At 41.3% G+C, this 72,089-nt stretch overlaps 1 protein-coding gene across 1 annotated transcript; it reads right to left on the bottom strand.

Moving 5' to 3' along the window:
- Positions 1–27,810: 27,810 nt before the first annotated feature.
- Positions 27,811–69,988, bottom strand: FBLN7 (fibulin 7). Its single transcript, XM_075863749.1, has 8 exons — positions 69,920–69,988; positions 66,423–66,582; positions 53,242–53,412; positions 43,778–43,903; positions 43,317–43,454; positions 40,903–41,040; positions 29,555–29,693; positions 27,811–28,425 (listed from the first exon to the last, which is right to left on the bottom strand). The coding sequence occupies exons 1-8, from the start codon at positions 69,986–69,988 to the stop codon at positions 28,053–28,055; spliced, it is 1,314 nt and encodes a 437-aa protein (XP_075719864.1). The 3' UTR covers positions 27,811–28,052.
- Between the last annotated feature and the right edge of the window lie 2,101 nt (positions 69,989–72,089).

The following is a 72,089-nucleotide window of genomic DNA, read 5'->3' as shown; positions in this document are numbered from 1 at the left end:
CTCAGAAGATAAGGAGATGTTGAGTGCTTCAGTTTTCGTATAGTTTACTTTAAAGTTGCTAAATCTGGCCAAATACTTCGAATTCTCTAATGAGTACTGGTAGGGAGATCACCGGGTTTGTCATGAAGAGCAAGAGATCATCAGCATATAGAGCCAATTTATGATAATCTCTACCTATTTCTATCCCTGTTATATCTGGGGAATTACGTATAGCCACTGCTAAGTGTTCCATCGTGATGACATAAAGCAATGGTGACAAGGGGCATCCCTGTCTAGTGCCGTTAGCAATCGAGAATGTTGTGGAAAGTATTCCGTTTGCCCTAACCCTTGCAGTAGGTGTCTGGTATAGGGACAGTATCTTATCTAGCATAATGGGGCCGATCTCAACCTGGGTCAACGCCGACTTCAGGAACCCCCAGTGTACCCGATCGAAGGCTTTTTCCGCGTTAACCGATATTAAACATGTGGGTAGCGACTTTTTCTGGACGTAGGAGATTAAGAGAGTAGTTTTATTGGTGTTATCCCTAGCCTCTCTATGTCTAACAAATCCCGCCTGATCTCCGTGAATACAACGTGGTAGGAGTGGGGCTAGTCTATTAGCAATAGCCTTAGAATAATGTTTTACGTCTACATTTATCAGGGAGATTGGACGGTAGTTAGAACATGCCGAGGGATCTTTCCCTGGTTTGGGGATCACAGTGATGGTTACCGCTAACGTTTGCGGAGTGAATGGCATGGAGGTTGTAACTGCATTATATACCTTAGTCATATAGGGGAGAAGTTTATTAACAAAGAAAAAAAAAACAGAACCAAGATCCAGCGCTGGGTGTGCGTTAAAAAGGAACTCCTGTTCCAATTTTATTGGTATAACAAAGATAAAAATGATAGAACTATATGGAGTAGTTCTGTGGCAGAGTACAGGAATGAATGTTAGGTGAAGGATAGCAGTAAGCCCTGTTCAAATGTGCCTACGCGTTTCTGACACGTCTGTGTCCTTATTCATGGCATGCATAGTACCTAACATTATGTTCTATCATTTTTATCTTTGTTATACCAATAAAATTGGAACAGGAGTTCCTTTTTAACGCACACCCAGCGCTGGATCTTGGTTCTGTTTTTTTTTTTTTTTCTTCCTGTTGTTTACCGCTGGCCGCGCGGGAATCCGGGCGCTGTCTGCACTCAGACACAACTAAACGGTGAGCTGGAGGTCTACCTCCCCCTCTTCCCCATTCATAAATTTTGTTTATTAACAAAGGTTTTGTAAAAGGATGCCGGGAATCCATCCGGACCCGGACTTTTACCCGCTGGAGCTGACTTTATGATTGCCTGTATTTCAGATTCCGAGAAGGCCTCCCCTAGTGAGGCCGTCTCGGTCTCCTCCAAAGTCGGCAGCGCCGTCTGTTCAATATAGGAATCAATCCTCCGTTGAAGGGCACTTGGAGACATGTCCGCCAAAGGCCCCCTGAGGTTGTATAGGGCCTGATAGCAGTCCTTAAATGTATTAACAATGTCTTCTGGCTTATGTTTGACCTCACCCTGTGTTGTTTTTATCGCCGGTATAAAGGATTGAGGGGCCCGTGGGTGTAATGAATTAGCTAATGCCCTCCCGCATTTGTTAGAATGTTCATAAGCGAAACGCCTCATCCGGTCTCGAAACGACGCATGCGCCTGATCTAATAAATTCCTCAGCGAATTTCGAGCTTCTAGTAGCTCTGCTAGAGTCTGGTGGAGTTGGGACTGCTTGTGAGTGGTCTCTAAAGTCTGTATCTGGGACAAGAGCTTATCAATTTTGAAAGCCCGTTCCCTCTTCAATCTCGAGCCTTGCTGTATAAATATACCTCTTAATACACTTTTCAACGCCTCCCACTGAACCGGCAGAGGGGTGGAGTCCTCCTCATGATGCTCCAGAAACTCAGAGATGGATTTGTTAATTGCCGTTTGGCAAACCGCATCCCGTAAAAGATGGGGGTTCAACCGCCAGTGCCATTCCCGCTGTTTAGTGTCTGGGAAGATAAGAGACAAGTAAACCGGCGCATGATCCGCCCAAATCATGGTTCCAATCTGAGACTTCGGGGACCAGGAAAGTAGATAATGACTAATAAGAAACAAATCTATCCTGCTGTACATGTCATGTACTGGAGAATAAAAGGTGTAATCCCGTGTTTGGGGGTTGAGGATCCGCCAAATGTCCACCATTTGCATACCAAACAGTTTAGATTTAAGGGAAGCCAATTGAGAAGTGGGAACCGAGGATCTGCCCGAGGAGTAGTCTGCAACCCTGTCCATTGTGAAATTGAAGTCTCCTGCAGTTACCAATAGGCCTTCTGCAAATTTGGAGAGTTCCGTTAAGTAACTCCTGCATACGCGCACCTGGTCATGATTGGGAAGATACAAGTTCGCCACAGTGAACAGTCGCTCACATATTCGAAGCTTCAAAAATACATAACGCCCCTGAGTATCATATTGGGTAGCAACAACCGAGACCGGAAGAGATTTATGTATAGCTATACTCACTCCTCTGGATTTCGCGTCAGGGTTGGTACTATGGAAACACTGCGTATAGTATCGATGTTTCAGAGTGGGCACATGGTCGGTCCTGAAATTAGTCTCCTGCAAAAGTAAAATCTGAACACGTTGTTTGTGCATATGATGTAGAATTTGCGTGCGTTTTTGCGGGGTATTAAATCCCCGAACATTTAATGAGCAACATTTTAAAGGCTCCATCTGGGAAAGAGGAGGAAGAGTAAGAGGAGACAGGAAAAGAAAGAGTAAGTGAACTAATGGATTCACTACAGACAGTGATCCAGCCCCAAAACTACTCTGTTTAGGGGAAAGAAATTAAAGTAAAGTGTTCAACCGAACACGCCCTAAGTGTGGGTTTGACTGGACTGTGGAAGAAGGAAGCTCCCAACCAACTCCCAAATGCACGACTCCTTGTATAGACACACATGTATATTATCACATTATCACACAACAATGAACCAACAACCCGTAACTGGCTCTTATAAGCCTAGCACCATTGATCTTCATTAAGGGAATCCGCCCCTTAGTTACTATAACCTGTATTGTGTCTAAATGGTTGTCCTTACCATATAGGTACGTATATCCACTGCTATTCCGACTATACCGCCATTTATATAATCCCGACTAGGTTCTCAGGTTCTCATATTGGGGGGGAGCTTGGTGTGTCACTCCCGAGCCTATCACGCTGGATCTATTTATATGCCATTAGCTCCATCAACTCCCTCCCACCACATCTCGGGGGTCTGCAGACATGATGCAAGGTGATCCCCATAGACCCAATTGACCCGTTGTCAGAGAGGAGGAATGCATCCCTGATCCCTTACTTGTTGCTTGTTCTAATCTGTAATGCACACATAAATCCACAATGCAGTCCCCTTCCCCCACCTCTCCAATGCAGCATTTTAGAACATAAAACAGTAAAACAGTAAAAAAGTAACCCCAACCACTCCTTGTCAGCGGAGCGTAATGTTCCAGCATCTTATTCCAGCAATCTTGACCTGGTCAGGCCTGACGTCGAGGTAGCCACCATCTGAGCTTCATCTAGACAGTTCTGCAGGGCAGGCCAGTCTTGTAATATGTCTGGCAGGGGGGGCAATTTCTCAGGACCCGTGGAACTGAGTCCAACATATACGACCATGGCTGTCTTACCCGCTGTATAACTCAGTAAGATTCCATAAAGGCCGCCGGCGACGCGTCAACGGAGCAATCTCAAGATTCCTGAGAGTCATGAGCGGGAACTCCTGGGCCCTGCACTCTTCTGCGTCTCGCAGGGGTCGAGGAGTGATCCATCCGGTGATTTCGTCTTGGTGTGCGTTGTGGCATGGGAGGAAAATACGGCCACTCTGGGATGGAAATCTGTGGGAGATCTAGTGCCGCGAGGAAATCAGGAATATCTTCCGGTGAATAGACTGTGTACAAGGAAGATCCCCGGCGAACTTGCAGTTGGAAGGGGTATCCCCATGAATACTGGATATCTTTTTCCCTGAGTGCTACCAATAGGGGTCTCAGAGCTCTCCTTTTTGCTAAAGTGGAACGAGAAAGATCCGCCAGTAATTGCACTGGAGCCCCGTCAAAGTCCAGTGTACCCCTGTTACGGGCTTGCCTCATGATAGATTCCTTAAGTTGGAAATAGTGGATTCTACACACCACATCACGCGGTCTGGCCAAATCCGTGCTTTTTGGGCCCAGGGTGCGGTGCGCTCTATCAATTTCCACCGGAGAATCCGCAGGTCTTTCCAGCAACATGTTAAATATCCCCTGCAACGTGTGAACGAGATCCTGGGGCCCCGTAGCTTCTGGGATACCCCTGACTCTAATATTGTTTCTCCTATTTCTGTTCTCTGCATCATCCGTCATATCAAACAGCATTTGTATATGTGCAGAGTATTGATCCAATAAAATTTGTTGGGAGGCCTGATGTTGCTGCAGCTCCTGTGTTTGCACTTCAATAGCTTCCACCGATTCATTAATATGTGTAATGTCCTCTTTTAGGGAACAGATCTCGTTTTTGCATACCGCTTCAAGGTGGGAAATGTAGCCCTCCATATCTTGTTTAGTGGGTATGGCCGCCATTTGTGTCGTTAATGCCTGAAGCTCAGGGCTCATACTACGGTGTAATATCGGGTTAGAGGCTGACTCACCCCTCTGAGGTTCCAACGAGCTATCCTGCGGCTGGTCTGGAGGAGTTGCCGTTCCCCGAGGCGCCGTCCCTGAGGTGCCAGTGCGGTCCGCCATCTTGGAAAGCCGGGTCGGAGATGCAGGCAGGCCTGAATCCGCGAAATAATGAGGTATACCGCTCCTCGTTCTTGTCTGATCGCTTCTTGCGGGTGTCGGGGGTTTGGTGCGTGATCCCCTTCGCATTAGTGCGATGTGTGTCGCAAATAGACGCTGTTAATCGGGTTTGGGAGCAGTCGGAGAGCAGGAGCTCTTACACCACGCGTCTCACCAGTTTCATGTCCAGGCCACGCCCCACAACTCAATATTTATAATGTCCCACATGTGGCCCTAGTGTGCTAATGGACTGAAACACAGGACTCAGAAGCAAAGCATCACCTAATGGATTTTGGGGCCTGCTTTTTATTAGGCACCATGTCCGGTTTGAAGAGGTCTTGTGGTGCCAAAACAGTGTAAACCCCGCAAGAGTGACCCTATTTGGCAAACTACACCCCTCAAGGAACTTATCGAGGGGTAAAGTGAGCATTTAGACCCCTCAGGTTTTTTGCTGCATTTTGTGGAATTAGGCTGTGCAATTGAAAATCGCATTTTTCCGATAAAAGCTACACATTTTTATTTTTTACAAGTAATAAAGGAGAAAAATCAACCCCAAGATTTGTAGAGCAATTTCTCCCGATTACAGCAATACCCCATATGTGGTCATACACTGCTGATTGGACAAACGGCAGGGCTCAGAAAAGCAGGAGTGCTATTTGGCATGTAGATTTTGCTGGATTGGTTTCTGGGCGCCATGTCGCATTTGCAGAGCTTCTAAGGTACCAGTACAGGGGAAACCCCTTAAAAGTGACCCCATTTTAGAAACTAGACCCCTTGAGGAATTAATTTTAATTTTCATGCTGTGCATGCGACGTTTTGATACGTTTTTATTCTATTTTTTAAGAGGCGTGGTGACTAAAAACAGAAATTCTACTATTGTTTTTTATTCCATTTTTAGGCTATGTTCACACGGGGTATTTTGCCGAGTTTTTTGACGCGGAAACCGCGTCGCAAAACTCGGCAAAAACGGCCCGAGAACGCCTCCCATTGATTTCAATGGGAGGCGTCGGCGTCTTTTTCCCGCGAGCAGTAAAACTGCCTCGCGGGAAAAAGAAGCGACATGCCCTATCTTCGGGCGCTTCCGCCTCTGACCTCCCATTGACTTCAATGGGAGGCAGGAGAAAGCGTATTTCTCGCTGTTTTATGCCCGCGGCGCTCAATGGCCGCGGGCGAAAAACGGCGCAATAATTGCAGCGAAAATCGGCGTGCAGGGAGAGGAATATCTGCCTCAAAGTTCCAAACGGAATTTTGAGGCAGATATTCCTCCCCCAAAATACTCCGTGTGAAGATAGCCTAACAGCGTTCACCGTGTGCTATAAATGACATATTCACTTTATTCTGCAGGGCGATACGATTACGGCGATACCATATGTTTATAGTTTTTTTATGCCTTATGGCGTTTGCACAATAAAATACTTTTTATAAAAAATCATCTACTTTTTGTGTTGCCTTATTCTAAGAGCCATAACTTTTTTTGTTTTTCCATCAAGAAAGACATGTGAGGACTTGTATTTTCGTACGAACTGTAGTTTCGATCAGTAGCATTTTTGGGTACATGCGAGTATTTGATCACTTTTTATTCAATTTTTGGGAGGTGAAGTGAACAAAACAATGTGATTCTAGTATGGTTTATTATTATTATTTTCTTTTACGCCGTTCACCGCACTGGATAAATAACAAAATACTTTTGTAGTTCAGGCCATTATGGACGCGGTGATACAAATTATGTATAGTTTATTTATTTATTTAGTTTTTTAATAATAAAGGACTGATAAGGGAAAAAGGGGGATTTTTACTTTTATTACTAAAACGTTTATTTTTTTATTTTTACACAACTTGTTTTTAACTTTTTTATTTTGTCCCACTAGGGGACTTAAACGCAGGAGGCCCTGATCGCAATTCTAATACACTGCACGTCATGCTTAATGCAGTGTATTAGAGCTGTCAGCTAGGATTATGTGTCCTGACTTTGTCAGAACCCACTAGGCTTCCGTAGATGGCATAGCCGGAAGCCATTGTTAGGCCTCCGGTTGCCATAGCAACCATCGTTGCCCGCTATCATGTAGGGGGACGACAATGGTGGTTTAACCCCTAAGAAGCCGTGATCGCTATTGAACGCGGCTTCTAAGGGGTTAATCAGTGGGGACACTGCGATTGGTCCCCGCTGAAGGAGCTGCGGTAACTGCTGTACAAGACAGCAGTTGTCACAGCTTCTGCATGTGCCGGGAGGACGGCCGAAATGGCCGATCCTCCCGTGACGTACTATTAGGTCATGGAGCGCGAACGATGCACTTACCAGACCTACATAGTACGTCAAGAAGCGGGATGGGGTTAACTTTATTTTCTTGGTTAAATAGAAATGTTCCTTCAGACTATAAATATAGATTCAGAATAATTTTAAGATTTGATTTATAGATCCAAAATCGGTTGAATATTAACATTCTTGTTACAGTCTGTTTCTAAAATCTTAGTCTCGGCAGTTAAAGGGTTGGCTCATTGTGATGACTTCACCAATATACTAATTATAATAGTTATAAACCACAAGCTGTTACACAAACTTTCGTTAAATATATGTGTTTTGTCCTACAGCTGTGTCATAAAAACGCTTACATCTGGTTTTTCTTAATTAAGGCAACTTTCCATTATGGGATCATATTGTGGCCTGCATTCGAAATGTGGAATACATGAGGCATGTTTGTGGTTTGAGCTGCATTTTTTCTTTTGCAATTCACAACACACAATTATCTCACAGGAGATAAAATAAACAAGGAAATACCACTGATATTATATTTTGTGACTGGAGCAATGAAATAAAAAAGTAAAATTTGTATTTAGAAAACATGGCCGCTTTCTTTCAGATAAAGCGCCACACCTTTATATAGGTTATGTCTGGTATTGCAGCTTAGCTCCACTGAAGTGAATAGGGCAGTGCTGTAATTCTCGCATACTACCTATGGATAGGTGAAACACTGTTCTTAGAAATAAGCGGGCAAGTTTTTCTAATCCTGTACAACCCCTTTAATATCAAGGTGAATCGAAATCTCTACATTCATTACAAATTTTAGGCATCATTGAATGCAAGACATTGAATTCACCACTTTCATGTTAGTATTTAGTAGAGGCCCTTTTTGGCACTAATTACAGCCTTGAGCCTATGTGAATAGGTCTTTAACACATGGAAGTGGATATTTACCTTTTCCTTGTCGGTGACATAACAGTAAAATGACCTAAAAATGCAACTTTACAGCTCGGGATTCTTAATGATGTATCGCATTCGAGGCAACATGATCATGACCAGTGACCGTGATCATGTCCCAGGATGAACCCTGGGAGCTTCCAATTAGTTACAGGTTAAATATTTTGTCTTGGCCACAAACTTAAATTTAAATGATATTTTGCACTGAAGCAAAGTTGCACGATGGTGTACAGAGGTTATTTTATAAAAAAAAATATGTTTCAACTACATGACTTGAAAGTGTTGTCCCTCTCAGAAATAATCTAAGTGTAAGGCCTTATTCCCACGAACGTTTTTAACGTCCGTGATACGCGGGTGAAAATGACGCGCATCGCACGGACCTATGTTAGTCAATTGGGCCGTTCAGACATTCTGTGATTTTCACGCAGTGTGTCCGCTGCGTAAAACTCATGACATGTCCTATACTTGGGCGATTCTCGCACATCACGCACCCATTGAAGTCAATGGGTATGTGAAAATCACGCGCAGCACACGGAAGCACTTCCGTGTGTCGCACGTGATTCGCGCAATAGTAGATAAAGAAATGAAGGAAAAAATAAAAGCACTTCCTTCCTTTCTTTTTCTAAACATCAAAACCGCGTGTCCTAAGGATGGCATATGCGTGAAAACCATGCAGCCACGCAGCAAACACTGATGACACACAGAACTGCAATGGCCAAAAAATGCAGTGTTTTTGCGAGCGCAAATCGCACACGTTCATGTGAATAAGGCCTAATGGTGCAGGAGGATGAGGAAAAGGCCAATGTATTAAATTCCTTCTTCTCTACGGTATTTACACAGGAAAATCCAATAACACATGACATGATTAGGGATGTAGCGTCCACTGTCGTGATTACTCACCCCCCCCGACGGCCGCAGCCATGATCTGTGAGCGCTGGCCCGCATCTCCTCCCCAGGAGATGCCAGTGCTCACTTCCGCTTCGTTCTGCTGTGTCTCCCATGATCACACAGGACTATAAAAAGGGCTCTGCCCTTTCACTCATTGCCTGAACATTGTTGTGTTTACCCATGTTAGTCTTAGCAAATGGTCCCTCAGTGTTATCCTGTTCCCTTTGTTCCTGTGCTCTACTACCTCTATTCTTTATCCTGTGCTATATCTGTTCCTGTGCCTTTGTCACGATCTGTGGTATATCAATGTCTATAGTCCAAGTAAGGGTACCTGTGGTAGCTCAGAGAGTAGCGATGGTTAGGCACGAATGGGACCTTGGCAGCAAACACCAGGCATGGTCTAACACAGCAGACGTGCTCAGTGGCACAACACGACTCCAACTCTCTAAGGCAGAGGAACAAGGTAGCATGGGATACAGGATACAGGTAGCAGATACGGGAAAACACTAAGGGACCATTTGCAAGGACTAATACGGGTAAACACAACAATGCTCAGGCAATGAGTTAAGGGGCAGGGTGAGTATGGGCTAATTAATGATTCTCTTCATGTGCGTGCGCTGGCCCTTTAAGGCCGGGCACGAGCCTGCGCGCGCACCCTATGGGACACAGCAGAACGAAGCGGAAGTGAGTGCTGGCTTCTCCTGAGGAGGAAATGCGGACCAGGACTCACGGATCCATGGCTGCGGCCATCGTGGGGTGAGTAATCCCGACGGTCCATGGCCATGGGTGTTACAGCCTTAACCTGTTAGAGTCGTGTTGTGCCACCGGTCACGCCTGCTCCATTACTGTCTGGACTATTAAAGGGACTTTTGTAATAGGACTGTTGCTTGGCCAGCTGCTACTCCACTACGGCGGTGCGGCCTAGTGGGTCCACATACCCACGGATGATGACAGTACGGCCAGGCCATGGACCCCACTGGTCAATCCAAGACCATGACGACATCACAAGCCATGCAGGCGGATATGCTGGTCTGCCAATTACGACAGGACCAACTCCTCCAGGCGGTGAACGCCATTACACATCAGCTGGATGCACAAGCTGCAGTCATCTTAGTATCCGTTCCTGTTGCTCCGGCTGTTCCTCCTGCTTTACCTCATGTCAGTACCAGTGCTGACTCCCGATTCTCACTGCCACTACCTCTTCACTACGACAGAGACGGGAGGACCTGTAGGGGATTTCTGAAACAGTGCCAGATCCACTTCAGTCTACATTCCAGAGCATGCTACTGATGGCGCAAGGATCGCATTTATAGTCTGACTCCTTACTGGCAAGGCCCTAGCTTGGGCAAACCCTATCTGGGAACGTCAGGGACCAGAGACCCGTGACTTCCAGTGTTTTCTACAGACTTTTCGCACGGTATTTGAGGAACCTGGATGAGTTTCCTCAGCAGCTGCATCTCTTCTGACCTTTCACCAGGGGGACACCTCCGTCGGCGAGTATGCCATTCAGTTCCGCACCTTGGTGGCAGAGCTGCCCTGGAACAATGAGGCCTTGGTGGCTACATTCTGGCAGGGACTGTCTCCTAAAATTAAAGACTAGCTTGCCGCTCGTGATCTGCCACCTACCCTGGATGGCCTCATACTTCTAGCCACCCGGATTGACATGAGGATCCGGGAGCGCTCCCAAGAGGTTCGTTGGGAGAGAAGATTCCCTAAGCTGGCTCCTATTTTCAAGCAATCCCTGTTGCCCTCACCAGTTGTCCCACTTGGTGGACTGGCTCAAACTGTCTGCCCAGGAGAAACACTGCAGACACACTTCAGGACTTTGTCTGTATTGCGGCCTCAGATGCAATGTTGTGCGTTTGTGCCCTCAGAAGTAAAAAAAACTCCAATGCCTAGGATTGATTGGAGAGACAACCCTAAGTGGAACGGCGCTAGATAGAAAGTTCTCCTCTAAACACTCCATTTCCGTGACCATAGTGTCTGGTGAAAAGACGCACCAGGTCTCTGGATATCTGGACTTAGGGTCCACAGCAAACTTCATCCAAAAAGACGTAGTGGATCTTCTCCAGTTGCCTCGGTGAATGGACTGAATCTGCCGACCCGATCATATCTGAAACCAAGCCGCTAAAGCTTCACGTTGGAGCCCTTCATTCGGAACTAATTTAGTTTCTTGTTTTGCCTAAAGCCGTCAATCCTGTCCTACTGGGCCTGCCTAAGCTCCGACTACATGCCCCAGTCCTGGACTGGAATTCTGGAGAAGTTCTCCAATTGGGCTCCAAATGTCGCTGCTGTCTTTTACGGATCCATCCTATCCAGCCTCCTCTGCCTCAGTTATTGTCAGGATTACCCCCTTATTTCTCCCAGTTTGCTGATGTCTTCAGCAAGAAGGAGGCTGAGCCGCTTCCTCTACACCGACCTTATTACTGCTCCATTGAACTGGTTCCAAATGCATCCCTTCTCCGTGGTCGGGTATACCCTCTCTCCTTGGCAAAGACTCAGTCTATGTCGGCCTATATCAAGGAGAGTCTGTAGAAGGGTTCCATACAAAAATCCTCCTCCCTGACCGGGGCCGGGTTCTTCTTTGTCAAGAAAAAAGACGGATCTCTTTGGCCTTGCATTGACGTGGTCTCAATCAAGTCACGGTCAAGAACAAATATCTGTTGCCACTAATTTCCAAACTATTTTACCGCATACGAGGAGCCAAGATCTTCTCTAAACTAGACTTGCGTGGGGCTTACAATTTGATCCGAATCTGTCAAGGTGATGAGTGGAAGACGGTGTTTAACACTCGAGACGGGCACTACCAATACCTGGTAATGCCCTTCGGTCTGTGTAACGCTCCCGCGGTCTTCCAGGAATTCGTAAATGATATCTTCCGAGATCTTCTCTATGTCTGTGTTGTGGTCTATCTCGATGATTTTCTGATTTTCTCTCCAGATCCGACATATCATCGGAGGCATGTTCGTCAAGTTCTACTGCAAACAAGGGAGAATTGTCTGTATGGCAAGCTGGAGAAGTGCGTTTTTGAAAAGAACTCTCTGCATTTCCTAGGTTACATCATCTTGGATCAAGGTCTCAAGATGGATCCTGAGAGAGTAAAGTCTGACCTGGAATGGCCTCGCCCTCAGGGCCTGCGGTCCATACAGAGTTTTTTGGGATTCGCCAACTTCTACCAGCAGTTTATCCCAAACTTCTCATCATTGACGGCTCCCATCTCTACCCTTACTAAGAAGGGTGTGAACACCAAGGTGTGGACTCCGTGTTGTGCCACTGGTCACGCATGTTGATATACACCACGTCTGGTGTCTACAAGTTCATCTGTGCCGAGCCTCCATTACTGTCTGGACTATTAAAGGTACTTCTGTACTAGGACTGTTGTTTGGCCAGCTGCTACTCCGCCATGGCGGTGCGGCCTAGTGGGTCCACATACCCACGGATCGTGACAAGGGATAAAGTAAATTCTACATTAAATGTCACTTAATCCAGGAAGAAGTGCAGCGCTACTTTAATCAATCAGATAGGCAAGCCCCCCCCCCCCCCCCCCCGAGTTCTGCAGGAATTAAGTACTGTGATAGACAGATCCTTATTTATAATATTTAAAGGGTAACTAAACGTTTGACAAACTTCTGACATGTCATAGTGACATGTCAGAACTTTTGATTGGTGGGGTTCCAAGCACTGATACCCCCACCAATATCTCAAACGAAGCGGCAAAAACGCTCGTGTGAGCGCTCAGCCGCTTTGTGTCTGTTTGGCTTTTCCGGAAATCAATGTATCGGAGTACGGGCTCAATAGAAAAGTCTATGAGGAAAAAGCTGAACCGACATGAAGCGGCTGAGCGCTCACCTGAGCACTTCTGCCGCTTCGTTTTTAGCAATTGGTGGGGGTCTCAGTGCTCGGACCCTCACTAATCAAAACTTCTGAAATGTCACTATGACATGTCAGAAGTGTGTCAAAAGTTTAGTTACCCTTTAAGGCGGGATTCACACGACCGGGTCGTTCCCGAGCCCGAGTGCCGGCCGGTAAAATCGGCCATTCTGCCCGGCCGGTTTGCATAAAGTTATGCATCCGTGCCGGGCCGGGCAGATCCGGACAGTGACATCAGCGGCAGCTCCTGAAGGGGAATCCCCATGTGTTCGGGGATTCCGCTTCAGGAGTTTCCCCTGATGTCACTGCCCAGATATGGACAGAGACATCAAGCGCTCTGTCCAGGAGCGGAATCCCCGAAAACACGGGGATTCCGCTCCTTTAAGGAGCTAAAGTGCGGCTAGCACATAGCAGAGCGGGGAGATACCTCCCTGCTCTGCTATAGTGGCGTCGCTGCAGTAGTAGCAGCCGCAGCAGCAGCAGCTGCTGCTACTAGCGGCGCCATCGAAGGTGTCGCCGAGCCAGGGTGCTTTTAACAAGCAGGGGAAGGGAGCCAGCGCAGTGCTCCCTCCACCTGCTGTACACCCCGGCCCTGCAACACAGTGTACAGCGATGCCATTCGTCAGAATGGCATCAACTCCTCCTCCTCACATGCACTCTGCGCTGTGAGGAGGAGGAGATAGAGCGCAAGCGACGGAAAACCCGGCCATCACTCGGGACACATCCCGGTGATGGCCGGGTATTACCCGGCCCCATAGACTTCTATGGGAGCCGGGCGGCCGGGTGCCCGGGCAAAGATAGAGCATGTCCTATTTTTTGACGGCCGGATTTCCCGGCCGTCAAAAAATCGGTCGTGTGAATAGCCCCATTAGGGGTCTATCATTCCTAATGCAGCCGGGTGCCGGCCGATTTATGAACGGCCGGCACCCGGCCGGGAAACCCTGCCGTGTGAATGAGGCCTAAGGATTCTATCATGACTGGGTCTGTTCCACAGGACTGGTGCATAGCAAATGTGGTGCCAATATTAAAAATGGAGTAAAAAGGTGAGCCCGGAAACTTTAGGTCTGTAAGTTTAACCTCAAGTTGTGAGTAAAATGTTTGAAGCTTTTCAAAGAGATGCTGTCCTAAAGTATGAAAATAACCTTATAGCCTCATATCAGCATGGCTTTTTGAGGAATTGGTCCTGGGTAAGGCTATACATGTTATGTATCTGGACTGTTAATGCATAAATTGCAATTGCTGGGACTGTGGGAAAATATGTCTAATTGTGTTAGCAACTGACTGATAGAAAACAGAGGGTGATTATTAAAGTTACATTTGCAGATTGGGTCACAGTTCCCAGTGGGGTTCTACAGGGGTTAGTATTGGGCCCTCTTCTTTTTAACATATCTATTACTCTACGTTGTAGGGGACTTACAGAGTATAATTTTAATATTTGCATATAATTTTAAGCTCTGTAAAGTAAATAACACAGAGAAGGATAATATAATATTATCTCGCAGTTACCGCTATAGTGTCCTTTTGCCATAAGGTAAACAGCTGCCATGAAGGTATGAACTTGGTTGGCCACAATGCTTAGGTAAGCCCTACTAATAAAACGTCCATCCACATGTATCAGAAGACCAAGGGTGTGCCAAGAAAACATTCCCCACACCATTACTCCACCAGCATGAACTGTTAACACCTGACAGAAAGGGTTCATAGATTCATGCGGCTTGTACCAAATTCTAACCCTACATCCGCATTGTGCAACAGAAATCTGAATTTATCTGACCAGGAGATGTTTTTCCACTGCTCAGTGATCCAATTTTTGCGCTTTTTTTGATCACTGGAGTCTTGCCTTACTGTATCCCTTAGACAGCAATGGCACTTGAACTGGTAGTCTGCTGTTATAGCCCATCCGTGCTAAGGAATGACGGATTGTGCATTCAGACACGTTAGTTCATGCATCAGCATTGTGTTCAGCTGAAATTTGCTTTGCAGTGCAGCTCCTGTGCCAGTGTTCGCCAGATCAATTCTTCCAAATCTAAGGCTAGGTTCACACGACCTATTTTCAGGCGTAAACGAGGCGTATTATGCCTCAATTTACGCCTGAAAATACGGCTCCAATACGTCGGTAAACATCTGCCCATTCATTTGCCGACGTACTGTGCCGACGACCTGTAATTTACGCGTCGTCGTTTGACAGCTGTCAAACGACGACGCGTAAAATGACTGCCTCGTCAAAGAAGTGCAGGACAAACTTCTTTAAACGTTTTTTGGAGCCGTTTTCTCATAGACTCCCATGAAAACAGCTCCAAAAATGGACGTAGAAAACGCTGTGAAAAACGCAGCGAAAAACGCGAGTTGCTCAAAAAACGTCTGAAAATCATGGGCTGTTTTCCCTTGAAAACAGCTCCGTATTGTCAGACGTTTTTGGTCACTACGTGTGCACATACCCTAATGTGGATTCACACTGTAACTGATCCACTAAAAAATAACTCACTTGATTTTATGTGGCACTCGTGGGTCACGTGTCTTATTTGCATACTGGGAAGCTCCAATTGTGAAATAGCAGGTGTCTCCAATAAAGTGGCCATGTATGTTATCTGTAAACCACATGAATTTCCAAGGTTTATAAACATACCACAGTTTCTGGTCCATGTTGAAATGATCGTATTTGCTGCATATTTGTCAGTAGTACATTCATGCTTGATTTTTCCTATTCTGCTATATCTCGAATATGTTCTATTGGACTGAGATTTTGCAAGGCATTGGAATACACTGAAAGGGATTGTACAGTTTTTATTTATTATTTTTATTTTATTTTTATAATAGGAAATCAAACAGTCTTTTAATATACATGTATTGGAAATTCTGCTCACATACCTTTTCTTTTATAGTGCATGTGGCCCCTGTCACAGTAGAATGGTATAGCCCACAGATTAGTCCTGTGTAATGCATCCACGGGCTAACTGAATATGACTAAACGTGGCGTTAGTCACATTACCCCCCCCCCCCACATCATGTGACCCCCTAACATTCAGTTAGCAGCAGGGCTACATGGCATACATGTGTTGAGGCCACGTTGAGGACACATGCATGGGATAAGTAAATAGGACTATTGGTGGAATAATGATGAACAACTACTTCTTATGCCTGTATTTACTGTCTCTAGATGATTTATAATATGGCTGCCTGTCTCTAGGGGATGTTGTCATGTTGTTAATAAACTTAAATATACAAAAAACGCACAGAGGAGACAGGGAGAAGAATGTAAGAGCTGCTCCTCACAGACACTAACAGACATGATGAGATGTTGCCGTATGTAGAAATACTTTATAACTTCTGCTCCTCAATAACATATTATTCACCTGTTATATACCTGGACAGTGTGACCTGAATGCCAGTGGTCACATGATGTGGGTCACAAGGCTGCCGCCATCTTTAGTCCATTCAGTTATGTTATGGATTCATTTCTATGGACTAATCTGTGGGCTATACCATTTTGGTGTTTTTTTTTTTACAAAGGCAACAACACTGGTATAAGAAAGGTATGTGACCCAAATTTCATGTATATATTAGAAATCTGTATGATTTCCTAGTCGATAAATAAATCAATAAAAAAAATTAAAAGTGGACAACCCCTTTAACATCTTATCATGTCCGTGGAACTAGCTTTTGAGGTCACAATATCCTGCTGTAAATAGCTGTTATAGAATGAGTAGACTGTGGTCATAAAGGAATCACATGGTCCGTAACAATACTCAGACTCCATTTAGAAAATCATGGGCCGCAATTATTTTAAGGTAGTAAAGGGTAGAGAAGGTCATAGAGAAAGAATGAAAGGGTGTAAGCAGTATAGAAATACTGTTCATTACATAATTAATATGATTGCCCTAGTTTGGAAGCAAAAACACCCATAGGACATGTACTTTGGTCAGCCTAAAATCAGGACCATATGCTTTATTGGATGCCAAAATCCTATTCATCTGAATTCTAAGAACGTAAGAAGTCCCAGTTGATATAACAGGAAAACCAGATCATTCAGGAGCTTTATAAATGACAAATAATGAGAAAAATCCTTTACATATTATGTTATGAGTTGCTATGCGGTCTTTCTCTCAGCCGGTTTCAATATTCGGCTGGTTACCCTTGGAAACAGACAGAGGTTTATCTCTGCTGTCAGGCATGTGAACTAAAAGCCTATATCTAATAACTGTGTAACTATATATTGGAATGGCCTAGCTAAAAGGTTTTGCGTCTGAGTGGGGCACAGCAGGGGGACGGGGCTGCCCGTGACCCGACAAATTCACTATAATTTATAGCACAGACAGCCAGACATGTGCCTAATTTATTAATAGGTGTTCGTCTCCTAATAAGTTAGGTGCATTTTATTCCAGCACTCTTTCTATTAAAGGGGTTTATTTCTATTTTAAGTTAAGGTGACATGTACAATTAACTTTTTAATATAATGTCTGTTCATATTTTGAACGGCTACTTACTTCTAATTAGCAGTCACGTGATCGCATGCAGAGTAAACTTTTAATTTCCTGTGACGTTCCGTGTCTTTGCTCCGCCAGCACTACCAGCCGAGAAGCAGCACGGCGCGTCATCAACTAGGTTTACAGGTAGTGGGCCAGGCAGATGTTTCATGAGCTCTTCACACCATAAACAGAACACCTCCTTTTAAAAAGACCATCACACACGATAGTTCACCTTTCATAGCCTTTTACATCACACCCACACGAAATAAAAATGTCAAGTATGGCACACGTCCACCACTTTATATAAATGCTATGCAATTTGGACTGGTATTGGAAAATACTATTTATTGTTTACTAAGGGCCATTTATTTGTGCTAGCCCTAGGGCCAAAAGTTGCCAGTTCTGTCCTAATATGGCTTATAGAAAATGTACTTGTTCCTGCATACTAAATGCTTTAGGCAAACTAGTCCTTTGTGGCTATAATTACATTTTCTATTTTCCTAATATTACAGGAATCTATTCTAGAAATATCCCAGAAGAATAACAGAGAGTCTATTCAAGGTTAATTTGCAAGTGATTTATAACCTTACAGTGTTATATAGAGGCATTTATAAAAAAAAAAAAAAATAATATTCAAGAAGAGTCTTAATATTTTGTGGAATTATGCTTTTGGGGATTTCATTCTTTTGGCATCTTTCATTGTGAATTATTTATCCAAGAATCAGTTTGATCATGTGTTGGCTGGAGACCAGGGAAACAATCCTAGCATGGTGATGCTGCTGGAGACATGTTCTAATTTCCAATAGTGCAGATTTCACAATCACATCATAGAACAAAATGTGAATGTTTCTCAGCTGCTAGATTTGTTACACGCTGTATATCATTTCTATGCATTGCTAGTGTTTTTTAATGGAAACAACTGTTGCCAAACTGACTGTATCCCTAATTTACCTGTTCTAAAGGTAAACCCCTTTACATAAAACTTGGAAAACTAAGCAGCAGTAAATGCAAACAGCAAAACGATGTCCACGCAGCCTGTATGGGGGCATATAACAGAGTCTAAGGCGCTCTGTGTTCCACCATATACCTTTAAACCAGGTGTAGAACTACGGTGAGGAGCAATATCAAGGATGTATACAGAGGTAGGGCAAAGTATATAGATGCATATTGAAGCACGGTGCATTATACTGATGTATATAGGGTGTAGTATGCAGATATATATGATGACATGGTGCAGTACACATGAAGGCAGGATGCAGTTTATACTTAAAAAGGGAGGAAGGGTGCAATATATAGGTAGGTAGGGAGTCATGGTACAATAAACAGGTGTAGTAAAAAAACGGCCCATCGGAACAGAACGCCGTTTTTCCCATTGAAATCAATGGGCAGATGTTTGGAGGCGTTCTGCTTCTGATGTTTGGGCCGTTTTCCAGCCATTTACGGCCCGAAAAACGGCCGAAAATAAGCCGGATGAACATACCCTAATGTTGTAGAATTGTAACGTATTTCATCCTTTACAATGTAAAGGGTTAATTTGCTGTAAATCCCCAGCAAATTCTGTAAATTGGTGCACAAAATCCGCATCAAAACCGCAGGTAATTCTGCAGGTAAAATCTGCACGTGTTAGTGCGTTTTTAGATAAGTTTTTAGGTGCGGTTTTTACATTTTGATGCGGAAATATGTGTAGGTTTTATGCTGCAGATTTTTTTTAAACTAGGCAGAAACAATTCGCAAGTGGAAACGCAAGATAAATTGACATGTAGCATATTTTCAAATACGCACTGCAGGTCAATTTTTGTGCAGAAAATGCGACATGTAGATGAGATTTCTTGATCTCATTTACTTTGCTGGTCCTGTATTACACTGCGGATTTGCCGCACGAAAATACCCATGACAAATTTGAACGTAATAAGTATCGTGGGCATTTGGCCTAACAGAGTTTTTTTTAACTCACCCTAAGGCCCCGTTCACACATGTTGGATTTGATACGGATTCCGATGACATGCCAATGATTCTGCATCCCATTCATATGAGGTTTCCGCAGCCCAGTTCACATGCTGTGAAATATTTTCCACGTGTATTTTTGTCCGCACCATGAAAAGAAGTCCACCACAGCGATAAGTAGCATGCGACTTTTATTACATGGAAAAGCTGAGGATAAGCAACTTTGAATGACAATGGGACTTAGGCCCTGGTCACACAGTATTTTGCAGGCAGAAAAATCTGCTTTGAAATTCCTTCAGGCTTTCTCTGCCTCCCGTTGATGTCAATGGGAGGTCAGAGACGGAAATGCCTGAAGAAAGGGCATGTCGCTTCTCTTTCTCGTGAGTGTTTTCTTCCGCTCGTGGGAAAAAAACGCCTTCGCCTCCCGTTGAAATCAATAAGAGGCGATTTCGGCTGTCTTTGCCGCAGTGTCCAACGCGGTTTCCGCTGCAAAAAATGTGTAAAAAAAACTCTGTCTGAACAGGGCCTTATTCTTGTGCGGATCTGCTACACGCTTGTGGCACATCTGCGTGGGAAATCAAAGGGAAAGCCTCCGATTTTTCCTGTGGAAAAACACAATGAACTTTAATGGCAACGTAAGAACGGAGCATTAGTGCTCCTTACATCCTCACAAGCGCTTCCCCCTCCCTTAAGGCCCCCTTCACATCATGTTGTTGCCCTAAGTTTATCGTGTACGTCAGGAAATCTCCTAACCAGGGGCGTAACTAGGAAAGACTGGGCCCCATAGCAAACTTTTGACTGGGGCCCCCCGTCCCCTGGGTGTCACACAACCCCCCCCCTTGTAGATAGTGCCTTTTTTACAGCCCCCCCTGTAGATAACGCCATACAGCCCCCTCTGTAGATACCACCATACAGCCCCCTCTGTAGATAGCGCCATACAGCCCCCCCTGTAGATAACGCCACACAGCCACCCCTGTAGATATCTACAAAGGGGGCTGTATGGCGTTATCTACAGGGGGGGGCTGTATGGCATTATCTACAGGGGGGCTGTATGGCGCCATCTACAGAGGGGGCTGTATGACGCTATCTACAGGGGGGCTGTATGGCGTTATCTACAGGGGGGCTGTATGGCGTTATCTACAGGGGGGCTGTATGGCGTTCCCTACAGGGGGGCTGTATGGCGTTCTCTACAGGGGGTTCTGTATGGCATTCCCTACAGGGGGGGTCTGTATGGCGTTCCCTACAGGGGGGCATAGTGGGGGCCCGTGCCTCAGGCTGCTATAGCGGTAGTTACGCCACTGCTCCTAACGTACACTATAAACAATGTAGACGATAATTCACAGGGCTCCATTATGTCCTTTTAGCCTCCGTCAGGCTGGTAAACGCCGGTATACCTTATTTTTGAAGGATGGAATAGCGTAGTTGACTTTGCTATTCCGGAGTCCCCAGGCAGAGCATCACAAGTGCTCTACCTGTCGACTTTGTCCCTGGGAAAGCTCCTGGCATTATTGTCCATACATGTAAAGTGACATCAGGGGATTCTCCAGGACCAGAATCCCCGGCCAGAGTGTTGCCGATGCTCCAGCCGTGTACTCCGGCTTTGAAAAGCTTCGGATGTCACTTTACGTATATGGACATCAGGAACAGCGCCATAGTCCCTGGGCAGAGTGCTAGTAGACGGTCCCTGCCCTGTTCATGGACAGTGACTTCAGGAGTTTACCCTGGGCCATTCCCCGGGCAGTGTATGCCATACAGTTGGATACCTTTTGGCTAAATAGATCAAAATCCCGAGCATTAAACGGTTACTGCCTGCTCCATGGTTTCCTTCACTGTAATTTGCATCAGCACCAAAATCAGTTAATGCGCATAACATACCACCGTGAGTGCCACAATTTCCATTGCCCACCCTCGGTAATGGAGTGGGGCCCAGACATCTTGGCTGTATGGGGCCCAGAAATTCCTGATGGCTGCCCTGGTAACACTTACCAGGAAGCTGCAGCACGTCTTTTCACTCTGTACCTGGTCCCTTCTCCCCTCTCTACAGACTTGTATGGGGAGCGTATCTGTGTCTCTATCTCTCTCTGCTCCATGCTCTGGCCTCCCCTTCATAGACTTGTATTAGCAGGCAGAAAAGAGACATTTCCCCACCTTCTGCAGTCCGTCTGTCTGTAGCTAGGGACAGATTTTGCTTGACAACAGATAGTGGACAGCTGATTACAGAAAGGGAGACACCTAGTGGCAGTAATTTTACACAGAATTTTCATAGATAAAAAAACCTACATTTTAACAGTAAGTAAATTACAAAGTTAATCTATATGAGGTATATAGATAGGTCATCAGTTGTCCGGTAGTGGAAAACCCCTATAAAGGGTAACTTTACACAATCTGGTACAGTATTACAAGATATTAAAAGTCATTTGGAGAAAAATGCAAAAATATATTTTGTGCCCTTTGAAATCTATTTAACTAATTCCTAAGAGCAATGATTGGAATGATACCTCTACCTATGTATTGGTCAGGTCTTTTGCAAGGTCTAATGTATGTATTTAGTAAGAGAGCCTTCTAACAAATCGTCAAATTTACCATAAGTTTTCCATTTCCGCTCAGCGAAAGTCCAGTCTGCGTCACTTTTCTGCTTTGAAAAAAAAAAACGGAAACCTAGCGAATGGAGACAAACGGGATCCATTGAAACAAAAGAATTACCATTGAAATCAATAATAATTCAAACGGAAGCAATGCTTTCCTTTTGGATTTTCGGCCATCTCTTCCTCTGACGGAAGAGACCTAAACGGGAGACAATGGTAGTGTGAAATTAGCCTAACCCATATTCAATCTTTCTTTGATGAAGGATTGATGAAATACAGAAAACTATTTGCAAAACTATAGTTGTGAATATATTAATGTTATCATGACTGTTCATAAAATCAAAAAATTCTATCAATATTTCTGAAATGGTCATTGTGAATAAGGATCCCCACAAATTCCGGTTCAGAGATTATGTGAACGTTTTAGTTTCCAATTGGAACTTTTTAAGGTAACACATCAGGTGATTAACAAATCAATAAATAATGAGTATAAATAGTTATTAGTTGTACGTGGGGTGGAATTATAAGCATATTGTGCTTTATAGCTCCCTATAAACAGGTTTGCATCGCTGGGCACAAAACATATCCCCGTTGCCGTCCCTTTCATCTGTGTACAAATTTGCTATTGAAATAAAAAAGTATTATATGTTAAGATGTATGTACGCATGTATGATCTAATGAATATTTTTAGATACTGAGAAAACAATGCCACCCTTAAATATTGAGCAATTTTGGAATAGAGGGCAGTTACATCAAACATAATAAACAGACAATAATCTTCACTGAGGAAGGTAGTTGTTGACCTTGGGTTGTAAGTGAAGAATAATGAAATGTGATAAATTAATGAATGAATAGATATGTGAAATGATGGGATGATTTCTCAGAGATTTGTAGACTTTGGCAGATGATAAAAGAACTGAAGCTCCAGATTTGATCTCTTTCCCATTGCACAACTCCTTGGATCTCTCATGGATTTTCGTAGGAGCAGGGTACACATGTCAATACACATATACAAATGAATCAAGAAAACAGCAGGAATTAGATCATTTCTTTTAATTATTTATTGATGTATTGATGAACACATGACAGATTGTATAGTAATTTAATTATTTATTGCCTAGCGTGTTCAGGCTCATAATGGTCATTTTTATGTATTTATTCTAAATTATGTGCCTCCAACTTTGCCTAAGCCCACTGCTTGTGTGTGTGTGTGTGTGTGTGTGTGTGTGTGTGCGTGCGTGCGTGTGTGTGTGTGTGCGTGTGTGTGTGTGTGTGTGTAAAGATATGCATTGACTAAAGAATGGAAAGGGTCAGCCCTGAAATATGTTTTATCAATAGGTACATATATATGAGATAGGCAAGGACTTCAGACTCGGATTCCCAGGTTGCCACCCCCAGAATAGTCACTGATTGGTGGCAGGAGCGCTGACGGAGTTATAGTCATGAATGGAGCCTAGGGTCATCACCCCGGAAGTTGTCAGAAATGCAAAAGGCCAGAGGATGAGACAGGAGCGTAGTCAGGAGATAGCCAGAACATAGCCAACGGCTGGAGCTGCGGCCACCAGCAGGGACCCGGCACTGGAATGAGAAAAGGTAAGTAACAGTGTTGCATGTGAGATCCCAGCAGTGTTTAAAAACCATGTGTTTCCTGATTCTTCTTCTGCCATTGGTCCAGTCTTCACAGCAAATCAAATTTTGATAAAACACGTTATCTGTACCGCCAAATAAGATGACCATATTTGTCACCAAACTCTTTTTTTATACTCTATGGAGAGCCTGTGTTTTTGTTTTTTTTATTGGAATCACAATAGTTTATTAGGCAAATGTATATTAGATGTAGCAAAGCCAGAAATATTGTGTCTAAGGCGTCATGCACACGGCCATGCCCGTAATTACTGCACCGATGGCCGTGGGCCACAGCCCGCATTTTCGGGCCATTCTCACATACAAAGTATGGGAGCACGGCCCGTAAAAAACTAAAAGTAGGTCATGCTCCATAATTCTCAGCATGGTTCTACGGCACGGACGCCTATCCGTAGCGATATGAAAAGGTGTCCGCAGCCAATAGAACCGGGTAGTTCCATAATTGCGGACCGTATTACAGTCTGCAATTATGGAGATTTTTTACGGTCTTGTGCATGGGGCCTTACCCGTAGTCTTTTTAGGTCTTTTTCCATCCCCCTGCTGATGTCCGCTGAGAGGGTTGACTCTTCCTGGTGTGATGTAAGATGATGTAAGTGCTCTGAGACAATCAGAAGTTTCCCTTGCTGCCGCCCCCCTCCATCTACCTCTCATGCTAATATTATGCTATTCCACCAAGAGTTCAGGCCCTCTTTGTAGCTATAGATGTTGCTATTCCTTTTTATGGCTTATGAGTTTACTTACTTTGTAATTAAGAAATTAATACTAAAAAGCAGAGTTAACTTGAAGCTCTTTGGCCCCAATGCTAAATCTGTAATAGGTCTCCAATCCTGCCTTGTGCCATTTATAATACTGATGTCTTCATATGTGGCAGAGGGGCCCTTGGTCTCCATCAGGCACTAGGGCCCGGGTGATACTGCTACCGCTGTACTTTTTATAGTTCAATAGTCATCTTTTATTAGTGCCATTAAAATGATTTTCTGTTTTAAAGGCATTGTGATTAAAATGTAATATTATGTACTGCAGAATGAGGGCTTCTTTTAGACTTTTGGACTTAAAAAACAAACGCAAATACTGTATCTAAAGGACGAATGATATTCAAAAGTATTTGGTTGTGACTTTGATCCATTATGACAAGTAAGTCTCCCAGTACAGCGATACTCACCCACAGAATCGAAGTTGTACCTCAACTTTTGCTGCAAATAAGACTGAGAGCAGGGCTTTTAGTTGAGAAAATAAAATGATACAAAAAGTGTAACCATATGTGTTCTAGTAAATGACAACACAACAGTTGGAATTAATAACGTATTTATATAAAAAACAGGAAACCACAATATTTTTATACTGTCATTTCTTAATTTTTACATGACAAGAACAATTGTTTACAAAAAATTATCTCAAACACGTATTCATTCACTTCTGATACCTTCAGGTTGTTTGCAGCTGAACACTTGGCTGCTCCTGCTACTTTATTGATGTGCTGGATAAAGGCATCTGTGTCCATACAAATGACAAGCTTTTATGATACTATTTTACGATACAAGTGAACGCAGAGAATGTGGGATTATGTTTTTGACCTCTCTCTCTGTGCTCCTGTTTGCCAGCCTGCCCCCTTCATGACAATCTATGGAGGGGATGAACTGTCTATTAGCTAGGCGAATCACTCTCATTGGCCCATAGTCAGCACATTGCTACTTGACAGAGGTTCCCTTTGAAAATAATAGTAATAATAGTGCTAATTTGTTCTGAATTGAAAACATATAGTGTAAGGATTTCAGATTTTACCCTCGTCACTGTAGCCCTTAAGAAAAAAATTACTTCTTACTCATAGAAACAGTCGCATGTGCTCTCACCTCTCTCTCTCCCTCTCTCTCTTAGTCTCCCTCACTCTATAAACCATAGTGTGTGTGTGTGTGTGTGTGTGTGTGTGTGTGTGTGTGTGTGTGTGTGTGTGTGTGTGTGTGTGTGTGCGTGCGTGCGTGCGTGCGTGTATATATATGTATATATATATATATATATATATATATATATATATGGAAAGGGACATCCTGCACAAGTTCATACTACTCGCATGGTCTGTCTCTATGGTACATACGTCCCTGAGTGCAGAGTTTGCCCCCCCCCCCCCCCCCATACGTGGTGTAATGTTGTCACATTGTGCTGAGCAATCTGTGTATACAAATGATGCCTCATATGGCACAAATCATCAATGGGTAATGGTTGGCTGGAAATCGATTTTGCACCAGGGACCCAACATTTTAAAGAGGCTCTGTCACCAGATTATAAATGCCCTATCTCCTACATAATCTGATCAGCGCTGTAATGTAGAGAACAGCAGTGGTTTTTCTTTTGAAAAACTATAATTTTTTAGCAAGTTATGAGCAATTTTTGATTTATGCTAATTAATTTCTTAAAGAGGCTCTGTCACCAGATTTTGCAGCCCCTATCTGCTATTGCAGCAGATAGGCGCTGCACTGTAGATTCCAGTAACGTTTTTATTTTTAAAAAACGAGCATTTTTGGCCAAGTTATGACCATTTTCGTATTTATGCAAATGAGGCTTGCAAAAGTACAACTGGGCGTGTTTAAAAGTAAAAGTCCAACTGGGCGTGTATTATGTGCGTACATCGGGGCGTTTTTACTACTTTTACTAGCTGGGCGTTGTGTATAGAAGTATCATCCACTTCTCTTCACAACGCCCAGCTTCTGGCAGTGCAGATCTGTGACGTCACTCACAGGTCCTGCATAGTGTCGGCACCAGAGGCTACAGATGATTCTGCAGCAGCATCAGCATTTGCAGGTAAGTAGCTACATCGACTTACCTGCAAACGCCGATGCTGCTGCAGAATCATCTGGTGCCGACACGATGCAGGACCTGTGAGTGACGTCACAGTGCTGCACTGCCAGAAGCTGGGCGTTGTGAAGAGAAGTGGATGACACTTCTATACACAACGCCCAGCTAGTAAAAGTAGTAAACACGCCCCGATGTACGCACATAATACACGCCCAGTTGTACTTTTACTTTTCAACACGCCCAGTTGTACTTTTGCAAGCCTCATTTGCATAAATACGAAAATGGTCATAACTTGGCCAAAAATGCTCGTTTTTTAAAAATAAAAACGTTACTGTAATCTACATTGCAGCGCCTATCTGCTGCAATAGCAGATAGGGGTTGCAAAATCTGGTGACAGAGCCTCTTTAATGACCAACTGGGTGTGTTTTTACTTTTGACCAAGTGGGAGCGTTGTACAGAGGAGTGTATGACACTGACCAATCAGTATCATACACTTCTCATTGTTCCAGCCCAGCATTATCCACAGGACAGTGTGATTGTGCAGTGAATGAAGCTGGGCTGGAACAATAAGAAGTGTATGAGGCTGATTGGTCACTGATTGGTCAGCCTCATACACTCCTCTGTACAACGCCCACTGGGTCAAAAGTAAAAACACGCTTAGTTTCTCATTAAGAAACTCATTAGCATAAATCTAAAATTGCTGATAACTTGCTCAAAAATTATTGTTTTTTTTTTTAAATAAAAACCACTGCTGTTATCTACATTACAGCGCCAATCAGATTATGTAGGAGATAGGGCACTTATAATCTGGTGACAGAGCCTCTTTAAGCCACGCATCGAAATTTTAAATGTTGGTTCCGGCAGAGAAAATTAGCATTTAGGAGCCATTTATCAATTATCATTTAGTAATCAAACTTATATCTATTTAATGTTATCTGCATATGCAAAGCAGCGTGTCTGCTATAGTCTTTACAAAACAAAGATTGATCAAATCTCGTTGTCTGGAGATTGCACAAGAGCAAAAAAGCCCATTGTCTATTGTGCTAACTTTGCTATATTGATATATGTGATATATACGCATTAAAAGTCAGAGCAGCAAACAGTTTGCTGCAATGTAAAAAGTGCATAGATCTGCCTGTATAAACTATGTTACTTTTCATTAACCTAGAAAGAAAAAAAAAATCAAATGCATTCAATCAAATGCATTATAAATAATTTTCCCAGGTAGTCTTACAGAAACAATAAATGGACTTGCACCTTCCCAATTTATCTTATGAATAAATTCCAAAATATAACTGGCGATTTCTAAAGTGACTATACACATAATTATAATATGACCATAAATAAGGTAATAATGTGCTTGGTTAACAAGTATAGGATATGTCTTACATGTTTCTCAGTTGTTGTATATGCCCCTTTAACAACCAGCATCCGTCAGAGAGTAATATTGGAATGCTCTCTTCCAGAAACAGCACCACACCTGCCTATAGGTTGTGTCTGGTATTGCAGACCAGCTCCATTGAAGTGAATGGGCTGAGCTGCAATACCACACACATCTGTAGACTGATGTTAAACTGTTTTTGGAAGAAAGCAGCCATGTTTTTCTAACCCTGTACAGATTTTACAACTTACTTAAATATCGCTAGGAATTCATCATTATTGAGGTAGTGTCAACCTTCAGTAATGAATTAGTCTTCAACCATGACATTGTGGAATCCATATGTACTGTATACTTAAAAATAAACATTTGTATTGATTGTGAGGTAAATGAGAGTATTTTGGCAATTTTAGTTCCGATATCCATTCTGTAAACCGTAATTTACCGTCTTCCACAAATCTTGCTGCGTCTTAAGTTTATTCTTCTCTCACCTTATCTTAAAAACTGTGAGGTGAAACAAAGACAGTGATCTTTGAGACATGCTTCGCTTGGAACATGCGGTCTAAGTACTCAGACATGTCCACATCCACTTCTATGGTCTGGGGTCCTTGAAGGCTTTGAACAAGTATAAGTTCTCCTGTCTGTCGATCTGATCTTTGCATGACAAAGTTCCCTCTGCTATTTCCTCCCACTATTCCAAATCTCAGGCTGTCTGGACCAGGTCGCCCTGGTGCTGATGCTGTTGCCATACGAAAGAGTGAGACTGGCGTGGGTATATTTGAAGGTAAGGAAAGGTAATGGAAGGAGATGGTCTTTGGTGCATAATGACATGACCGACTGTCCATTGGACAAGGATTTCGTTCACATTGGCTGTGAAGAAAAAAAATAGAGCTTTATTTAAATGATTTTTGTCAAATGAGCGGAAGTATTCACATGAGACCGCTACCATCATTTTTTTCAGTAACAATCCATTTCCCCAGTCAGAAGAACCATGATAGAACCACACAAGGTTTATCCATCCAGTGCTTGTAAGGAATGTGATTATATATTAATAGGAACTTGTAGACTCCTAGTCATATCTTACCTCCGTCTTGTAGATAGTTATAAGTACCATCTATAGTGTTTGAGGGCGGCCTTGGAAATCCAAGCAAATCCAGTGACCAATGAAATAATTTCTCTCCTACCAAATAATCCCCTTGCCCATTCAAAACTATTTCTTACTTAAAGGAGTTGTCCGGGATTAGAAAACCAGTGGTGCTTTCTCAAGCAACAGTACCACACCTGTCCACAGTTTGTGTTTGGAATTGCAGCATAGCCCAATTCACTTCAACGGACTGTAGCTGCAATACCAAACACAACCCATGGACAGTCATGGTACTGTCTCTGGAAGAAAGCAGTCATTTTTTTCTAATCCTAGATAACCCCTTTAAAGATGATTTTGCAGCTCTCTTGACACATCTGATTCAGTAAATACTTGCCTAACCTATGAAATAACAATTCTGGAGCATTGTTTCTTAAAACTCTGCATTGTGCCATTCATTTGTTATTCCTATTGGACATTTAGGAATAACAATAATGATGTCGGAAGGGATTCCTAATGAATTATTACAATGGGAGACTGTTTTTCATTGGAGTTTCCCTTTTAGTTTTTGGAATAATATATATTTGGTATCTGGTTTATAATTCACCATTTTTTATCCTTCTATTTACTCTAAATTTCAACAGCTTTAGAGCAATCAGAAAGTCTCTTTTATTCCAGAAATGTAAAAACAAATTTCTAACCAAACTTTCCAAATGTTAAACTTCCTTTCCAAACATTAGGTGCATACATTTTTAGTGCTTTCTGCAACATGAGGGTCTATATGAAGTGGGAGCGACTCTCTAGTGTAAATGAAATCTGTTGCAACATAGGAGATTATATGTTACAGTTTTAGGGTATTTTATGATTCATGAGAATAACTGACCTCCTACTCAACCATGTTAAGGATTCTCTACTTACATGGGTGATGTCTTCACATAACTGATATTCCCATTGGGTTTTGGACACTCTGGGAGGACACACTGAAAACCACCCGCAGTGTTTATGCACATGGAATGCTTTGTGCAGTTGTGTAGTCCTAAAGTACACTCATCTATATCTGAAAATGACACAACACAATAATGTCATGTTAAATTTGAGTTCTACATATAGACCATTACACTAAGACATAAAGATTTGTTAAAGATAACATCTGTGGTGAGAAATTATAAAATCAATAGAGATGGTAGGTTCAAGATTTAACCGGTTCAGGACCGGGCTATTTTGAACCTTCATGACCAGACACTGTTTAGCCATTTTTAGGACACGTTAGTTATACTTCTAGTACTTTTTTATAATAACGTGTTTTTTTTCGTAGATAATGCTGTTTTTTTCAGCATTTTTATACACATCTTTTTGCTATTTTACAATTTTTAGGCTTAGAGTTTGAAAATAGTAAAAAATATGCTTTTTTACTTTTCAGCTAATTTTTTCTGGTAATCTACCGTAAATTTTGATATATTACATGTCTATTTTAGGGTAATTGGCTCAGGGCTAGCATTACGACAATGATTGGCATGGTGAGAATTTATTTTTTTGGGGTGGGTATTTTATGTGTATTTATTATTTAATTTATTTTTACTTTATTTTACTTTTATTTTTTTACCATTATGGCTTGTCCATCAAAGGAAAGAAAAAACCTTTGTGAGACCTAATATTTTTTTTCTTTTACACCATGTTTTTTTCAAAGTAACTGGGGCTGCATAGCAGGGGAAATCAGTGCCGCATTTTTTCCGGCTGGAATTTCAGTCGGAAAAAATGCAGCAGAATACAGTAGCAGTATAGTGGATGAGATTTAACAAATCTCATCCACATGCTGCGTAAAATTTCCGAGCCGAAATTGACCTGCGGTGCGTATTTTTCAGACCTCAGCATGTCAATTCCTGATACAGAAAGTGTGCAGAATTGCGGCGTTTTTCATAGGAGATGTCTCCATCTCCTAACATTTGGAACAACGCAGTAATTTACGCACCATTTTCTGCCACAAATACTGCAGGAAATGGTGTGTTTTTGCCGCAGTGGAAAGCCTTTGACTTTCAACGGAATTGCTGCAGAAATTTTCTGCAGCGATTCCGTTGTGTGTGGACAATCACTTATAGTGACTATTTGTTGGAGTGAAGACTACGAGTGGTCTTCTGTAATTTTGTTTATTTAACACAAAAAATAAAGAAAATGACTGAAGAACACTCGCAGTCTTCACTCCAACAAATTACCTGCCTGGCGCCGTGTCCTAAAGCTACACCTTTTTCTTCCTTTCATTCGAGTCCTTCTCCCTGGGCATTATGAATTCGCTGTGTGATTTTTCTCCACCAAACAGTATTTCCTTAGAGGAGCGCCGTGTTGTCCTCTTCTCCCTATTGTCACTGTTAGGCCTGTGGTGGGTCTATGACCCAGCAGCAGCCTTCCACTAACGGCATTCCAGTGATCATGTGACCAGTCATGTGATCACCGGGACCACTAGTGGCAGCCTTTATTTTATACACAGTGCTCATTGTTCAAGAAATCACAGAAGACAGAAGCAGTGAAAACTGCTTCTATTTTCTTTCCACGGTGTAGTCTATGACTGCCAGGCTCCCAACATTTAGCTGCAGGATCATTCAGGCAGCCAGCTAAAGCCTGCACCGTAAATATACTATGGCGCAGGTTTTAAGGACCTTGACCGCCCGCCGTACAATTATCGTGGGTTCAGCGAGTTACGCTGTTTACGTAACTCACGACCATATAACATTTTTCATTGTCGGAATTTACCTCATTCAGCCGCAACACACAGTGGCTGGACGGGGTTTAGGAGGCCCCTTTCTGAAGATAGGTGCCGGTCCCAGAGGTGGGACCCGCATCAATCTGACATTTATGACATATCCTGTGGATATGTCATAAATGTCTCTTGTGGGAAAACCCCTTTAAGGAATTTGGAGACTCAATGGATAATAGAGTTTTGAAAAATGTTTAGAAGATATGTTTTCCTGAGAAATCCAAAGGGCAGAAGTGCTAGCGGAGCATAATCAGTTGATGCCCACATTACTTCGGTAGACTGGCAGGTTATTAGACTGGCCTCCACAGGAGCCTGTAGATACAGCAAGGCCAATGTTCATTGCTAAGAATGGCCTGAAAGATCTTAAAGAACATGAATTACAATAGGAAAAGTTTTTACGAGAGTTTCCCTTTAGATTGCTAACTATAGGCAAAGCTGATTTAATTATTAAGAAAGTCATAAGACATACGCTTGATTTAGGTCTTGCATTTAATTTGATTATTTATTCGGATTTAGTATTTGAAGTTTCATCTTAATACAGTAAAAATATAATTAGGTATATTGGAATATTTACTACAAATAACTTGATGTAACTGTAGATAACCAAAGCTGCATTTAATTATAGCCGGAATAGTTAATCTAGGAACATAAGAACATTAATAACAGTTTATGAGGTAACGCTTATAAATAGAAATATCTGGTATCAATTATAAAAATGTGTGCAAAGTAAAACAGTGTTGTTAGCCTGTTCTTATATTCACTATTCTACAGTATACTTACCGTATATATTCATATTCTATTGTCTAGTGTATTTTTTAATAGCCAATATCTGAAATTTATATTGAGATACCAAGTCTATGTCTCCTAACAATAAGTAGAATGCAAATTGTAACATATTGGTTACAGAAAGATTATCGCAATGCCATTAGTAGATTTAGAGCATACGTGATGTTTAGTGGCTATTATTTCTATAAGAAACCAGAGCGCTCCATCTATGAAGTCGGGTAATCACTTTGCCTTAGGGGAGAAACCGATAAGTGTGTTGTACTTCCTATGAGGTTGGCAATATGGGCACTGCAAAGTGTCTGTCTAGCACTAACGGCCTACTAGGTGGATGGCCCTATGGACACCACTTTGAGGCTTGATCACACTGCCATTGGAGACTCCATTTGAAGCCTCTTTGTGAAGTTCCATCATATTTCAAAGCAAAAATAGCACAGCATGCGTCGCTATTCTTGCTCACAAACGCCAGAAACCACGACAACACCCCGCTGGACTCCATTATAAGCTGACTTTCAGCCTTCGCTTAACTTGAAGTTAACTTGGAGCCAATGTTTCCATCAAATTTCCATCAAATTTGACAACAAGAATAGCATAGCATGCAGCGCTATTCTTCCCGCCAAATTACAGAAACTACAACAAAACCCTGCTGTACTCCATTATAAGTTAATGGGGTCCGTCATGATTCGTTGAGATCCATTGTACGACAGATCCAACACAGTGTCATGGCTTCTGTTATAAACAGGAGCCACAATGCATTTGTGAACAGAGACTTACATAAAATCTCTGGTATGGGCACACTATGCCCACCACATACACTTGTCCATCATTTCCATCCACAGAGGTGGCACTTTTTCCACAGCAGGCCACTTGTCTGCCCCTTATATAGAGATCAAGGAATAATTGATTCTTAGGCTGGAATACTTCTGTTGGTCATCGTGCACACTTCGAACCCATATATAATAAATAAAAATGGTACAATACGGATAATACTCTGGTTAACGTTGGCTACATATACATATCTCTATGTAGTATTTTAGTGCACAAGGGTGTACTGTTCTGAATGGGATATGAGTCTGATTTATTTACGCCTTAATATTCCCTGCCACCGGCTTCATGATTATATTTATACCCAGTGCTACCCAGATGATACAGCAGTGTCACACAACTAAGTTACTGAAAAGGAGAATACTGTATCTGCTAATTGAAGTATATTGAGAAAATGGCTGTTTCCTAATTCTTTGTGAGAAGTAATGCTCCAAGATGGGGTAACACTTTAATTCCACTGCTAGTAGTATTCAAGAATTAAACAGAAAAGTAGACACAACTGCGTGTGCGTACAGTCTCTCATGAAATATTTAATCTCCAGTTAAAGGACAGATTGTGTATATCTGCCAAGTGTATTAATGAAATTATAAAAATAATGTTCATTTTGACTAATCATTTATGCCAGAGGCACATTTGACATAATTGAATAGTGCGCTCAGGTATTTCTTTCCAAGGAAATCATCCGTGGCATTTATAATGTGGAAACTTTCGATATTAATTTATTTATACGATTCTGATAATTGGAAACCGGGTAGACAAGTTAAAACTAGATTGTAACATCTGGTAATGGCTTTTGTTGATTGGAGCGTCCCGAATTACACATTTTGGACAATTATCCAACCCTTTCGGTTCACCTTTGGCAAATCCCTAATATACTTACTATTGGAATTGATATATTTTGCCATCGGAGCATTCCAATAAAAGATACATGGCTGCCGAGAATTAAAACTTCCCACACCATTGACTTTTAGTGCGGCAATGCTACACATATTCTTACTCTTTTCACAGTGTGACAGAGAAATCAGCGGGTATTTGAATTCCCCCAACTGTGCTATTGTATTATCAGAACACTCCAGCTGCTAAAGGAAGCAATAATCCTATATATTAAAGAAGTTCTTCATTTCATGTTATGATTTTCATACTTCATAGGGTTTACATACAAGAAATTACTCATTGTAGAATGGGGCAGTTGGCATTGAATAATGATTTTGGCTTGGGGGGCGTGGCTTGGCGTGCAACGGGAGCAGTCGCATGACTTGAGAGCTCCGCTGTGGTTCCGTGCTATATTGATCCTGTGAATATCCTGATCGTTCCTTACCTTCATCATTACGTCCCGGAGATCCAGGCAGCAGTCGGGTGGTAAGAGTGGAGTTATGGGCCCCACGAGAGGTCAAACGGCCACGGAAAAGCTACAGAGCTATGCCCGGGAAGATGTCAAAGATGGCGGCCGTGCTTCCCTGCAGCAGCGCTCAAAGGGCAGTGAGACGCCTGGCGGGACGACATCTTCCTCAGCGGTGGTGGAGGAGACAGAGCCGGAACCTACCCCGACAGAGGTGATGAACAAACTCCTGGCAGCCATATCAGCATGCAAGACCTCGCTGACCGGTAAGATGGAGGAGGTGAAAATTGATATAGGCCTCATCAGGCAGGATATGCAAGCCTTGAGAGAACGAGTGACACATGTGGAGGATAGAGTGTCTGGGGTGGAAGACAGGATGGCGGCCATGCCACGTGCGATTACGGATCTGGAATCCGTGACGGAGTTATTAAAACAAAAAAATGATGATCTGGAAAATAGGCTGCGCCGGAATAATATCCGGATAATAGGAATGCCGGAGAAATCGGAGGGCCAAGATCCGGGCGAATTCATATCTAAGTGGTTGAAAGAGATACTGCCAGATGCACCTTATTCGCAGGCCTTTGCAGTAGAAAGGGCGCACAGAGTGCCGGCAAGACCACCTCCACCTGGGGCCCCTCCGAGGCCGATGCTGGCCCGGTTGCTTAATTGTAACGACAGGGACATGATCCTACGTCAAGCCCGCCGACTGCAAGGAATTAAATATAATGGCGTTGCTATATCCATATTCCCGGATTTCTCGGCTGATCTACAAAAGCGCAGAGCTACGTTTATGGCGGTGAAAAGACGGCTGAGGGAACTCAATATCCCATATTCTATGGCGTATCCTGCAAGGCTGCGGGTAGTGGATAACGACCGTTCTATCTTTTTTAATTCTCCGCTGGAGGCCGACGATTGGGTGAGAGGGAGGAGATCGCCCCGCCGCGTGTGACCCCTTTGGAGGGTGAGGATGGAAAGTGCTGGAATTTAAAGACGATGCTGGAGTTTCTCATGCGCCTGATGCAGGCTAAAAGGTTTTCTTTTTGCTGGTTGATCTCCTGTGTTTAAGGAGGGATTCCAATGTTATGGTACATCCAATTTGCAGTCTTATCCGGCGGGTGGATAGATCCGGAGGCCCTGAAAAGGGTCATTCTTATCCTCCCCGTTTCATTTGAATGGACTGCCGGGACTACCAATCTGTCACCATTCTGTTCATGGAGCTTGGCCTATAGTGGGAAGGAGTGATCCGGCCGAAGTGAAGAAGGGGTCCCAGTTGAGAGACTGCAGGAGAGATCCGGGTATATGCGCAGGAAGCATATTACGGTTAAATATTACTGATATATTGTTTACACTGCTGATTGTTTTATAGTCCTCCTGTACGAATTTATGGAAAGGGCTTGAGAAGTAATATGGTGTTTTAAGATGTAGATAGGGAAGGATACGTTAACACTGCCTAATAGCACGGGGCCTTCCCCGTTACTCTTTGGTGCCACGAGGAGGGCATGATTCGGCAATGGCCTATGTATCATCTCGCATTGCCGATACAATTTACTGTTTATATGTTAGTTCTGTCGTTTATGTTTTTAACGCCGTATTTAGGCGAAATTATACTCATTTATGAATGCAAATGTCTAAAAAGTCACACAGTACAAAGAAGGTGGGGAAAGGTCACTAGTGAAAGTATATTGGTATTATGCAGGAGTCGGGAGCCATCTTCCCTCCGAGGCAGACATAGTTTCCGGCCTCACTAATGGCGTCTATACCGATTGTGTCTTGGAATGTACGGGGGCTGGGTACCCCGAGGAAAAGGGCAGCCATCTTTGCATGTATCCGTAAATTTAATCCCTCTATAATATGTCTGCAAGAGACGCATTTAATCCCAGACAAAGCGAGATTATTGCGTAGACCTTGGATCCAATGGGCTTCACACTCTTTTCATACGTCATACTCCCGGGGGGTATCGGTATTAATCCACAAATCTCTGAGGTGGGAAGCGGTTAAACTTAAAGTGGATAAGGAAGGTAGATATGTGTTTATACATGCTTACATTGACACTATACCATTTGTATTACTGGGCCTATATGTTCCTCCTCCGGCGAATATACAGATTTTACATGAGGCTGCCGCATTTGCTGCCGCTTACCCACAAGCTACGGTACTGGGCATGGGGGACCTTAACATGGTCATGGATCCCAAATGTGATAGATTTAGAGGAGAAATGGATCGTGGGGTTGCATTGGTGGCTCCAACAGAGTTGAATTTGCTATTTCAAGAAATGGGTTGGATAGATATATTTAGGTGCAAACATCCGACTGTAAAGGTATACTCATGTCATTCTATCGGTAGGAATTCCCTGTCCCGTATAGATTATATCTTTGGGAACGCTCTAATGGTTCCGATGGTAACGGATGTTTCTTATGAAGTAAGGGGAGTGTCAGATCACTCTCCGATGGTAGCACGTTTCAATCACCCAGGACCTGTGAGGATTGGTAGCTGGAAAATTCATCCATTCTGGCTCACCCTGATAGGGCCGCAAGATCGTATACCAGATCAACTGGAGGTTTTTCAAGATACCAATAACTCGTGTGACAATCTTAATATTTTATGGGATACTCTGAAGGCCTACCTTAGAGGCTGCTTGCGTTCTACAATCTCCTACATAAAAAGGGAAGCGGCAAAGGAAGAGGGTCAACTGGCACAGCAATGTAAAACATTGGAGGGCGAGTATATAGAAAACCCATCTGAAGCAAACAAACATGCATGGCTGACGTTGGGCCGTAAATACTTATTATTACTACAAGAAAAAGCTGATAGGAAATAGTTTTTTGCTCGGCAGACCTATTTTGAACTGGGAAACCAATCAAGTACATTGCTGGCTCATTTAATTCACCACAGCTCTCAGAGCTCAGCAATACTTAAGATTAAGGACAGTCAGGGCCGTGAGTTGACGGATACCCCTAGTATAGAAGTTCGATTCACCCAATTCTATAGGGACTTATACTCCTCGCAGTCTACGTATGAGTGGTCCGAGTGTGTATCATACTTGGAGGAATTGAAATTTCCACAGTTAGATGAGGCAGGCAGGGATATGTTAGAACTCGATATCACGGAAGACGAGGTTACACAGGCATTGAGGGATATGTCGAAGGGTAAGGCGTCGGGCCCGGACGGGGTTCCATTGGAGGTGTATCTTCGTTACTCTGACCAGCTCATCCCCCCATTATGCTCTATGTATTCTTATGCCCGGAGGGAGGGGAAACTACCGGACAGTTTCTATGATGCCACAATTGTAGTGTTACTAAAACCTGACAAAGACCCTAGGGACTGTAGTTCTTACCGCCCTATTTCATTACTGAATCTAGACTACAAGATACTTGCAAAGGTATTGGCAAATAGACTGAATAAGGTGATATTACAACTCATTCATCCGGATCAGGCAGGCTTTATGCCGGGGAGGTCCACATCTGACAATATACGTAAGGTTCAAATTTTGGCTCAAATAGGAGAGGCACTGAAGGAGGATTGGGCAATGGCATCTCTTGATGCGGCCAAGGCCTTCGATTCCGTTGAGTGGGCATATTTGTTTGAAGCATTACAGAGGTTTGGTTTTGGCCCGATTTTCATTAAATGGATAAAAATCTTGTATAAGGATCCGAGGGCACAAATTTTGATTAATGGTATAATGTCTCCTTATTTTCAGCTCCGTAGAGGTACCAGGCAGGGGTGCCCTCTCTCCCCGCTATTGTTTGCAATAGCTATTGAACCTTTGGCGATACGTGTAAGAACGCACCCAGAATATAGGGGAATAGTAGTGGGAGGACAAGAGGAGAGGATTAGTTTGTACGCCGATGATGTGATATTGTATATGTCATACCCGAAAGACAACTTGGGGCTAGCTATTGAAATCCTGAACCAATTCGGTAGATTTTCTGGCCTACATGTTAATTGGAACAAATCATTTTTCATGCCTTTGAAGGAAGGGGGTTGGGCGGAAGCTGAACACGGCCTGCAGGTAGTGTCGTCCTTTAAATATCTGGGTATTATCATAAACAGAGACCATAGGCAAGATCAAATCACCAACATACTGCCTCTGTTAGACTATATCAAGCTCAAATTCAGGGTGTGGGGGGCACTCCCACTGGCAGTGACGGGTCGCGTAAATTTAATTAAAATGGTTATTCTGCCAAAGTGTCTGTATGTTCTGGAGCACGCAGCCATACCAGTATATAAGGCATTTTTTAAATCCCTACATGCATTATTCCCGGCTTTTATATGGGGATCCAACAGATCCAAACTTAGCTTGGCTACTCTGCAGAGACCTAAACAGGAGGGGGGAATGGCACTACCGGATTTGTTTATGTATTATCTAGCTGGGCAGTTGAGATATCTACAGCTCTGGACAGGGTCGGACCCGTTACCAATGAGGGAACAGCACCTCGCTACATATTTGCATCTAACGCACCTTTGGCCAGTGCTAGAAAGCTCCCCGGGAACTTATAAAAGAATGCTCCCAATCCAAAAGGTGGCAGTGCAGGCATGGACGGCGGCCAAACAAATTCATGCATATGCAGATATACAGGTGGACATGCCACTATGGGATAATCCCCTTCTTCCGCATCTAATGGAGGGGCAGGCCCCCTCTTTCTGGGGTGGCCTTGGGGTGTTTAGAATTGGGGATGTGTATACAGATAATGCCATTAAATCCTTTGCGCAAATGCAAGAGGACTTCCAAATTCCTAGGAAAAGCTTTTATAGATATCTGCAGCTGCGACATGCTCTCACAAGTCAATACCCTAGGTCAGACCACGAATTCTCACGATTCCCTTTGATTGGAGTTTTTAAATCACAGGGCCCCCGGGGGCTGATCTCGGCTGTCTACACGGCCCTTATACATGCTAAATTGGCCAATGTCAAAATACCGGTAAAAGATAAATGGGAGAGTCTGATACCAGATCTGACAGGGGAGGAATGGGAGGATGTACTTTCATCTCCTATGTCTGTATCACCGGCGGCAAATAATAAAATGATTCAATTAGCTATAGTTCATCAGAGTTACCTCACGCCGGTGAGGCTGCATAGAATGGGCAGATATCCTAGCACTGAATGCCACAGGTGCCGTTTTCCCAGATCTGATTTCTGGCATATGATCTGGGATTGTCCAGTGGTGGCCTCCTTTTGGGGGGAGGTGTTGAAAGTGGTTGAGGAAGTGGTGAAGCAGCCGATCCCCTTTTCACCCAAGATTTGTCTATTTGGGGTGCTGCTTGAAGATCAGTGGCCATTCCACATACGTATTTTATTGCGAGAAGTATTGTTCATGGCAAGGAAAACCATCGCACTTCGGTGGATGGATCAGAGACCTCCTAGGGTGACGAAATGGAAATCGTTGATCAACTCTATTATTCCATACGAGCGAGTATTATATAAGAAAAGAGGGTGTATTGGTAAATTTTATAAAATTTGGCAGATTTGGTGTGATTCACCGTGTACCCTGTATACTCCGAATAGATTTACAGACCTGAGGAACCAGTTGCTGCAACCTTGAGAAGGACGGATGTTGCATGATGGGTTACTTATAGGATTTCTATATTTTGGATGGAATAACTCAAATTGGCCTGGGAAAGTATTATGCCCGCTGGGATGTTATTATGTTATTACTGAGGGTTAACTATGCGATCTATTAGGTTATGACATGTTAAATACCACCATAGCCAATATGCATCTGTGTTCAAAATTTGTATGACTACATAAATGTGTTTATTTTCTGTTATGTACTATGGACATTTGTATTGTACAATTCTTTCAATAAAACGAGTTTAAAAAAAAAAATAATGATTTTGGCTTCCATGTGTCAGAGGAAAAAATCCTAGAAATTCATTTTATGTGAGTGCCCAAGTGGTTTCCTAAGACTTAAAGCTGTCATTTCCTTTTTAACAGAGTTCTGTCATTATATTGTATTATTATTTCTTGTTTATTCCATCTTTAATGCTATTTATGTGATACCTGTATGTACAAATGGAAACAATATTCCCTTGTAATTGTTTGTATGGCTATAGGTAATTCCTCTGGGGAAAAAAAACAAATAAAACAAATTTTCCCAAAATGCACTACTAATCACCACTCATACAATACAAACAGACTGGCAACTGGCATACCCAGAGCCTGTGTCAGGTGCCTGCTTTCTATTAAAAATACCACGTTTAGTGCATTAATACCAAACAAAAGATGACTAGGGACTATCTTTGCTTTATAAAAGAAGGCACCAAACCCTGAAAATCAGTGCACAACCAGTAATACATACAGAAACATAACAAGGAACCATGGGGTCCCATAGCAAAACTTAGAATGAGGCCCCATTTGTCCAAGACCACCATCAGTAACAAATTTGTTTAAGATATAGGTTAAGGTTATTTTTCTTCACTGTCCCCTGTGTCCTATCATTATCTATCCCTCACACCTGAGGCTCCTTTAACAGTGGATTTGGGCTCCCTTCAACTGTTAGGTCTGAAAGCAACTGTTCAGCCTGCAACCATGGTAGTAATGCCCATGAACACACATAATTCACACTAATCTTACCGTCACAATTTTTGCTATCACCAAGAAGTTTATATCCTGCAGGGCAAGCACATCGATAAGATCCAGGAGTGTTGATACAAGCATGTACACAAAGTCGGGTTGTTCCTTCTGCCTTGAACATCTCACATTCATTAACATCTACACGAAAACACACATTCATAAATAATCATCCTGTCATATATCCACCGTCAGTACTGAAACTTATAGTATGTTGACCTATACTATACAAAAGAATTATTTTGCATGTGTATTTCACATTGTCAGAATAAACATTCTTGTCCCAATAGACTAAAACTAAAGAGCAATAACTATAATAACATGTTTGTCCTATAGTGTGCAAAAGAATAGACTTAGGCCTCATGCACACGACCGTAAAAACTCCCGTTATTACGGGTCGTAATTATGACCCGAAATAACGGGCTCATAGACTTCTATTGGCCACGGGTACCTTCCCGTTTTCTTACGGGAAGGTGCCTGTGCCGTTGAAAAAGATAGAACATGTTCTATTTTTTTATTTTACGGGCCGTGCTACTATACTTTATAATGGGAGCACGGCCTGGAAAAACGGCCGGCTGCCCGTGGCCGGCCGTGCCCGGCCATGCCCGTAATTACGGTCGTGACGTAAATACGGGTCCTTGGTCACACGTATTCGACCCGTATTGCATCAGTTTTTACGGACCCGTGCCCGTAAATACGGGTCCGGTGTCACCCGTATTCCACCCGTATTTACGGGCACGTTTTCTCTGCAAAATTACACTGCAGTAATCGGCAGCCCTTCTCTCTATCAGTGCAGGATAGAGAGAAGGGACAGCCCTTTCTGTAATAAAAGTAAAAGAAATTCATACTTACCCGGTCGTTGTCTTGGTGACGCGTCCCTCTCTTGACATCCAGTCCGACCTCCCTGGATGACGCGCAGTCCATGTGACCGCTGCAGCCAGTGATTGGCCTGTGATTGGCTGCAGCGGTCACATGGGCTGTAACGTCATCCCAGGAGGCCGGACTGGAGGAAGAAGCATGGAGTTCTGGGTAAGTATGAACGTCTTTTTTTTTTTACAGCTTTATCTATATTGTGATCGGCAGTCACTGTCCCTGGTGCTGAAAGAGTTACTGCCGATCGTTTAACTCTTTCAGCACCCTGGACAGTGACTATACACTGACGTCGCCTAGCAACGCTCCCGTAATTACGGGTGCACACACGTAGTCACCCGTAATTACGGGTGCCCCATAGACTTCTATGGGCCTGCCCGTGCCATAATTACGGCCGGAAATAGGACATGTTCTATATTTTACGGTCGTGTGCATGGGGCCTGAAACAAAATAAACTTAGTATTGTAATGAGGACTTCAAAAAGGACTCGTGTGTGGCTGCGCTAGACAATCTTGTCCCAAAGGGGCACATAATGCATTATTAAAGAGGCTCTGTCACCACATTATAAGTGCCCTATCTCCTACATAATGTGATCGGCGCTGTAATGTAGATCACAGCAGTGGTTTTTCTTTTTTGAAAAACGATCAATTTTGACAAGTTATGACCTATTTTAGATTTATGCTAATTACTTTCTTAGTATACAACTGGGTGTGTTTTTACTTTTTGACCAAGTGGGCGTTGTAAAGAGAAGTGTATGACGCTGACCAATCCAGGACGCGATGTCTATTCACAATCCCGACACTTCGGTAACGTTTGTGTGGGACTTAATGACAGCAAGCGTGATCTCACGAGATCATGCTGTAAATGACAGTACAGAGTGATCTCGACGTGCTGTGTGAGTAAGTCCAACACAAACGTTACCGAAGTGTCGGGATTGTGAATAGACATCGTGTCCTGGCTGGAAGCAATGTCTATTCACTCTCAAGACACTTCAGTAACATTAATGTGTGAGTAAGTGACAGCACATCATGATCTCGCGAGATCACGATGTCTGAGTACATGAATGGAGAGAAGTGTATGACGCGGATTGGTCAGCATCATACACTCCTCTGTACAACGCCCCCTCAAAAAGTAAAAACACGCCCAGTTGTCTATTAAGAAAGTCATTAGCATAAATCTAAAATAGGTCACAACTCCGTCAAAATGTATCATTTTTTAAAATAAAAACCACTGCTGTGATCTACATTACAGCGCCGATCACATTATGTAACAGGTAGGGTACTTATAATGTGGTGACAGAGCCTCTTTAAGGAGGGATTTTAGCAGGTTCTTCCCCCTTACTGCTTATAATGTTCTTGCATCGCTATTCACCAGTACCTTTGAGTCTATCAATAGTTGTCCAGTATTAATAGATAAACCTGTTCATTGAGGACCTTTGATTAAAGATGCTCTGTACGCATTTTTTCTTTGGACATTGTGTACATAGTTGCTCTTTTTTATATGTATTATCTCTTTATTATGTAGATATGGTAAAATGTTTTACTTACCTTGACATAAACTGTTTTCCGGTGTGCCACTCATCTGAAAGCCAGGATCACAGCTACAATGCTGAGTGTGGTCTACTCTTGTACAGGTTGCTTTGCGGCTTAAAACAGCATCATTGACCACTGGCCAGTCGGATGGCGCTAAACAGACCGGTGGGAATAAAAATAAATGTAATTTTTGTAGTTGTATGGGATTAGAAAAAACATGGTTGCTTTCTTCTATAAACAGGGTCACTCTTGTCTGTAGGGTAAGTCTGGCACTGCAGCTCAATTGCATTCAAATAGATGGTACTGAGCTGCAACAACTGATATGACCCCTGGACAAAAGTAATGATGCTGTTTTTGGAAGAAAGCAGCCATGTTTTTCTAATTCCTTTAACAGCTGTAGCATACTAGAAAATATTCCACACCTACAAAAATTACCTGTTATATTATTATATTTTATTTCCATAAATATTCTATACCTGTTGGTGTTTTAATCTGGCAGTTGGCTCCTCTCCATTCTGGAGGACAGTTACATTTGTATTGATTGGTTCCTTCCACACATGTCCCTCCATTTAGACAGGGTTGGCTACTGCAAGGCCGGATGTCTAAAAACAAATATATGAGTCTGATGTCAGTAGGGACAAAATAAGGAGTATTAGAAACGCTGTTGCTTAATGGTATTGTCTTATTCATGAACATATGTCACAATGAAGACTGTAAGAAGCATCGAGATAACAATAAATGTGTTGAAAAATATGCCTATGATTGGTAAAGCTGTTTTAGGGAATGCAGTCTATAAATGGAATTGCATTGTAAACAAGAATTAAGTTGACCACTTTCTTTGCACATTTCTATTACAGAGTATAAAAAGTATTTATAGAACTGGCCAAATTGACATAATACATTTATGTCTTTTTTAGTGATTAATTAATCCAGAGCATTGGCAACCAAATAACAGCTAGGTCTTTGTCCAGTCTTGCCCTTGCACAATTACCACTGTCTAGACATCCTTAGACAGTACCTAACTAATTTAACTAATTTACAAGGGTCTACTAAAAGGAAACAAGACATATACGGTACTTGCATTATACTTTAGTAAATATCAGAGGAATAACTAATAATTATCAGATTACGTATTTGGTGTTCTTCAGCTCCCTTTTCAGAGCATATAGAGCCTGTAGCTATAACAAGACGCCGACCGGGCTTACCTGAACAGCCAGTGACCCTCTCCTTGTCTCTATGCCTCCTTATAGTTGCTTGCGCAACTGTATAAGGCCTCATGCACACGTCCAAAATTTTTATCTGCAATCACAAATCCGTAGTTGCGGATAAAAATACTGATCCATCAATATCTATGGCCCACGGACACCTTCCCGTATATTTACAGACCGTGCTCCTATACTTTATAATGGGAGCACAGCCCGCAAATGCAGGTGAGAGTCTGCGGCCGTCCGTGCCCATATTCATGGACCGTACACACGGTCCTTAAGATGCATGTCAACTAGCTTCTTTGGATTTTGTCCTTTTGTGAAGGTGTTTATCATTTACTATTTTGGATTTGACCCAGACTGTTTCCTGACTTTGCCTTTGAATTGCTGCCTGCCCTGACCTGTATCTGTCTTATCGTGTTGAATGAACTCTGCCAGCCCAGACATTGGATTTGCACGACCTCCCTTCTGGTTATAAACTGTAGCCATGAGCAACTGCTAATAGAGACTACTCTGGGAATGCAATCTGAGCATCCCGTGCACCCTTGTGAGGGGCGTTTTAGGGTGAAAATTGCAAAATATCGTAGACTCCGCCACCAATTTTATTGTAAGCAAAATCGAATAGTGACATAGAGTGACACTCTTTAGTGTTATTTGCATTTTTAACATGCCTAGTCTATTGTATACAAGCAATAGAAATTAAAGTATAAATGAAAAAATCATAATATCACAATTACAGTGCAAATCATTCAATTAAAAATAAAATAACATTTTAGTCTGGAATCGTCTTGATGGTCGACTATAATCAATTTACACACACGGATGTAAAGCAGTCAGCTGAGTTTAGGGAGAATGTAAGAAACAACTTTAAAATTGCCTTGAAGGAGCTGGACCTGTGAAGAACTTCTGTGAAGACTGTCTGTAACAAGAGAAGCATGGGTATAACTACCAGGGTACCAGACATAGGAGCTGCTATTGGGCTCAGTAGCCAAGAGGGAACACAAGAGGTGTGGTGTAGTTACGGATCACAGTGGATGTTAGAAGGGTCAATGGAGATTTTAATGCAGATCGCTGCATAACCAAAACCTTTACATACTCTAGCTATCTTGCTGCCTAAGATAATCATAGAAGAGCAGAACACCATTCTAAGATTTTCTTGGGGCCCAATGGTTGCCTGCATAAAAGACATATTTTCTGCATTTTGATTGGATGTTAGATCCACAACTGTGGAAAATCAACTGCACCGGACCCGTGCTAGGACTGTAGATGCCAAATTGATAGATCATTCTCCAGATATTTTTTAGTTAGCCCACTTTAAATAAAATACATTAAAAGAAGCATATTAAAATAGAAAAGTATACAAATGAAAAGTGTAATTTTAATATTTTCAAAGAAAATAAAAATATGGAAGAAAACATGTTGTATTCTGAATAACAGTTACGGTCGAATTTAGATATCTCGATTACAACACAAGATGTAATTTTGGCTTCATTGAAAGCAAGGTCTGGTTAACTTTAAAATGGAACAAGTGACTTTCTGGGATTGTAATCACGGCTGGAGCCCAGACATTAGATATAGTTCTTGCAAATTATACATTGACTTTACGACTATAAAATGACTATATACTTTACACTGCAATGGAGTAAAATAGATTCGACAGACATATCTAATAAAATTATGCATAACTTAGAAAGATTTCCATTTGACATAATATAGCAGTAATAAATATATTTATGAGACCCTACACTTATTTTCAATTGAATTTTATGTGATTGTAAAGATTATAGTAGAAACTGCAAGCAAGACACATTGGTAATAAAACTTGAGTCGAGTTACTAAACTGCGTGATATGTAACATTCTTCAAAATCTGGGATAAGCTTCATTGGCATACCAACTCACCTATGGGAACATCAGCAGTACTGAGAATACTTGAAGAAGTAGTGGTCCCTGGGAAAAACATGTAAATTGCGGCTTATTCTTTCTAATGAGAGTCAGGATTCTAGTGAGACTTTATCTATGGAACCTAACATAAGAAATAAGATGCTTGTGCTATGCTGATGAGGTTCAAAAGACAAATATAGACTTGCCCGTATAGGGAGTCTCTCCGGGACCACTTCTTTCCGTTCATGGTCAATCAGTTTGATGTCCCAATGGACAGTTTGTAATTTCCCTAACTTTTCTTGGTCTACAATTATAGGTCCCAATGATATATATAATTTGATCCCATTCCCCTTTAATTCTGGGGGTAGTCAGAACATTTCTCTGTCAGTGTCCAACTCCAGGCCTTCCTTATAATCCCTTCTGGGTTTCCCTATTCCCTGAAATAATTTGCCAGATTTTGAGCTTCACACTCAAAAGCCTGTTGTGTGGACCAGTATTTTCCAATTCTCAGGAACTGTCCTTTAGGGATGCCCTGCTTCAAATAATGGGCATGTTACTCTCCCGCCTAAGAATGGAGAGTAAATGTTGAAAATTTGGGGTGGACACACTCTCTAGTGTCCTCACACAATCCCCCCTCCCTTCTTCTGGTTAGTGCCAGGAGAAGAAGGGGTTTGAATCTTCAAACCTCCTACACTGTGTGCCGCCATTTTCTGAGGTGACTGCACAGTGTAGGAGGATTAGATACAGTGCTCAGCAGACAGTATAACAGGAACATACACGAACATAATACACACATCACATACACTGTCATTTAAGGATACCCTGCTTCAAATAATGGGCATGTTACCCTCCCACCTAAGAATGGAGTATGTTGCAGTACTTTTTCGTAACACAGATGTTTCCAGTGTTCCTGACTCCGTTTTTGCAATATTCAGATCTAGTAAAGTAATACTGGTGGTGCTAAATTCAGAGGTGAACCTCAGGTCAATGTTCTTGACATTCAATTTGGCTACAAGTACTTAAAATTCTCTTTTGGCACCTTTCCAGAGGATCAGTATGTCAACTATAAAGTTATATTGCAGTGTATTGTGCAAGTGATCCAACAATTGTATGTTTAAGTCCCCTAGTGGGACTAATAAAACTGCAAAAAGTACTTTTATAAAGTTTTTAAAGAATATAGGGAAAAAAAGTTCAAAGAAAAATTATTTTCTCATAAACATAGTTGGTATCTCTGCTTCCCTTGAACTATTACAATATTCCATTATTTAATCCCACAGGATGAACGATTTCCCAAAATAATTAAAGAAAGGGATAAGAAAAGTCATATGTACCCAAAAAAAGGTACCAATAAAAACTACAGCTTATCCTGCAAAAAAACAAACCTTTCATCGGAAAAATAAAAAAAAGTTATGGGTTTCAGAATATAGTGACAAAAAAATATTTATTTTTTAACAAATTGTTTTTATTTTGTAAAATAGTAAAACAGAAAAAAAACTATATAAAGTGGTATTTTCATAATCATATTGACCCACAGAGTAAAGTTAACATTTTTACTGCACGCCATAAACACAAAATCCCCAAAACAATGAAGGAATTGCTGAAATTTTTTTTCAATTTTAAATTACAAAATAATTTGTGAAAGTTTCTCAGTACATTATATGGTGCATTAAATCGTGCCATTAAAAACTACAACTCCTGCAGGATAAAAAAAAAAGCCCTCATATGGCTTTGTTGACAAAAAAAATATAAAAAGCTATGGCTCTTGGAAGACAAGGAGGAAAACACAAAAATGAAAAAATGGAAAATGGCTGCAGTGGGAAAGGGTTAACTACAGACAAATCTGTCAACTGTTTACTGTGAGAACAGTGAATCTATGGAATAGCCTACGGCAGGAGCTGGTCACAGCAGGGACAGTAGATGGCTTTAAAAAAGGCTTAGATCATTTCCTAGAACAAAAAAATATTAGCTCCTATGTGTAGAAATTTTTACCTTCCCTTTTCCCATCCCTTGGTTGAACTTGATGGACATGTGTCTTTTTTCAACCGTACAAACTATGTAACGATGTAACTGAATGTAGCGTGAGAAGGAGACATGCTGTCAGTCCACATGACCATTTAACAGAGATACAAAATCTGTCAACCTACACACCCTCTTATGTATCCTACCGATCTTCAATCCTAGCATGAAACATGTAGCCATTGGGGAATAGGGGTAAGTAAGGGACAGGTTACACACCCTCTGATGTATCCTACCGATCTTCAATCCTAGCATGAAACATGTAGCCATTGGGGAATAGGGGTAAGTAAGGGACAGGTTACACAAAACTTTTTGTATTTATATCAATCATAAGTTATGTTTTGAGCACCAGTCTCTTTTTAAAAAAAAAAACAACACAATTTTAGGGTCTGCAACTTACCTTTACTTTTTAGCATTGTAGTTACGAAATTTTCTTTTACAAATCTACTGTCTTAAATTATGGGTTAAATGGAGTTCACCTGGCAACCTCCTCTTTCCACTTTAAAAATCTAAAAAGTATCAAATTAACATCTGTAAAATATATTATTAGAATATTATTCTGTCTTTTCTTCAGATGCCCAAAACACTATATTTGACATTTAACAGAATATTATATTCCATAATTGTTACTTATGTACGAGGAATGTCTATACAGAAAGAGTCAATGAATGCCACATGGCAAGACATTCCCAAGTTTCTGCCAAGAAACTGATTCATCCTGCCATTGATGGCATAGTCTAAATATCTAAGGACAAATAGACCATGACGTTACTCAACAAAAAGTCAGAAGCATTAACCTATGCGTCCTTCAAATTGTTTCTCCACATACACTCATCTTTGTTTCTTTCTAGACGGGGATGCTTCCAAGTGGGCAGTCATCAGTTTCATGTGCCAGAGATGAAATTAGATAACACTTACAAAAAGAACCATCAAGTGAAAAATGTACAGGTGGAAAATCTGTAGACAATATCAGCCTCTTAAACTTTGTGCTAGGAAATTCCTTTTTTCATGGAAATCACCAATAACCTTTTGCATTAGAACTAGAAGAACTGAACAGATTTTGATTCAATTTCAGGCTGATAGAGAACAACTATTGTGTCTGTTTAAAAAAAATATAAACCAATCACTATAAATGTGTAAAACTTTAAAGAGGCTGTCACCAGATTAAAAATGCCCCATGTCCTACATCATTTTATCGGCGCTGGAATGTAGTTAACAGCAGTGTTTTTTATTTTGAGAAATGATCTTTTTTCAGCAAGTTATGACCTTTATTACATTTATGCAAATTAGTTTCTTAATGCCCAAGTGGGCGTTTTTTAACTTTTAACCAAGTGGGCGTATTACAAAGAAGTGTATGACGCTGACCAATCAGCATCATACACTTCTCTCCATTACACCCAAGCTTGTTTCACTGAACAGCGTGATCTCGCGAGACGTCACTTCCGCCCACAGGTCCTTCATCCCTGCGTCTGAAGACTGAATATAGATCGTCTCCAGGTGTATGAGAAGTTACAGTCGTCGGATCTGCAGCAGCAACGGAGGAGGCAGCATCACACAGTGCAGGTAAGCATATAGAACTCCCTAGAGACGAAGGACCTGTGGGCGGAAGTGACGTCACACGTGATCACGCTGTTCAGTGAAACAAGCTTCGGTGTAATGTAGAGAAGTGTATGATGCTGATTGGTCAGCGTCATACACTTCTTTGTAATATGCCCACTTGGTTAAAAGTTAAAAAACGCCCACTTGGGTATTAAGAAACAAATTTGCATAAATGAAATAAAGGTCATAACTTGCTGAAAAAAAATCGTTTCTCAAAATAAAAAACACTGCTGTTAACTACATTCCAGCGCCGATAAAATTATGTAGGAGATAGGGCATTTTTAATCTGGTGACAGCCTCTTTAAAGAATAGAATGCAGCCAATAACTACCATGTGGATAAAACAAAAATTGCATTATACCATTAAACCATTCACTGCTGAAAATTTGGGCGCTGTACTTGCTGAGCTGGCGGGACAAGTTTTGTGTTTTTGCAATGCTTCAGTTCAGGAATAATGTCATTTTAAACTGAAATTCTCATCATGTCATAAGTCACGTCACTTATATATTCTTAAAATAAACACCCAACTACACTCAAAACTGGGTTCTTCCTCTAACAATCTTTGCTGCTGCAACTTGGGTCCAAAATTTAAATGATATGATATATAACACAAAATCATGTTTTTTTAGATATAGTTCTCATAGAGATTTGGTATAACAACCACAAAACCCATCTAACCTACAAAAAACAGATTGCCTCAAACATAAAAAATACTCCACACATCTAGATTTGCATGACAGAGCCTTAAATAATGACTATAATGTTAACCATACAGAACCATGTTTAAGCACATGTGAAGAATTTTTGGGGTTAGAGTACTGACGTTCAGTTGAGGTGGGGAAATGAGAGGTTAGTGGGATGTTTGGAGGGAAAAGGATTGAACTGGGAAAGTGGGGCACTAGTGAATGGGGGTGCATAGGATTCTCTGATTTTGACAGAGTAGTAGCGTCTATCAGAAGTGAAGAAATTTATTAAAAGCAAATAAATACTGTGAGCAAAGGATGGTGTCACATTCATATAATATGTGGGCGTGTGTATCTTTATCCCTCTTTTTTTCACTTGAATTACATAACCAAAGGCATAACTAGAGGCTCCTTGGCCTCATGCAAGATCTGTAGTAGGGCACCCCATCTATTATGGGCCCTTTATAATACTAGTGTCTCATGTGTTAGAGAGGCTCTCGGTTGCCCTCATTAGGGCCCAGATGCGACTACTACCTCTGCACACTCTATAGATAAAACCCTGGACATAGCCTTCACATAGTATCCAATATACAATAGCAAACAACACAAACAGTGCAGTTGGAACAGGGTAAGTAATGGGGGCAATAGATACAATTAGAAAAGACACCTAATAATCTGCAATGCTGCACACAGCAGAAAATATATTTCCCTTTCTCCTACAATACAGTATGGAAACTTGGCTTTACATAGGTTCAATTTCTTCTTAAATGATACAGACTTTCAAAAATCAGAAAAAAAGAGCAAATAAGAATACCCTAAATGCATTTTGGAAACAAGGCCAAAGGCTTGGGACTCGAAAAGGCAGAAAACAACTTGTTCTATTTTATCTGTAGCTGTTGGATTGCATTTCACATTTCCTGATTTCAGGATGACTTAGAAACCTACAAAGTGAAGCCCCTTCTTCTCTAAGAAAAATACAAAGACCTGCAAAAAAAATTTCTTTGGCCTGTATTTTCAACTTTTCAACTAGTGCCCCACTAATAAAAACTACAGCTCACCACGCAAAAGATAAGTCCTCAGATCACTCAGTCAAGGTAAAAGTAAAAACGTTATGGCTGTCAGAATATGGCAACACAAAACTATTTTATTTTTAGCAAATAGTTTTTTTTGTATAAAAGTGGTAAAACCTAAAAAAAAATATATATAAATACATATAAATTTGATATTGCCGTAATCGTATCAACCCATAGAATAAGGTGAACATGTAGCTTTTACCACCTGATGAATCTTGTAAAAATAAAACCCCCCAAAAATGGTGTAATCGTAATCGTTGTTTTTTGCCCATTTAACTACACAAATATTTTTCACCAGTTTTCCAGTACATTACGCAGTACAATAAATGGCGCCATAACAAACTACAACTTGTCCCGCAAAAAAATAAGCTCTCATATGGCTTTTTGAAGGCGGAGAGGAGAAAACTAAAATGGTCCGTGTCCTTATGGGGTTAAAGATGAATAGGTATTGCATCCGTTTTCTAAGTTTATGTTTACTTATTTTTTTACAGCAATGTTGATCAAAATGGGAGTGCTAGTAAGAGATGCTAATAGGATCAGGTAGGCAGTTTATGAGAACAGAGATGGCAGTGAAATTAATAAAGCTGTGATTTTGAAAACAAATTCCAGACATGTCATAAAATTAGCCGGTTTATGGATGTGAATTTATAATAATTAGACACAGTTTTCCAATAGGTATTTGGTATACGTAAACACTGAATTGACAATATCACATTCACCTAGGAGTGAAGCGCAAACACAGACACAAGACCTGTGAAGAGAAGGTCAGGTAAGGCTTCGTTCACATCTGCGCTAGGGTCCTGCTCCGACGTTCCGTCTGAGCTTTCTGTCGGAACGGGACCCTGAGTGACACAAACGGAAACGAAAGGTTTCCGTTTCCATCACCATTGATTTCAATGGTGACGGATCCGGTGCCAATGGTTTCCGTTTGTCTCCGTTGTGCAAGGGTTCTGTAGTTTTGACGGAATCAATAGCATAGTCGACTACCTTTTGGTTTCCGTTTATGTCAGTCAGGGTCCTGTTCCGACAGCAAGCTCCAAGTGCAGATGGGAACAAAGTCTAAGAAATGTAGACTACTGTTCCCTCCTTGCTGTGTGGATTCATGGGGGGTAATGCATTGTTGTAACACAATAGAACTTCTTACCTACCCAACACTGATTGGTGGATATCTTTCTTTGATGATAAACTACCTTGAAATTTTTCCACATGTTACAAATCACTATGGATGTGAATGGCTGATTCAAACTAGTGATGCTCTTCTACTAATTATCCATTGATCAGAAATATAGTAAATTTGTTTTGGGTACATAGTAAACTTAATATATGAATATACGTCATTTACGCTTATTCTATTCTCATATACATGCCCCATTCTATTACAATAATATAAATTATACCGCATTTTTTTTTGTAAACATTTATCAAAATCCCTTTCTCTTTTCTGGCCCTAACTGAAGCAGTAACAAAATCCCATTATAAGAACCTTTGCAATGTGGGACATTCTCCGTCCAGGTTCCATTCTGCTGACACAGTCTGCTGCTTGCACCAATGAGCTGGTATCCAGGATCACATGTATAGTGGACCTCATGATCTGTAAGATATTTGGAACCAAATTTTCTGCCGTTTTCGGGAGCTCCAAGTGAAGGGCAAGAGACTGAAAAAAATTACAAAACAATCAGATATGTTGCAATTTTAAGTGATATTGACTTCAGCGGCTTCCCTTCTAACCCGTATGTGCAAAAAAAGTGTTTGGTGAAGTGGGTGTTGCGTTTATTTTTGTTCCTGTATACTTAAATATAAGTTTATATATATATATATATATATATATATATATATATATATATATATATATATATATATATATATATATATGTATATACACACACTACCGTTCAAAAGTTTGTGGTCGCCCAGACAATTTTGTGTTTTCCATGAAAACTCACACTTATATTTATCAAATGAGTTTCAAAATGACTAGAAAATATAGTCAAGACATTGACAAGGTTAGAAATAATGATTTTTATTTGAAATAATAATTTTCTCCTTCAGACTTTGCTTTCGTCAAAGAATGCTCCATTTGTAGCAATTACAGCATTGCAGACGTTTGGCATTCTAGCTGTTAATTTGCTGAGGTAATCGGGAGAAATTTCACCCCATGCTTCCAGAAGGCCCTCCCACAAGTTGGATTGGCTTGATGGGCACTTCTTGCGTACCATACGGTCAAGCTGCTCCCACAACAGCTCCATGGGGTTGAGATCTGGTGACTGCGCTGGCCACTCCATTACAGATAGAATACCAGCTGCCTGCTTCTTCCCTAAATAGTTCTTGCATAATTTGGAAGTGTGCTTTGGGTCATTGTCCTGTTGTAGGATGAAATTGGCTCCAATCAAGCGCTGTCCACAGGGTATGGCATGGTGTTGCAAAATGGAGTGATAGCCTTCCTTATTCAAAATCCCTTTTACCTTGTACAAATCTCCCACTTTACCAGCACCAAAGCAACCCCAGACCATCACATTACCTCCACCATGCTTGACAGATGGCATCAGGCACTCTTCCAGCATCTTTTCAGTTGTTCTGCGTCTCACAAATGTTCTTCTGTGTGATACAAACACCTCAAACTTCGATTCGTCTGTCCATAACACTTTTTTCCAATCTTCCTCTGTCCAATGTCTGTGTGCTTTTGCCCATATTAATCTTTTCCTTTTATTAGCCAGTCTCAGATATGGCTTTTTCTTTGTCCCTCTGCCCTGAAGGCCAGCATCCCAGAGTCGCCTCTTCACTGTAGACGTTGACACTGGCGTTTAGCGGGTACTATTTAATGAAGCTGCCAGTTGAGGACCTGTGAGGCGTCTATTTCTCAAACTAGAGGCTCTAATATACTTGTCTTGTTGCTCAGTCATGCAGTGGGGCCACCCACTTCTCTTTCTACTCTGGTTAGAGCCTGTGTGTGCTGTCCTCTGAACGGAGTAGTACACACCGTTGTAGGAAATCTTCAGTTTCTTGGCAATTTCTCGCATGGAATAGCCTTCATTTCTAAGAACAAGAATAGACTGTCGAGTTTCACATGAAAGCTCTCTTTTTCTAGCCATTTTGAGAGTTTAATCAAACCCACAAATGTAATGCTCCAGATTCTCGACTAGCTCAAAGGAAGGTCAGTTTTATAGCTTCTCTAAACAGCAAAACTGTTTAACAGCGGTGCTAACATAATTGCACAAGGGTTTTCAAGTGTTTTCTAATCATCCATTAGCCTTCTAACACAGTTAGCAAACACAATGTACCATTAGAACACTGGAGTGATGGTTGCTGGAAATGGGCCTCTATACACCTATGTAGATATTGCATTAAAAACCAGACGTTTGCAGCTAGAATAGTCATTTAGCACATTAACAATGTATAGAGTGTATTTCTGATTAATTTAATGTTATCTTCATTGAAAACAACTGTGCTTTTCTTGCAAAAATAAGGAAATTTCTAAGTGACAATAAATTTTTTAACGGTAGTGTATATATATATATATATATATATATATATGTATATATATATATATATATTTATTTATTTATTTGCAACCTTTGGTGGTTCAGATGCCAGTGATCTGCAGACTGAAGAACATGCTGGGACGTTGGAGGAATATATCAAAATGATTTACGCCATTTTTTCTGGTACAAAAAAGTTGCAAATGTTGGCGCATGCCATAGCTGTGCTAAAATTTGCGCCTTTTTACTTTTCTTGCAACTTCCAGAAAATTGCAATCAATAAGTGCAGGGTTTATTTTAGCTGGATGATATCCACTAGAATGATAGATTTATCAGAATTTACAACAGAAACTGGCATAAGTTATGGCACAAATCTACACCTGCTCATAGCAAGCATAGATTTGCATTTCTGTCACACAGACAGCCAGAGATGCACCAAATTTATTAAGAAGTATGCAACTCTTCATAAAGTTGGTTCATTTTTCGCCGATGTAAATTAGTTTGAAACGCGCCTGAGGAGGAGCACCGATCAAAGCCGAAGGTGAAGAGCGGTCGGCGGAGTGCTTTTTTTTTTAATATATTTTTTTTTATATATATACATGTAAATAGAAGAAGTCCCACAGCACTCCGATGAATCAAAAAGGTATAATTTATACAGTCAACAGAACTACAACGTTTCCGTCCTGCTATAGGACCTTTTTCAATGCTTGAAAAAGGTCCTATAGCAGGACGGAAACGTTGCAGTTCTGTTGACTGAATAAATTATACCTTTTTGATTTATCGGAGTGCTGTGGGACTTCTTCTATTTATATCTCATAATCCATGGATCGAGATTGCCTGCTTGCACCCATTAACGTTTTAGAATTTGACGTTGAGTCCTGCTTACCTCTATTTGTTTATATATATATATATATATATATATATATATATATATATATATATATACACACACATTGGAGGAAATAAGTATTTGATCCCTTGCTGATTTTGTAAGTTTGCCCACTGTCAAAGACATGAACAGTCTAGAATGTTTAGGCTAGGTTAATTTTACCAGTGAGAGATAGATTATATTTAAAAAAAAACAGAAAATCACATTGTCAAAATTATATATATTTATTTGCATTGTGCAGAGAGAAATAAGTATTTGATCCCTTTGGCAAACAAGACTTAATACTTGGTGGCAAAACCCTTGTTGGCAAGCACAGCAGTCAGACATTTTTTGTAGTTGATGATGAGATTTGCACACATGTTAGATGGAATTTTGGCCAACTCTTCTTTGCAGATCATCTGTAAATCATTAAGATTTCTAGGCTGTCATTTGGCAACTCGGATCTTCAGCTCCCTCCATAAGTTTTCGATGGGATTAACCCCTTCCCGCTCCTGGACGTACTATTAGGTTATAGCAGCTGTATCGTTCGCGCTCCATGACCTAATAGTACGTCTCGGGAGTAACGGCCGTTTCGGCCGTCCTCCCGACACATACAGGAGCTGTGACAGCTGCTGTCTTGTTCAGCAGCTGTCACAGCTCCTACAGCGGGGACCGATCGCTTTGTCCCCGCTGATTAACCCCTTAAAAGCCGCGTTCTATAGAGATCGCAGCTTTTTAGGGGTTAAGCTGCCATCGCCGGCCTGCTACGCGATAGCGGCCGGCGATGGTGACTATGGCAACCGGACACCAAACAATGGCGTCCGGCTATGCCATAGACGGAAGCCTAGTGGGTCCTGACAACGTCAGGACCCACTATGCTTGCTGTCAGTGAGTAGCTGACAGTTCTAATACACTGCACTACGCATGTAGTGCAGTGTATTAGAATTGCGATCAGGGCCTCCTGCCCTCAAGTCCCCTAGTGGGACAAAGTAATACAGTAAAAAAAAACTTAAAAAAAGATGTGTAAAAATAAGAAAATAAAAGTTTTAAAAGTAAAAATCCCTCTTTTTCCCTTATCAGTCATTTATTATTAATAAAAATATATAAACAAACAAATAAACTATACATAATTGGTATCGCCGTGTCCGTAACGGCCTGAACGACAAAATTATTCATTATTTATCCCGCACGGTGAACGCCGTAAAAGAAAATAATAATAAACCGAACCACAATCACAATTCTTTGGTCACTTCACCTCCCAAAAAATGGAATAAAAAGAGATCAAAAAGTCGCATGTACCGAAAAATGGTACTGATCGAAACTACAGTTCGTTACGCAAAAAATAAGTCCTCGCACGGCTTTATTCATTGAAAAATAAAAACGTTATGGCTCTTAGAATAAGGTAACACAAAAAGTGAATGATTGTTTACAAAACGTATTTTATTGTGCAAACGCCATAAGACATAAAAAAAAACTATAAACATCTGGTATCGACGTAATCGTATCGCCCCGCAAAATAAAGTGAATATGTCATATATAGCGGACGGTGCACGCAGCAAAAAAAAAAGAATAAAAAAACAGTAGTAGAATTGCTGTTTATTAGTCACCACGCCACCTAAAAATAGAATAAAAACTGATCAAAAAGCCGCATGCACCCCAAGAAAACTACAATGGATTCCGCAAGGGGTGTAGTTTCCAAATTGGGGTCACTTTTGGGGAGTTCCCAATGTTTTGGCACCACAAGACCTCTTCAAACCGGACATGGTGCCTAATAAAAAAGAGGCCTCAAAATCCACTAGGTGCTCCTTTGCTTCGGAGGCCGGTGCTTCAGTCCATTACCGCACTAGGGCCACATGTGGGATATTTCTCAAAACTGCAGAATCTGGGTAATAAGTACTAAGTTGCCTTTCTCTGGTGAAACCTTTTGTGTTAGAAAAAAAAATGGTATAAAGAGGACTTTCTGACAAAAAAAAAATGTAAATTTCACCTCTACTTTGCTCTAAATTTCTGTGAAACAACTAAAGGGTTCATAAACTTTCTAAATGCTGTTGTGAATACTTTGAGGGGTCTAGTTTCTAAAATGGGGTATTTGATAGGGGTTTCTAATATATGGGCCCCTCAAAGCAACTTCAGAACTGAACTGGAACCTAAAAAAATAAATAAATGAGGCAATACTTCGCTTCTTACATTATACTGATAATGAGCCGTGCCCACCCCGAGATGACCCCAGTTTTGACCGTTTGTATAAACAGAGACCCCAATTAGACCGTTCCAGTGCCCGGTTTTCCCAAGCATACACCCCCGAGAAGTGTATTTCTATTGATGAGTCCCTGGTACATTTTAAAGGGAGGGTTCAATTCCGCGAGTACCTGCCGGGTAAGAGGGCATGGTATGGCGTGAAGATGTATAAGCTGCGAGAGTGCATCCGGGTATACCTACAGGTTTAGGCTATATGAAGGGAAGGCCACCCCCAAACCATACTGTATCCTGGACTACAATAGGTACATGGGAGGGATGGACTTGTCAGATCAAGTCCTGAAGCCCTACAGCGCCATGCGTTGTGGTATAAGAAGCTGGCCGGGCACATCATACAGATGGCATTGTACAATGCGTACGTGCTACGTCGATGTGCAGGCCAGACGGGAACTTTCCTGGAATTTTAAGAGGTGATGATCAAGAACCTCATCTTTAGGGACCAAGAAGGGGGGGCACCCAGTACTTCTGGAAGCGGGGCCACACGCATCATACCAAGGCGGCAACACTTTCCAGGAGAAGTTCCCCAAACTGGCAAGAAGGGAAAAAGTCAAAAGAGGTGCAAAGTCTGCTATAAGAGGGCGATAAGTGATGACAAAATATATCAATGTGATACGTGTCCCGAATAACCAGAGCTCTGTATGAAAGTCAGTTGTAAAATTTATCATACATCCCTTGGTTTATAATTTACCCCAATTTTACTTACCCTGATGCACTCCGCACAGCTTATCCCCCTCGTCTTTCCCCTCTGAGCCCTGCTGTGTGTCCAGGCAGCTGATAACAGCCACATGTAGGGTATTGCTATACCCGGGAGAACCCACATTACAGTTTATGGGGTGTAGTTCTCTGGTCAAAATGCTCACTACACCTCTAGATGAATGCCTTAAGGGTGTAGTTATTAAAACGGGGTCACTTCTTGCGGGTTTCAACTGTACTGGTACCTCAGGTGCTTCTGCATACATGACTTCGCACTAGAAAATCCCCAGTAGGCCAAATGGTGGTCCTTTCCTTCTGAGCCCTCCCATGGGCACAAACGGCAGTTTATCACAACAAATGGGGTATTGCGGCACTCAGAACAAATTGCGCAACAGAATGGGGTATTTTGTTTCTTGTGAAAATAAGAAATTTTCAGCCAAAACTACATATTATTTGAAATTCAAATAAGTTCTGTGAAGAAACTATGGGGTCTAAATGGTCACATTACCCATAAATGAATTCCTTGAGGGGTGTAGTTTCCAAAATGGGGTCACTTCTGGTGGGTTTCCATTGCTTTGATACCTCTGGGGCTCTGCAAATGTGACATGGCACCCGAAAACCAATCCAGCAAAATCTGCACTCTAAAGAACACACAGCGCTCCTTCCCTTCTGAGGCCTCCCATGGACCCAAACGGCAGTTTATTGCCACAAATGGGGTATTGCTGCACTCAGGAGAAATTGGGCAACAAAATTTAGTATTTTGTTCCCTGTGAAAATAAGAAATTTTGATAAAAAATTACATCTTATTGGAAAAAATGTCATTTTTTTAATGTCACAGCCCAATTGAAATAGGTGCTGTGAAAAAAAACTGTGTGGTCAAAATGCTAACAACAACCATAAATGAATTCCTTGAGGGGTGTAGTTTCCAATATGGGGTCACTTTTGGTGGGTTTCCATTGCTTTGATACCTCTGAGGCTCTGCAAATGCGACATGGCACCCGAAAACCAATCCAGCAAAATCTGGACTCCAACAAACATATAGCGCTCCTTTCCTTCTGAGCCCTCCCATGGACCCAAATGGCAGTTTATCACCACAAATGGGGTATTTCCACACTAAGGACAAATTGGCCAACAAAATGGGGTATTTTGTTCCCTGTGAAAATAAGAAATTTTGATCACAAATGACATTTTATTGGAAAAAATGACATTTTTTTCATTTAACAGCCCAATTCATATACGTGCTGTGAAAAAACTGTGCAGTCAAAATGGTAACAACAACCATAAATGAATTCCTTGAGGGGTGTAGTTTCCAAAATGGGGTCACTATTGGGGGATTCCTACTGTTTTGGCACCTCAACACCTCTTCAAACCTGGCATGCTGCCTAAAATATATTCTAATAAAAAAAGAGGCCTCAAAATGCACTAGGTGCTTCTTTGCTTCTAGGGCTTGTGTTTTAGTCCACGAGCGCAGTAGGGCCACATGTGGGACATTTCTAAAAACTGCAGAATCTGGACAATACATATTTTGTAGTGTTTCTCTGGTAAAACCTTCTGTGTTACAGAAAAAAAAATGAATAAAATTGAAATTCAGCAAGAAAAATGAAATTTGCAAATTTCACCTCCACTTTGCTTTAATTCCTGTGAAATGCCTGAAGGGTTAAAAAACTTTATAAATGCTGTTTTGAATACTTTGAGGGGTCTAGTTTTTAAAATGGGGTGTTTTATCAGGGTTTCTAATACATAGGCCCCACAAAGCCACTTCAGAACTCAAGAGGTACCTTAAAAAAAAAGGCTTTTGAAATTTTCTTAAAAATATGAGAAATTGCTGTTTATGTTCTAAGCCTTGTAACGTCCAAGAAAAATAAAATAATGTTCAAAAAACGATGCCAATCTAAAGTAGACATATGGAAAATGTGAACTAGTAACTATTTTGGGTGGTATACCCGTCTGTTTTACAAGCAGATGCATTTCAATTCTGAAAAATGCAATTTTTTCAAAATTTTCTCTAAATTTTGCAATTTTTCACCAATAAACACTGAATATATTGACCAAATTTTACCACGAACATGAAGCCCAATGTGTCATGAGAAAACAATCTCAGAATCGCTTGGGTAGGTTTAAGCATTCCGACGTTATTACCACATAAAGTGAAATATGTTAGATTTGAAAAATGGGCTCTGAGCCTTAAGGCCAAAACTAGGCTGTGTCCTTAAGGGGTTAAGGTCTGGAGACTGGCTAGGCCACTCCATGACCTTAATGTGCTTCTTTTTGAGCCACTATTTTGTTGCCTTAGCTGAATGTTTCGGGTCATTGTCGTGCTGGAAGACCCAGCCACGAGCCATTTTTAATGTCCTGGTGGAGGGAAGGAGGTTGTCACTCAGGATTTGACGGTACATGGTTCCATTCATTCTCCCATTGATGCGGTGAAGTAGTCCTGTGCCCTTAGCAGAGAAGCACCCCCAAAACATAATGTTTCCACCTCCATGCTTGACAGTGGGGACGGTGTTCTTTGGGTCATAGGCAGCATTTCTCTTCCTCCAAACACAGCGAGTTGAGTTAATGCCAAAGAGCTCAATTTTAGTCTCATCTGACCACAGCACCTTCTCCCAATCACTCTCAGAATCATCCAGATGTTCATTTGCAAACTTCAGACGGGCCTGTACATGTGCCTTCTTGAGCAGGAGGACCTTGCGGGCACTGCAGGATTTTAATCCATTACGGCGTAATGTGTTACCAATGGTTTTCTTGGTGACTGTGGTCCCAGCTGCCTTGAGATCATTAACAAGTTCCCCCCGTGTAGTTTTCGGCTGAGCTCTCACCTTCCTCAGGATCAAGGATACCCCACAAGGTGAGATTTTGCATGGAGCCCCAGATCGATGTCGATTGACAGTCATTTTGTATGTCTTCAATTTTCTTACTATTGCACCAACAGTTGTCTCCTTCTCACCCAGCGTCTTACTTATGGTTTTGTAGCCCATTCCAGCCTTGTGCAGGTCTATGATCTTATCCCTGACATCCTTAGAAAGCTCTTTGGTCTTGCCCATGTTGTAGAGGTTAAAGTCAGACTGATTAATTGAGTCTGTGGACAGGAGTCTTTTATACAGGTGACCATTTAAGACAGCTGTCTTTAATGCAGGCACCAAGTTGATTTGGAGCGTGTAACTGGTCTGGAGGAGGCTGAACTCTTAATGGTTGGTAGGGGATCAAATACTTATTTCTCTGTGCACAATGCAAATAAATATATATAATTTTGACTATGTGATTTTCTTTTTTTTTTTTATATATATAATCTATCTCTCACTGGTAAAATTAACTTAGCCTAAAAATTCTAGACTGTTCATGACTTTGACAGTGGGCAAACTTACAAAATCAGCAAGGGATCAAATACTTATTTCCCTCACTGTATATACCGTATGTATTGTATTTTTTCTAAATATCTTTATTAGGTAAACTATTACAGAATTGGCTTAGTGTAGGCTTAGAATAACATCTAGTAATGGTGAGCATAAATTCTCAACTAATAGTGTATATTGTAGCTTTTCAGGTGGCTGAGTCACTTTCTGTGTATTTGAGGACCATTAATACTGTAAACTGGCAATTTATTTTACAGACAGACTGTCTTCTCAGCAGATTACATAAAGCCATGCCAATAATATTGCAAAACATTTTGATTGGATTATTATCAGCTTTGAAATAGTTTGGAAGGCAAATTTATAATAGTATCTGGCCAATATTCCAAAGGGCTTGGATGACATTATAACTTGCTGATTTACTGTTTCTTAATAGGGGTCTGTACAGTGAATCAGAAATTGGCTGCTACTATCTATCCTCTGCATTATAGTGTTTGGCAGGAGAATAGATCTGCTAATAATGGAAGATACACTGTGGAGATTTGTACTACAAGTACATGTCTACCAAATTAGAAGTTTAATGTACGAACTTCCTTAAACAAATGTATTCAATTTGAGCAAGTCCTGAAATTGGGACCAATTTGCTTGGAGTTTCTTCTCTTTCAACCATATTTCAGTGGTTACCCATTTGTCTTTATTTGCCTTTTGCCATATATCTTTGCCATATGACATCTAACCTTGTCCTCACTGACATAATCATATGAGTTAACAGGTCACTAACTTATACTCCACTCATCACATAAATTCATGTACCTATAGTCATTAAAAAGTGATAACACACTTATCATACTACTCATAGTTATGTTACTGAATGGGGGTCAGATTTAGCCGGGACAAGATATAGAGCTGATTGGAACAATGTGTGGGACACAGTCTCCTCCTGCTCTATTTACACAACCACAGTGAAATTTGCATATAAGGTTCTCAGCATTGGTACTTGGTCCCTGCACGGATAGCCAATATAGTTCCTGGCTATCCTGCCAACTGCTTTAGGGGCTGCGCCTCTACTGGTGACATTCTGCATTCGTGGTGGACCTGTCCCAGCGTACTGCGATTTTGATCTTGTGTTTATGACCTAGCACGTGTGGACCTTGACATTTCCTACAGAGATCCTTGGGAAGCTCTGCTTAATCACAAATCCTCTAACCTCACCTGAGCACAATACAGATTGTTTAACTGATAGTAAGATAAAAGCAAGTAAACGATAGCCTATGCCCAGAAAACAATGCATATTCATCACTTAGAGTTTCTAATCAGATTAGATACTTTCATGACCAATGAACAACTCACCAGTAGATCTCTTATGCCCTTCCCTATTTATCGCTTACTAGTCTCACCTTCGGATAATTACAGGGTTTTTTTGAGGGATGCCTCCCCCCCCCCTTTTTCTCTTTCTCTTTTTCTGCTCCTGTTTCTTCTCTCTGTACTGTTACGGTCTTTTGCAGTTGACTAATGTCACCTTTTATTAACCATTAGGAAGTAGCCACTGTTCTAGTGTCTTACTAGTCTGTTTATTTATTGTAAAATTCAATAAAATATTTTGAAAGTTAAAAAGTCATAACACTAGAGTCCATGTCCTTAGGCTATGTTCACACGGAGTATTTTGGGGGAAGAATATCTGCCTCAAAGTTCCAAACGGAATTTTGAGGCAGATATTCCTCCCCCAAAATACTCCGTGTGAACAGCAATTATCGCGCCGTTTTTCGCCCGCGGCCATTGAGCGCCGCGGGCATAAAACAGCGAGATATACGCTTTCTCCTGCCTCCCATTGAAGTCAATGGGAGGTCGGAGGCGGAAGCGCCCGAAGATAGGGCATGTCGCTTCTTTTTCCCGCGAGGCAGTTTTACTGCTCGCGGGAAAAAGACGCCGACGCCTCCCATTGAAATCAATGGGAGGCGTTCTCGGGCCGTTTCTGCCGAGTTTTGCGACGCGGTTTCCGCGTCAAAAAACTCGGCAAAAGACCCCGTGTGAACATAGCCTTAAAATGCCCTGGTCAATTCCTTAAAGGGAACCTGTCACCAGCATTTCACCTATTGAACTTTACTTATCCCTCACTGGCTGCTGCTATCAAAAGTTCATTGCCGTTATCCCCTCTCCTAAACTCCTCCTCCGACTGTAAATAATGGTCTGCAAACATTTTGCGCCTTTTATCGTAATAATCCGGTGTCCCGTTGTACGTACATACTAGAATAGGACATCAGTGCATAAGCACAGGATTTTGTGTGCTGGGGGAAGGCAAGGAGCTGTCAATCAAAAGTAAGGAGGCGGGGTAAACTAGGAAAGGCTTGAGGAATGAAGATCTGACTCTTTTCAAATGAAGATCTGACTCTTTTCAAACGAAGATTTGACTCTTTTCAAACGAAGATTTGACTCTTTTCAAACGAAGATTTGACTCTTTTCAAACGAAGATTTGACTCTTTTCTGCTCATTAGCATACGTGTGGGAACACTAAAAAACTGAATACTAAAGCTACAGAGCCAACTAAGAAGATAATTATAGGTTATATAGAAATGATTTTTCACCCACTACCACCAGGTATTGCTGGTTAAATAGGTGAAATGCTGGCGACAGGTTCCCTTTAAAGGAGTTTTCCATGATAAGGACTGAAATATATTTTCCTTACTAATTCTGCACTGTTTCTGGAGATAGTTTGGTATAGCCTCCACACCCTAGTGTCCCTGTGGTCGTGCCTAAACTGTTTGCTGTCCCAAAAGGCAACAATACATGCTTACTTAGCAGAGCACTGTTCCTTTAAAAAAAAAAGTCCATTCCATGGTTATCTAGCCAGTTGAGCTAATTCTCTCATGTCCAGTGGAAACGAACCTATCTATAAAGAGATGAGCGAATTTTCATTTGGGGTCCAATTCGATTCGGTCCAAATTAATTCACCACGAACTGCAAGTGCCCCGATTGCCTTGAAAACTTGTGTCTGACTCTCCAATCCAACCCCTTTCAAGCTTTTTAATGCCAAGCCATCATTAATAATGTCAGCCACCTATACCCCTTATGATCGGCTGTGCAGAAGGCAGGTATAACCGCAGTGCATTTTGGTAATGCTGCCTGCAAGGAATTATTGGGAAACTTTTTCTAATCTGTTCAATGTTGCGGATATACGTGCGCCGTCAACCTAAAATTTTTTGGGAAATTTGGATCTAATTCATTTTGTGTAGAATCGATTGGTAAGCTCTATTAAAGAACAATTACAGATGTAGCCATCTTTAACTTGACTCTGATAACTTGCTGCAGCGTGATAACACACAACAAAAGCCATTGAAAAGTCATTGAAAAAGTCAAGATAAGAGATCTAGCCATTGTTTATTTAATGCGTTAAAAGTCAAGGTAAAGACGGCTACATCTGTATGAGTTTATCGGCTTTCCCATCCTTAATGAGAGCTATCATATATATTAGTGATCAGTGAAAAAAAAAGAACACATCACATCAGTCGGACATCCACTCGAGCAGACATTTTGGAATATCCAAGCAATATGCCACAACAGGCTGTGAAGAGACAACCCTGTTAACATTTTAGCTGAGCTTCTACAATACAATGGGACCATTTGTTTCATACATTAGATTATTGTACAGATCCTGGAGTAAGACAACACTTCCTAGAATGCAAATGGTTAGAGCCAGCTCTATGTAGGCATTGAGCTAGCAAGGAATTTCAGCTCTGAAGCCTGCAGAATTATTAACCGAGTTCTTGACTATAACATAGATATGATGGTTTTCAAGGGTGGACATTCACTTTCTCCCAATATGAAAATACCTAAAGATGCAGTAATAGTAAATTGGCACTGGTCTTTAGAACTGCATCCTACCACCATCAAAAATCCAAAGTAGCTTGTTAGTAGTAATGCCTTCTGTCTAAATAAAACCCTGTTACTAAACCATTTTATGTGCAGCTACAGCATACTTCCATCCAACACATTATATGTTGCATATTCTATGTTTAGTACTAACCTGGCTGTGGGTCCGGCCCACCTTTGTTGACTGTGTTTTGCAAATTATTAAGTCTGCTTTTCATAATACGGATTCCTTCTGCAAATCTTGTTTCTTGACCCTTTAAGTATTGTTGCATCTGTTTGATGACAGTCAGGATCTGCTGTTTATTGGGACAGTTCTAGGAGTAAAAATAACTTAGTAAACAAATGGCTAAATCCTATTTACATGTTGTATCATATCACATAGACATCTTGTGAACTGAAAAATTATAAATGTGGCAATTAGTATTATGGCATATTAATTCAACCAAATTTTTTATGAATTACAAAGAAAAAAATGGATAACCTAATGTAGTTTCCTTCTACTTGATGACGCGCCAGCACAGACCCACGTGACTTAGGGCTGCCTCCTCTCCAGTTCGTGTCGGCACGTCATCATTTAGATGACCACAAGGGCCTGGCATTATGACGGCTCCATTCCTGAGCCAGCCCCATACTTGGTCCGAGTTCTCAGCAAGTTACATACAGAGGTAAGGGTGGTTCAGGAAATAGGGTGGAGAGAAGAAAGAAGAGAATACCTTTTTTTGTTGTTTTTCAGCGCAAGCTAAAAATCTAAGTCCCGCTTCAGACCCGGAAAAGGATGAGCGTTTGTGCTGTGATATAGGGGTTTAGTGAGTAACGCAAAAAGATTATTTTCTTTCTGGAAATTATCTACAACTACCTGGAATTCTATTTAAAAGTGTTTATAGGATTTTTTTTATTTTTGCGCTGACGGACAACCCATTTAATACAAGGAGAAGAGCCATGTGACCTAGTCATATCTTTAATAAACTTTTTGTCTAGTGTTACATGTAAGCTAAGTAGTAAAGTGTAGGGACTACTTTATCTCCATAGGTTTGTTGGCTCGTGTTGTTTGTATAATTTACTGTGATTTATAGCATCTAGATGTCAAGCGAAACAACTATCTGCTGCCAAAGCCTAATATAAAATGACTTAATTCTATATGCATTTTAGACCTTACAATTTCTTGGACGCAACAAACCCTTCTGGTGGAATGTCCATAGTACAGACTATTTGTAAAAGGGAATTACATCTTCAGACCTTGGAACAATACACCATTGGGTGTAAATACAGATTCTGAATATAACATTTTCTATATTCGATTTATATAGAAGTTATACATTGGACACACATGGGCAAGTAAGACAAGACCTGAACAACAGTAAATCTCGGTAGTAGACAAAATATAATTGATGCAAAACCATAGAACCTAATAACTTGAGACCATAAGTTAATTACTAATATATGGAAGCAGAATTGCAACCATCCATAAATTGATGGACATTCCATACCATTTTTTTTTAAATAAAGGTAATGCAAGTTATTGTGATTGTAATTATATTACAGTTCATAGTAAATGCTATCAATGTGTTCATATCAGTATTCTGGCATACATACATACATACACACACACATATATATATAATTGTTGTTATTATTATTAGTCCACAAAAATGTTTGGCCATCCATAATTTTTGAATGAGTCATCCAGAAAAAAGATGGTTGGCAACTCTACATAGATATAATCACTGGGTACTGTAAAAATAACCACAATCCTGCTGACGTCTGATGTAGCTAGGATTGCAATTTGATCAACATCAGTGTTAGCATTGCTTCATTGTAAATTTCTTCTATCAGTGTATAAGGAAAATTATCTAGTCTTCAGAGAAAAACGCGGTTTCTTTTTCCAATAAAAAGGTTAGTCATTGTGATTAGTACAACTTTCTAAATATTTTTTATTAAAAATTATTTTAACTTTTTGAGATATAGCTGCTCTGTATTCTCTATACAGAGCATCTGTATCTTTCACTAAATCCTGCTCTGACGGGACTGACGGGTTTAGTGACAGCGGGATCCTCCTGTTATCCATCACATCTAAGTTCATATCACTAGATGTAATAGATTACAGGTGGATTCTGCGTGTGCAACACACGCAGGACCCGCTGACACTAAACCTGTCAGGTTCGCGTGAATGATGGGTTCAGGTCATAGCGAATGATACAGCTTGTCTATATAGAGAATACGGAGCAGTGGTAGCTCAAAAAGTAAAAAAAATGTTTCATAAAAACTATTTAGAAACTTGCACCTTTTTATTTAAAGAGGCTCTGTCACCACATTATAAGTGCCCTATCTCCTACATAAGGAGATGGGCGCTGTAATGTAGGTGACAGCAGTGTTTTTTATTTAAAAAAAACAGTCTGTTTTCACCACTTTATTAGCGATTTTAGATTTATGCTAATGAGTTGCTTAATGCCCAAGTGGGCGTGTTTTTACTTTAGACCAAGTGGGCGTTGTACAGAGGAGTGTATGACGCTGACCAATCAGCGTCATGCACTCCTCTCCATTCATTTAGTCAGCGCATAGGGATCCTTTTAGATCGCTTTGTGCTGTCTTTTACGAACACATTAACAATACTGAAGTGTTTAGACAGTGAATAGACATTCCACGGGATGTCTATTCGCAATCTCTGCACTTCGTTACTCTGTCTGTGGTAGTTACAGCAGAGCAAGCGTAATCTCGTGAGATTATGCTGTAGATGACAGGTTACAACGAGATTACGCTTGATCTGCTGTAACTACCACAGAAACAGTAACGAAGTGCAGGGATTGTGAATAGACATCCCGTGGAATGTCTATTCACTGTCTAAACACTTCATTATTGTTAATGTGTTAGTATAAGACAGCACATAAGGATATAGCAGGATCCCTATGCGCTGAGTAAATGAATGGAGAGGAGTGCATGAGGCTGATTGGTCAGCGTCATACACTCCTCTGTACAATGCCCACTTGGCCTAAAGTAAAAACACGCCCACTTGGGCATTAAGCAACTCATTAGCATAAATCTAAAATCGCTAATAAAGTGGTGAAAACAGATCAGTTTTTTTAAATAAAAAGCATTCCTGTCACCTACATTATAGCGCCGATCTCCTTATGTAGGGCACTTATAATGTGGTGACAGAGCCTCTTTAAAAAAAAATTGCCTTTCAAAGGTGTACATAGCCTTTAAAGATGTTGTCCAGGATTAGAAAAACATGGCTAATCCTATACAACCGCTTTCATATAATGATTGATTTTCTCTAAATTTTAAATGTGTTTAATCTTCAGTGCTGTAAAAAAGCTCATCTATTTTTGCATATATGTCACACTTGAATGTTTCAAATGATCAAACTACTTTTAGTATTAGACAAAGATAACCCAAGTAAACACAAAATGTATTCATTTATTGAAGGAAAATGCTGTTTAGCCCTACCTGGTCCTATGTGAAAAAGTAATTGCCACATTAGCTACTAAATTGGGTTAAGTCACACCCAGGCATGGTTACCGTCACACCTGTTGAATGTAAACATCATTTAAATAGTCTGGCAATATGAAGCAGGCTAGAAGGTCTTAACAAGTATCACATGATGCCGCATTCTAAAGAGATTCAAATACAGATGCCAAAGTCATTGAAATCTACCAGTCTGGAAAGGGTTACAAATCCATTGCTAAGACTTTTTGGACTCCAGCGAACCACAGTGAGAGCCATTATCCACAAATAAAGGAAAAAGTGGTGAACCTTTCAAGGAGTGGCCGGCCAGACAAAATTTCACCAAGAGCAAATCGACGACTCATCCAGAAGGTCAAAAAAAATCCAGATGAACAGCTTAGGAACTGTAGGCCTCACTAGCCTCAGATAAGGTGAATGTACACGATTACACAATAAGAAAGACACTGGGCAAAAATTATATCCATGGGAGACTTGCAAGGCACAAATTACTGCTGACCAAAAAGAAGACAAAGGTTCGTCTCACATTTGCCAAAAAACATCTGTGGAACTTTTTGGAAGATATGGGTCTCGTTACATCTGGCGTAAAGCTAACACTGCATTCCATTGTATGAACATGATACAAACAGTCAAATATGGTGGTGGTAGTGTGATGTCTAGGGCCGCTTTGCTTCAGCAGGACCTCGACAATGTGCCATAATTTACGGAATTATGAATTCTGTCCCTATCAGAAAATCCTGAAGGAGAATGTTTGTCTGTCAGTTCGTGACTTAAAGCTCAATTGGGTTATGCAGCAGGACAATGATCTGCAGGACACAAGCAAGTCCAACTCAGCCTGGCTCAAAAGAAACAAACTTAAGGTTCTGGAGTGGCCGAGTCAAAGTCCTGACTTAAATCCCATTAAAACGCTGTGGCACGATCTTAAAGGTGCAGTTCATGCTCGAAATTCCTCCAATGTGGCCGAATTACAACAATTATTTAAAGAAGTGTGGGCCAAAATTCCTCCACAGTGATGTAAAAGACTCATGGCAAGTTATCACAAACGTTTTATTGCAGCTGTTACTGCCAAGGGTGGCCCAACCAGTTATTAGTTTTGGGGGCAATTCGTTTTTCAAATGGGTGATATAGGTTTTGAATAAATCTTTATCCTCAAAAGTAGGTTAATTCAGTCTTGTAAGTCCTTAGAAGTAAAGCTTCTATCAGTTCTGAAAGAAGCATTCTTAACTGAAGCCATAACTAATGTCATAGACACATTAGGATGTATTTTATCGAAATAGAAAAATAGTTGGCAAAGATTGGCTTAAAGAATCTGTAAAGAATTGTCAGTTTTGCAAGGTAATGAAGGCGTCCAAATGATTCTGTGGAAGTTTAACATCCTAAGAAATTGATCTTAGTGGATGTGTTTGTGTAGGGAAATGAGAATAGACTCCAATGTTCAAAAGGGACAAAAAACAAGGATAAAGCTGCGAATATGGTGACATTAAAAGATAACAATCTGTTTCATGGGTGGGGGAACTATAGCGCGCCGGAAGTGTTCCACGTGAGAATTCTCCTGGCACATGAGAAGAACTCGCTGCATCTCACCGCCCTGTCTGATGCTGCACCTCCTGCTTTCCTTGCAAATTCCTGCGGGACATGCCGCTAGTTTTTCATGAGAGTATCAGACTGCTCTTTCCCCACTGCCATTTACCAGACCACAGTCACAATAGTTACATTCTTCCACTCAGAGACAGCACCCACTGTTATGTGGGAGTGGGACCTTCGGCTGGCACTGTATTTGAGAGGTCCTCTCACTGTCACTGTTATGTGGGTCCCATCAATAACTATAGAATGACATGAAGTCATTTTTAAAGCACTTCTACCATAACCCTCAATATAACTAATTCACTAATAGTGAATTACAGAATAGCTATTTTAACTGTAATGATTTATTTGTATTGTTTTGAGCATGATTCATCAAGTAAGTAGAAAATGGGGATCTTGTGGAAAGCACTGTATTTAGGTGTCCTCTTGTTGCCACTGGTATGATGGTCCTGTGGCTGTCACTATTAAGGGGTTATGTGGCTGACACTGTTATGGGGGTTCTTGCCGTTTATGCTATGATTTTGTGTTCATATTTAGGCCGGGTACACGCATGTTCATTCATCTGGTGACGTTTCCCTCCGGCGCAGTACAGAAATGCTGGAGGGAAAATTATGCCGGATGTCATATTTTTGCTGGACAGAAAACATTGCATGCAGTGTCTTTCTGTCTGGCTATGGACGCTGGACATCAGTTGTGGCCAGGCTAGAGGTAAAACAACTGGCCAGACACAATGGATATGTGAACCCAGCCATAGACAGAAAATCACGGTAAATCGCTG

The sequence above is a fragment of the Rhinoderma darwinii genome, chromosome 4, assembly GCF_050947455.1.
Source record: "Rhinoderma darwinii isolate aRhiDar2 chromosome 4, aRhiDar2.hap1, whole genome shotgun sequence".
Classification (NCBI taxonomy): Eukaryota; Metazoa; Chordata; class Amphibia; order Anura; family Rhinodermatidae; genus Rhinoderma; species Rhinoderma darwinii.
The sequence above is the reverse complement of the archived record's forward strand: the minus strand, read 5'-3'. Positions and strand labels throughout refer to the sequence as shown.

What these genes read in the sequence shown, in the direction of transcription:
- FBLN7 (XM_075863749.1), bottom strand. Translation starts at nt 69,988, where the DNA reads ATGGCTCTCACTGTGGTTCGCTGGAGTCCAAAAAGTCTTAGCAATGGA. An exon ending in GAATGTCCCACATTGCAAAG is followed by an intron (nt 43,904 to 53,241) that starts GTTCTTATAATG and finishes ATTTGTTTTTAG; the next exon opens with ACATCCGGCCTTGCAGTAGC. An exon ending in GGAAAACAGTTTATGTCAAG is followed by an intron (nt 41,041 to 43,316) that starts GTAAGTAAAACA and finishes GTTTTCGTGTAG; the next exon opens with ATGTTAATGAATGTGAGATG.